The 70,557-nt window shown below is 43.0% G+C and overlaps 6 protein-coding genes across 11 annotated transcripts in view; 4 read left to right on the top strand and 2 right to left on the bottom strand.

Annotated features, from left to right (window-relative positions):
- The window catches only part of LOC120035056 (early nodulin-75-like), a 1,281-nt gene extending 99 nt beyond the window's left edge, over window positions 1-1,182 (top strand). Inside the window, exon 1 of the mRNA XM_038981818.1 lies at window positions 1-1,182. This exon is cut by the window's left edge and continues 99 nt beyond it. Coding sequence (XP_038837746.1) covers window positions 1-1,182 — 1,182 coding nt within the window.
- Window positions 1,183-9,046: 7,864 nt separating this feature from the next.
- On the top strand, window positions 9,047-22,038 carry LOC120034694 (sodium/potassium-transporting ATPase subunit alpha-1-like). Its single transcript, XM_038981298.1, has 21 exons — window positions 9,047-9,058; window positions 9,295-9,420; window positions 11,849-11,908; window positions 12,276-12,479; window positions 12,602-12,715; window positions 12,805-12,939; window positions 13,032-13,149; window positions 15,139-15,407; window positions 15,556-15,999; window positions 16,536-16,728; window positions 16,846-17,021; window positions 17,115-17,251; window positions 17,408-17,558; window positions 18,103-18,271; window positions 18,368-18,522; window positions 18,705-18,828; window positions 19,174-19,319; window positions 20,041-20,174; window positions 20,319-20,420; window positions 21,710-21,801; window positions 22,010-22,038. The coding sequence occupies exons 1-21, from the start codon at window positions 9,047-9,049 to the stop codon at window positions 22,036-22,038; spliced, it is 3,090 nt and encodes a 1,029-aa protein (XP_038837226.1).
- Window positions 22,039-36,152: 14,114 nt separating this feature from the next.
- si:ch73-109d9.3 (zinc finger protein 324A) lies at window positions 36,153-38,792 on the bottom strand. Of its 2 annotated transcripts, XM_038981917.1 has the most exons (3): window positions 38,678-38,792; window positions 37,910-38,177; window positions 36,153-37,220 (listed from the first exon to the last, which is right to left on the bottom strand). In XM_038981917.1, exons 2-3 carry the CDS (start codon window positions 38,157-38,159, stop codon window positions 36,163-36,165), a joined length of 1,308 nt encoding a protein of 435 aa, XP_038837845.1. In that variant the 5' UTR covers window positions 38,160-38,177; window positions 38,678-38,792; the 3' UTR covers window positions 36,153-36,162. The 2 variants fall into 2 exon arrangements, with proteins under 2 accessions (XP_038837845.1, XP_038837844.1); XM_038981916.1 differs by having other exon boundaries at window positions 37,910-38,792.
- Window positions 38,793-40,296: 1,504 nt separating this feature from the next.
- On the bottom strand, window positions 40,297-53,106 carry LOC120034997 (zinc finger protein 180-like). 2 transcript variants are annotated; one of them, XM_038981729.1, is made up of 4 exons: window positions 52,425-53,106; window positions 42,715-42,914; window positions 42,148-42,244; window positions 40,297-41,900 (listed from the first exon to the last, which is right to left on the bottom strand). In XM_038981729.1, exons 1-4 carry the CDS (start codon window positions 52,705-52,707, stop codon window positions 40,693-40,695), a joined length of 1,788 nt encoding a protein of 595 aa, XP_038837657.1. In that variant the 5' UTR covers window positions 52,708-53,106; the 3' UTR covers window positions 40,297-40,692. The 2 variants fall into 2 exon arrangements, with proteins under 2 accessions (XP_038837657.1, XP_038837658.1); XM_038981730.1 differs by having other exon boundaries at window positions 42,778-42,914; window positions 52,425-53,100.
- On the top strand, window positions 52,640-57,576 carry LOC120034998 (zinc finger protein 628-like). 2 transcript variants are annotated; one of them, XM_038981733.1, is made up of 4 exons: window positions 52,640-54,067; window positions 54,320-54,447; window positions 54,813-54,909; window positions 55,392-57,576. In XM_038981733.1, exons 1-4 carry the CDS (start codon window positions 53,791-53,793, stop codon window positions 56,624-56,626), a joined length of 1,737 nt encoding a protein of 578 aa, XP_038837661.1. In that variant the 5' UTR covers window positions 52,640-53,790; the 3' UTR covers window positions 56,627-57,576. The 2 variants fall into 2 exon arrangements, with proteins under 2 accessions (XP_038837661.1, XP_038837660.1); XM_038981732.1 differs by having other exon boundaries at window positions 52,641-54,067; window positions 54,314-54,447.
- Window positions 57,577-64,936: 7,360 nt separating this feature from the next.
- Window positions 64,937-69,520, top strand: LOC120035017. 3 transcript variants are annotated; one of them, XM_038981765.1, is made up of 5 exons: window positions 64,937-65,519; window positions 67,033-67,169; window positions 67,233-67,295; window positions 67,669-67,765; window positions 68,195-69,520. In XM_038981765.1, the coding sequence occupies exons 1-5, from the start codon at window positions 65,255-65,257 to the stop codon at window positions 69,406-69,408; spliced, it is 1,776 nt and encodes a 591-aa protein (XP_038837693.1). In that variant the 5' UTR covers window positions 64,937-65,254; the 3' UTR covers window positions 69,409-69,520. The 3 variants fall into 3 exon arrangements, with proteins under 3 accessions (XP_038837693.1, XP_038837691.1, XP_038837694.1); XM_038981763.1 differs by having other exon boundaries at window positions 67,033-67,295; XM_038981766.1 differs by lacking the exon at window positions 67,233-67,295.
- Window positions 69,521-70,557: the final 1,037 nt, after the last annotated feature.

Below are 70,557 nucleotides of genomic sequence, written 5' to 3' on the forward strand. Positions count from 1 at the left end.
ACACATCCCCTCCCACACTACTCTCCCCATGGACACACCCCCTCCCGCACTACTCTCCCCATGGACACACCCCCTCCCACGCTACTCCCCCATGGACACACCCCCTCCCGCGCTACTCTCCCATGGACACACCCCCTCCCTGTGCTATTCTCCCATGGACACACCCCCTCCCGCGCAACTCTCCCATGGACACACCCCCTCCCGCGCAACTCTCCCCATGGACACCTCCCTCCCGCGCTACTCTCCCCATGGACACACCCCCTCCCACACAACTCTCCCCATGGACACACCCTCTCCCGCGCTACTCTTCCCATGGACACCTCCCTCCCGCGCTACTCTCCCATGGACACACCCCCTCCCACACTACTCTACCCATGGACACACCCCCTCCCACACTACTCTCCCCATGGACACACCCCCTCCCACACTACTCTCCCATGGACACACCCCCTCCCGCACTACTCTCCCCATGGACACACCCCCTCCCGCACTACTCTCCCCATGGACACACCCCCTCCCACGCTACTCCCCCATGGACACACCCCCTCCCGCGCTACTCTCCCATGGACACACCCCCTCCCGCGCTACTCTTCCCATGGACACACCCCCTCCCGCGCTACTCTTCCCATGGACACACCCCCTCCCACGCTACTCCCCCATGGACACACCCCCTCCCACGCTACTCCCCCATGGACACACCCCCTCCCGCGCTACTCTTCCCATGGACACACCCCCTCCCGCGCTACTCTTCCCATGGACACACCCCCTCCCGCGCTACTCTTCCCCATGGACACACCCCTCCCCGCGCTATTCTCCCCCATGGACACCCCCCCTCCCGCGCTATTCTCCCCCATGGACACCCCCCCTCCCGCGCTACTCTCCCCCATGGACACACCCTCTCCCGCGCTATTCTCCACCTGGACATACCCCCTCCCTGCGCTGCTCCCCCATGGACATACCCCCTCCCTGCACTGCTCCCCCATGGACATACCCCCTCCCTGCACTGCTCCCCCATGGACATACCCCCTCCCTGCGCTGCTCCCCCATGGACATACCCCCACCCTGCGCTGCTCCCCCATGGACATACCCCCTCCCTGCACTGCTCCCCCATGGACATACTCCCTCCCGCGCTACTTCCCCCATTTTTGTGAGCATGATATTCAAATTGTTTCTAGTAAGTGAATATCAGGAATAGTTAAATAAGTTGTCAGGATTTTTTCATATTTCTGTTCCTAATAACCACTACAGAGGACAATTATGCACTTACAATATAAGGTGGAAATCTTTTTTTTTTCTTGGCAAAATGTAGAAGGAAAAAATATATATATATAAAATGGGGGGGTCTTAGGAAGTTATGTTTTATTCACATACTATTTTTTTATTGTATACAGGAGCTTGCTAACAAGTTCAAAGTCTCAAGGATTTCTTTGTCCTTTAGAAAGAAATTGAAGGTGAACTTTGCGAGTAAAAACAAGACAGGAACACTCAGATTCTAATCTAATATAGTTAATTTAAACGATAGGAGCGCAACCATGTTTCGCTTTGAACTATCCGCCGTCTGAAAAAAAAGAACCTAGTAATAATAATCCATAGCATTTACAGTACAATAAAACATATAATTTAATTCACACAGTAATATTAATTTAGTCAATAAATCTTTATCAGTCTTTACACCTCCAACGATGTCAGTGCTCCCAGGGTACTGTAGGAATGTCCTGCCCCGGAGAAAGCCACAGATCAGCTGTGTTTGACCCCTGTGGTAGCCCACAGGTGGTCAGCCATCCAAACAATGTATTGAGTCATCACGCTGGGCCTCAGTGCCTACAAGTTGCAACCTTATCTCCTTCCACTACAGCTTTGAATTACTCTGCAGTATTTTCAGGCATCATAAAATTAATTGCAGCTTTGAACTTTTTTCGGTGGCATGTTGACAGGGTCATACAGTAGTTGACCATTCAACTTATTAATACTTATCTGAACAAAATATCATTGGTTAAATATCATTTAACTTAATTATGTACACTTGGGGCAAAGGACATTCAGGAGAATGGACATACAGAATGTTGAGAGAAATATATTGTGTAGATGCAATATGACTGTCAGATAGATTGGAATAGTATAGGAGGTTGTGTGTGATCTATTCATTCTATTTCTATCTTCAACACAGAGTTCCAGACACAGCCCTGCCATTAGTTGAAGGCAGCCAATTAAATATATTTTTAAGTAGTTGCCTTCTAAGATCTGTATTAAAAAGTTAAAAAGTAATCACTTTGAAATCTGTATGTAACGTGAGGGATTTACACAAATATACACAAAGTGTACAAAATGTTATGAACACCTTCCTAATATTGAGTTGCACCCACTTTTGCCCTCAAAACAGCCTCAATTCGTCAGGGCATGAACTCTACAAGGTGGCAAAGGCATTCCAAAGGAATGCTGGCACATGTTGACTCCAACGCTTCCCACAGCTGTGTCAAGTCCGTTTTGTCACCAAAGCCCCATACACTACCCACCATTGCGACCTGCACGCTCTCGTTGGTTGGCCCTCACTTCATACTCGTCGCCAAACCCACTGGCTGCAGGTTATCTACAAGTCTCTGCTAGGTAAAGCCCCGCCTTATCTCAGCTCACTGGTCACCATAGCAGCACCACTCGTAGCACGCGCTCCAGCAGGTATATCTCACTGGTCACCCCCAAAGCCAGTTCCTCCTTTGGTCGTCTTTCCTTCCAGTTCTCTGCTGCCAATGACTGGAACGAACTGCAAAAATCTCTGAAGCTGGAGACTCATATCTCCCTCACTAGCTTTAAGCACCAGCTGTCAGAGCAGCTCACAGATCACTGCACCTGTACATAGCCCATCTGTAAACAGCCCATCTATCTACCTACCTCATCCCCATACTGTATTTATTTATTTATCTTGCTCCTTTGCACCCCAGTATCTCTACATGAACATTAATCTTCTGCACATCTACCTTTCCAGTGTTTAATTGCTATATTGTAATTACTTCGCCACCATGGCCTATTTATTGCCTTAACTCTCTTATCTTACCTCATTTGCACTCACTGTATATAGACTTTTTGTTTTCTTTTGTTCTACTGTATTATTGACTGTATGTTTTGTTTATTCCATGTGTAACTCTGTGGTGTTGTATGTTTCGAATTGCTATGCTTTATCTTGGCCAGGTCGCAGTTGCAAATGAGAACTTGTTCTCAACTAGCCTACCTGGTTAAATAAAGGTGAAATACCTTTCCCATTGATCTACACTGATCAATACAGGATCATACCTTTCACCTGGATTCACCTGGTCAGTCTGTTATGGAAAGAGCAGATTTTTCCTAGTGTTTTGTGCAATCAGTGTATAATTCCTATAGCCATACAACTTTTTAATACATGAGGTAAGGTCCTCAGGACTAATCTAAACATAACAGGTTCTTTACATCAAGGACTGGAGCGTGGGAATCAGACATATCAGGATGCAACAATAATTTATTTTAATTTTCAGTATTACATGACAGACATCTCCATAGGCCTACATGGAACTCCGTACAACTGTCCTACAAGACAGCCTTCAAAAGATGGCAATATCAAATTTCTCAAAGACAAATATCACTAGGTTTCATTCACATACTCAGACAATAACAATGTGTTGTAACACTCAGATAGTGTGCCCAGGGAGGAGAGCAGGTCAAGATGGAATATGGGCGCCAACGGCTAAAAACACTACATTCACAATCATTTCTATTTCTCATACTATCTTCATTAAACCACCATCACCGCTCCCAAGGCACGCTGACCAGCACATCGTAAGGCGATCCCCTGGATGACACAAACAGGAAGGCTTTTATACACAAGGCCACGCCCTTAATGAACAATCACATACACCTGGCACAGGCAGACCAACACGGATGTGTTCAAAATAGGTTGACGGTTCTCCCCGTTACAAGTATTCAAATAATATTCACAAGTAGTACTTTTTGGGGATCTGTATTCAAATAGTTGCAGTCACTTCCAAAATAACCATTTCTTCCCACAGAAAAATAGATACTTTCCACAAAGCATAGTTCAAACTAGCTTTATCCCAGGGCTGGTTGACTGTAGAGTATTTTTCTCTGTAATACATTTTTTGTTATGTGTCGGACCCCAGTAAGACTAGCTGTTGCCATTGGCGTCGGCTACAATGAGGATTTTAACATGTAAATCTTGGTGGGGCAAACTTTTTTTTGATGCATGCCATCAAAGCCACAACACAACACAACACAAATACATTAATTGCGCAATAACAGTGGCAAATGGTGCCCACAAACTGTTTGGGCCTACATAAAGCTGTCCCAACACCTTACCACCGCTGCAACTGGATATCTGCGGAGCCTTGTCTGGCAGCGAAAGAGTTAATTCAGCCTCATTGACTGCTTTTTTTAATAAAAGCCTGCTGATATGGCAGACTTGTTCAAACAAATGTGGTTTTCACTGACAATTGAGATGTTTTTTAGAAAACCCTTTACTCAGTACTTTGTTGAAGCACCTTTCGCAGCGATTACAGACTCAAGTATTCTTGCGTATGACGCTACAAGCTTGGCACACCTGTATTTGGGGAGTTTCTCCTATTCTTCTCTGTAGATCCTCTCAAGCTCTGTCAGGTTGGATGGGGAGCGTCGCTGCACAGCTATTTTCAGGTCTCTCCAGAGATGTTCGATCGGGTTCAAGTCCGGGCTCTGGCTGGACCACTCAAGGACATTGCGAGACTTGTCCCAAAGCCACTCCTGCGTTGTCTTGGCTGTGTACTTAGGGTCGTTGTCCTGTTGAAAGGTGAACCTTCGCCCCAGTCGGAGATCCGGAGGAGGTTTTCATCAAGGATCTCCCTGTAATTTGCTCCATTCATCTTTCCCCTCGATCCTGACTATTCTCCCAGTCTGCCGCTGAAAAACACCCACACAACATGATGCTGCCACCACCATGCTACACCGTGGGGATGGTACCAGGTTTCCTGCAGACGTGAGGCTTGGCATCAGGCCAAAGAGTTCAATCTTGGTTTAATCAGACCAGGCAATTTTGTTTCTCATGGTCTGAGAGTCTTTAGGTGCCTTCTGGCAAACTCCAAGCGGGCTGTCAAGTGCCTTTTACTGAGGAGTGGCTTCCGTCTGGCCACTCTACCATAAAGGCCTGATTGGTGGAGTGCTGCAGAGACTGTTGTTCCTCTGGAAGGTTCTCCCATCTCCACAGAGGAACTGTCAGAGTGACCATCGGGTTCTTAGTCACCTCCCTGACCAAGACCCTTCTCCCACGATTGCTCAGTTTGGCCTGCAGCCAGCTCTAGTTAGAGTCTTGGTGGTTCCAAACTCCTTCCATTTAAGAATGATGGAGGCCACCGTGTCCTTGAGGATCTTCAATGCTGCAGAAATGTTTTGGTACCCTTCCCCAGATCTGTGCATCGACACAATCATGTCTCAGAGCTCTATGGAGAGTTCCTTCAACCTCATGGCTTGGTTTTTGCTCTGACATGCACTGTCAACTGTGGGACCTTATATAGACAGGTGTGTGCCTTTCCAAATCATGTCCAATCAATGGAATTTACCACAGGTGGACTCCAATCAAGTTTTAGAAACATCTCAAGGATGATCAATGAAAACAGGATGCACCTGAGCTCAATATCGAGTCTCACAGCAAAGGGTCTGAATACTTATGTAATAAGATTTTTTTATATATATAAATTAGCAAAATGTTCTAAACCTGTTCTAACTGTTTCATTATGGAGTGTTGTGTGTAAATACCTTTTTTTACATTTTAGAATAAAGTTGTACGGTAACAAACTGTGGAAAAAGTCAAGGGGTCTGAATACTTTCCAAATGCACTGTAAATACATGACAGACATGGAATCACCTCAGCGTAAGATTAGACAACTTTTGCAGCTTCAAGTTGACTAACATATTTTCATGAGTGAGACAATTAACAGTAACACGGCATAAAGTTTTTATACATGTGTAGTAACTGAGTGTTACAATAGGAAAATGGTTATAGGATTTTGGAAATTACTTTAGAATTGCATAAGTGGAATAAGGAACAGTCACTATTCCTTGTGTACAGTACTTACAAAAACTCAGCTTATTGCTATGCATTTAAAATGCAAGTATCAAAGTATTATGTAACATGCTAATAAAATGCTGCACAAAAACAATGTTTATTACACAGGCACAATAACCATTTAATGTTAAGTGTAACTGAGAATGCTAACAGTAACTAAATATCCCAAAACTGCTTTCTGGAATCAACTACATCCATGGTAGATGGAAAATCATGTTAGTTTGTATTCTGAGTAAGCTAGATGGTATAGTGCATGTTTGAAACACTTACCCTCAGATGGACAGAGGTTCAAAGTCGTTTTTGCTAAGCATCCAACTCGCTGTTTGCAAATGGCTTTGAATTACACCGTCTTTCCAGGTATCATGAAATTAATTGCAGCTTTCAACTTTTTCAGGGTCATACAGTAGTTGAGCATTCAACTTATTAATACTTATCTGTACAAAATATCATTTGATTTAATTATGTACACCTGAGGCAATGGGCATTCAGGAGAATGGAAATATACCAAATGTTCACGTAGAAATGTATTGTATAGCTCCAAAGTGACTGTCAGATTGGAATAGTATAGGAGGTTGTGTGTGCTCTATTCATTCTATTTCTATCTTCAACATGCAGTTCCAGATACAGGCCTGCCATTAGTTGAAACCAGCCAATCCAATAGTTTCAGAAAAGTAGTCACTTCCTGAGATCTGTGTGTAACGTGAAGGACTTAAACACATATCATTTCAGTAGCAGTACCTCACCAACTTTACAATACGTGAGGTGACATCCTCAGGACTAATCTAAACATAACAGATTTACACCAAGGACTGGAACATTGGAATCCGACAACAGTATTAGGATGCAACAATTTATTTTCATTTTCAGCATCACAAGACAGACATCTCCATAGGACTACATCATTCCTGTACATCCGTTCCAGAAGCTCTGTACAACTGTCCTACAAGACAGACTTCAACAGATGGCAATATCAGATTTTACACAAACAAATATCACAAGGTTTGTTCACGTTTCATTCACATACTCAGACAATAACAATGTGTTGTAACACTCAGATAGCGTGCCCAGGGAGGAGAGCAGGTCAAGATGGAATATGGGCACCAACGCCTAAAAACACTACATTCACAATCATTCCTATTTCTCATACTTACGTCATTAAAACCACCAACACCGCTCCCAAGGCACGCTGACCAGCACATCATAAGGCCATCCCCTGAATGACACAAACAGGAAGGCTTTTATACACAAGGCCACGCCCTTAATGAACAATCACATACACCTGGCACAGGCAGACCAACACGGATGTGTTCAAAATAGGTTGATGGTTCTCCTCCATTACACATATTCAAATAGTTTTCATAAGTAGTACTTTTTACGGATCTGTATTCAAACAGTTATAGTTACCTCCAAAGTAACTTTATTCCCACAGAAATAGTTACTTTCCAAAAAGCATAGTTTGAACTATCGTTATCCCAGGGCCTGTTAACTGTAATGTACGTTTTGTTATGCGTCCAGCCCCAGTAAGACTAGGTGTAGCCATTGGCGTCGGCTAATGGGGATCCTGATTAAATAAAAATCAATATGACCTTTTGTCTATATTCCCGGTTCTATGAAAAGGACAAAAACAATGTGTTCCAATAAACATGGATCTGATCTTTTATTGGTCCTTATTTATTAATTCATGCAACAGTGGATCACCTCACTAAGGGAACATAGACATGGTCCCACAACCACAAACAGACAGATGTTTACTAAACAGCCACCCACGGCCTTCCACTCTGTCTACCAAAACACAACCTCTCTTCTTGTGTGTTTCAAGGGTATGCACTTCAAGAATCAATAGGTACATATGAAAATGGAAGTAGAAACTGCAGATTTCCCCTTCATCAGCTTTTCATGACATCACTCTGTATTCAGGAGCAGGTTTTGGTTCTATTCAACCAGTAAGTGACAAATACTGCAGAGAGAAAACCATGTTCTCCGTTCATTCATTGTCCTCATCCTTTACTGGTTGGGTTATTGTTAACATATTTGTTTTCAGTGAGAGTTCTGTAAACTTACAAATACCTTTATTTCTTTATTTAATTTTTATTTTATCATGGAGTCAAACTGAGACCAAGGTTTCTTTTACAGATGAGTCCTAAATGACAGAAATCAAAATATAAACACAAAATGCAAGCAGAAAGATTAACACGTTCGTACAAAACAACCACATTGATCAGTAATAAGGTATTCAAGCAGCTTTCTGAATTGCCTTAGAGGCACCAAAACATCACATTCATCAGTAATAAGGTATTCAAGCAACTTTCTGAATTGCCTTAGAGGCACCAAAACATCACATTCATCAGTAATAAGGTATTCAAGCAGCTTTCTGAATTGCCCTTGAGGCACCAAAACATCACATTTAAGAACATTTTGAAGAATGTTCGGATTGCTACTCAAATATCTACATGTGGTAGGTGCTATAGTGAACCATAGTTGGATTACTGGTTGGGTATTTTTAACCCATTTGTTTATTGTGAGTACTTCCAACTACCTACACATGGTAGTGTAGGTACTATAGTGGCAAATGGTTGGGTCACTGGTTGTGTTATTTTGAACCCATTTGTTTATTGTGAGTACCGTCAACTTCCGACAGGGATGCATCTTTATGGGGGCTCATGGTCAAAATGACCTAGCTGTACAGGTGAAGATTGGCACAGATCCAACTCCTTCTCCCCAACCCCTCCCATCCTCAGTCCCTGCTCCACACATCTGATTCATTTCTCCTGTGCACCTCCCCTTGGCCAGGTAAACCATATAAATATTCAAACCTCAGTTAGCTACCCAGGGAGCTCTTGGTTGCCTCGAGACGTGGAGAAATAGGGAGAGAGACAGGTGTAGACGTGCAACAGGTGGAGTTTCTCAGGATAAGGAGGAAATAAATGATCTTCACAAAACCACTGGGATTGAGACAGCGGTGCAAGGATGGGGCTTGTAGTAAGTCTGCATTGCACTTTTGATTATCAGGATTTGAATTGACTTATTTTGTTTGTTTTTCATCTGAACTAAAAATATGTTATTTTACAGTTCATACTTTACTTTATATTTTATGTTAATGGCTGCTTCTTAAGGGGATTTTATACATTTCTAAATGGAATTTCTATACTTGAATTGCAAAGAGGCACATTGATAGTGTACAGCTTCTCATCATTAACGTGTATTTTGACATACAGAAGGGGAAAGATGATTATAAACTGGCGGCGACCTCCGAGGACGATGGAAAGAAGAAGAGTGAAAAGCAGGTGAAGAAAGCGAAGGAGAAGATGGAGAAGGATGACCTGAAAAAGGAAGTTGACCTGGTGAGGAAAACGGATTATTTATTCATTTATTCATCTAATTTAGATGACATGGACAGTCCACATGAATCCATATGAAATTTGTTTAAAATATATACAATGACATAGCTTAAAACATTTCTGTGTTTTCTATAAGAAAAGACAAAGGTGCACAGTACACTGTAACGAAAAAACGTTTTTTTCCCACATGAAAAAAGACAACAGTTGACTGTAAAATACTACAGTTCTACCTATAGAATACTACAGTAAACTGTAGAATACTATACTATACATTGTAGTATCCCTCGATCATGTGTATTACTTACTGTAGAATGTTGTAATATACTGTAGAATGCTATAGTAAATATGACAGTATTATTGTTTTTTTTAAACACTGTAGAAAATACTACAGTAATGTTCACAAAAACACAACAGTGCGCAAAAACACTACACTTATTTAACTTTATTAACTACAACAGTATTTTATTTGCATATACCCTGCCAATTCCATTCCCCCATATTGCATTGTGTGCCACCCATAAGTGAGAAATTATCCGTTCAGACTTCAATCCTACAAGTTTGGAAAATGCTTTCTTTTAGTATTTTTTCAGTAGGTTTCCTGAAGGAGAAAACCTCCCCTTTTGCGTCAAAGATAATGAAACGAAAAAAACTATAGTAAATAATATAGTAATGCAGTAATGTTATACGGTAATTTGGGCGGGGAAAGAATTGCTGTATTTCAAATGGTACTGTAATTCCATCCCACAGAATTCAGTACCATAACATTTTTTTTGGAGCTCCCGAAACGTTTTGACCACTAGTGGGTGCATGGTATTGTTGTTTCTGGCTCATTACCATATTTTGAGGCTTGCCTTGTAAGAGGCTGTATTTGTTGCACCCGTTAGCGAGAATGTTGTACCAATTTAACTGGTGTGTGGTAGTAGTGCCCCAACAATTTCAAATGTATAGGGAACATATTGAAGTGGCAGTAAGTCTTAAACCTTTGATGGTTGAGTATTTTGCTATGTCATTTTGGTCTGTTTTGCCCTGTAGTCGCAGACAGTTTGAATGCCTTTGTTAAGGCCTCTAGAAGTGCAAATGATATGAAACACAAAATATTAATTGATATGCTGTAATGTGTAAGCACTACCTAACAGCTAACCTGCTTGTACCAATCCCATGTCATGTAAAACACTGTGAAATACAAACCCCTTCTCCCCTCAATTAATTTCATCCATTCCAATGACAGAATGTATTCCCTTTTTCACACATTTCCAACATTAACTGTATATATAACTGTAAAACAACACATTTCACTGAACCTGTCCAGTGTGTGACAATAACATATTTGTTATTTTTAACAGTATAATAGAGTAAATTCTATGATATTGTAATGAAACAGCAGGGAGCAGGTCTCGAACCCTCGACCTTCTAGCCCGAGGTCCGGCGCGCTATCGACCGTGCCGCAAAAGCATGTTCGTGCAGCAGAGTCGATTTCCGCGCTTATAAACCCAGGGTCGTTACACTACTCCCTCCTTCCAAAGAGCGCGCCCTCGCGCTGGCTTGCGAATCTACGTCTTACAGGAACGCGCCCACCGGCCAAGCACACGCACTGTCGTGGATGCAAGGTCCGATCACTTCTGACACCAGTGTAATGAAACAGCAGGGAGCAGGTCTCGAACCCTCGACCTTCTAGCCCGAGGTCCGGCGCGCTATCGACTGTGCCGAAAAAGCATACTCGAGCGGCAGTGTCGATTTCTGCGGTTATAAACCCAGGGTCGTTACAATATTTTACTGTCATTACACAGTACTTTCTCTGATACTTTATTCATATAACAGTAGGCAATATTAAATGCAGTAACTTACCACTAGCTGCCTGTAAGTTAGTGTAAAATTCACGGCAACCCCTTTACAGTGTAAGCCTATTAATCTCTGTGGGCCAGAAAAGGTGCAGCACACAACCTATCAAGCCTGTATAAAGCTCTTTGGTTTCTACATTTGCATTTGGGCACTCATTTGCACTTTCATTGACTTACTATTACTCTGCAGTGAGTCTTGGGGGCAGTTCTAAAACCCCAATAGCCTATGTTTAAACTTGAGAGAAACAGTAGCCTATCGTTGGAAACTGCTTTCTTACATGTAGCGAAATAGAAAACGGACACGTGCACTGAGCAGTACTTTTTCAGGGCAGAAGGTAACGTTCAGTAATGGATTCAGTCATGAATCAGAGCGATTCCATCCATCATACAGAAACGAATGACTCTTCTATGGTTTAGATTCAAATCTATGCTGCATGACCTTGTCATACATAGAATCCGTTCAAACTATTGGAGAAATGTGTTTCATCACTAAATGTTCTGTTTACTTCTGCCAATGTGGAAAGATTAAATAACAACCTAGTTCAACGAGCTCTCTCTCTCTCTCTCTCTCTCTCTCTCTCTCTCTGATTTAGGATGACCACAAGTTGACCTTGGATGAACTTAACAGGAAATACGGCACAGACTTAGCCAGGGTGAGTGAATATCTATGTGTGCCTCCGTTTCTAACATTGACAACCAGTTGGATCAGTAGCTCCTAAGGATGAAAGCTGACTGTAATTTGGAAGAGCATTGAAGTCGTGGAGGTTACGACACAAGGTCGTAGCGTTGGTAGAACTTCCTCTGCCTTCTAAGTCACGATGACATCACTATCTAACACCGAATCGTAACATATGAAACATATATATATCTTCCTAAAGTTTACACAGAGTTTGGAGTAAAATATATGTTTTCAGATTGTGTGACATCCCTTTGCTTACTTTGTGCCTTGCTTTCCTCCTTCCCTCCCTCCTCCTTTCCCTTCACTTTACATTTTCCCTCTCTCCTCCTTTCCCCACCTAGGGTCTATCCTCGGTTCGGGCTAAGGAGATCCTTCTTCGCGATGGTCCAAACTCCCTGACTCCTCCCCGCACTACCCCTGAGTGGGTGAAGTTCTGCAAGCAGCTCTTTGGCGGATTCTGCATGCTGCTGTGGATCGGAGCTGTGCTCTGCTTCATAGCCCACATTATCCAGGTCACCTCAGAGGAAGAGCCGACCAATGCCAATGTGAGAATCATACAATCATAGAATTCAGAGATAATTTGAGACGAAGCCTCCAGTGCCTGAAAGGCTTTTCCTACTTAATGACAACACGATATTCTCATAATCATTCTGCCTCTTCTTAACAGTTGTACCTGGGTCTTGTGCTCGCTGTTGTCGTCATTATCACCGGTTGTTTCTCCTACTACCAAGAGGCCAAGAGCTCAAAGATCATGGACTCCTTCAAAAACCTGGTCCCGCAGGTTAGACTTCTGCCTTTTCAAACACCTCTGAGAAGAACTCTATCATATAGTTACGTGCACGGATGTTAATCGTGTCCTCTTCCATGTAGCAAGCCCTGGTTGTCCGTGACGGTGAGAAGAAGAACATCAACACAGAAGAAGTGGTGGTTGGCGATATAGTGGAGGTGAAAGGAGGAGATAGGATACCTGCTGATTTGCGTATCATCTCTGCCAGCGGCTGCAAGGTGGATACTTAAAAATACATTAAGTCATGTGTCACACGCGTAAATGTAATTCATTCGTTGTTGTATTGACACAATTCTCTTTCCCCACTCAGGTGGACAACTCCTCCCTCACTGGTGAATCTGAGCCCCAAACTCGTAGTCCCGATTTTAGCAATGACAACCCCCTGGAAACCAGGAACATCGCCTTCTTCTCTACCAACTGTGTTGAAGGTAAATGCCTTCTGTAACTATCTGCAATTATTGAATAGTTCAAATTACTTGTATAAATTCGTTATTTTAGGAGGGGATTCAGACCGGAGTTAAAAGCGCGTATATTGAACTTCATTCATTTTTTATGCACTGTTTATTTGTTTCTATTCTGTTTTGTATTCTGCCATTGAACTTAAGCATGGGGGAAACGCCAGAAATGGAGGTGTGTCGGAGGTGTGTCTGACCTTGATTTAATACCCAAATAGTTCCATCACCATTAATAAGGTCGAGCAAACATGCCGGTTATAAGTGGAAAAGCATCTACTTTATTTTTCCCAATAGAAGTAACAGCATTCTCCATGCACTGTAATTTATAAATTGATAAGAGCTAATTGATAAGAGCTAGGTAAATGAGTAATCCCCACAGTGAAGTATGAAATATGTGCCGTTATGCAGATGTTTTATTGTATGGCCTTATAACTTGCAGGGATTAAATTTGGAGACACACGCCAAATGGGATGACAAGGTAAAGAGTTGCGCCAAATTGAACCTTTGTGCCCTTTAGAATGTTTTACACATATGCTCCAACGTTTCTTGTTTCTTTATTAGCCACTATCGGTTGGTGACTGTACATAATAACCACATATATTTAGTGTTCGTTCCCTTCTCTACATTCGTATCATTCCATCACATCGTTTGATTTAGCCTACCTTTCTCTCGTTCATCTGTAAACGCTGTCACGTCTTTGTGTCTGTGGCTGAGGGTCAACTAATAGTGTATACTATTTCATGAAGGCCAAATACAAATTGTCGTAAAAATAAATCGGGGGCATATAGGCTTGTTAAATCATTATGGAGCTCAAACCGATACATTGATCTTGATGCACAGCGCAACACTTTGCACAGTTCCATGATCAGTGCGGGCAATTAGGGTTTGTTTATTATATCATACTATTTTATACTATTCTCCATATTATAATTATAAAACTATTATTGGCTAGACTACTTTCAACGTTATCATTGATTAACTGAACGTGGCAACTTTCAAAATGAATCAAACACCTTTATTTGTGCATAAAGCCTTTCTTTTTCCATGAAGTAGGATTCATGATTATTCCCTAAACATAAATAATGTGTCAAATCAGTGTTTTAAAATTTACCCATGAGTTCTGAAACAGCCTTGAAAACGCATATTTGTCTCGATCGTTTTATATTCTCAACACATTCTCCACAATCAAGTCTTGTGGCGATCAAATTCAAATTTAAGGTACACAGTATTTAAAGAGATTACTTTAGATAAATTAACAGACAAACGAATTAAACAAAAACTCCCTGATTGAATTGGTAGGCCACCAAGTGGGTGTGTTTTCTGGGGTTTAATTACATGTATTCAGTGCTTGCAAGGAAACCTTGTTAAGGCCTCCATAAAGTAAGTCTGAAAACCAACTACTGAGAAGTGGGTAGGAAAGGGAGGCATAGGAAAAGTGTTACATTGTCTGAATTGCCTCTTTGTGATTCTAAACAAGGAATCATCAAATCATCCATTTTTTTTCTTGAGCAGATGGTCAGGGAGCCGGAACATAATTGACTGCAAGAAGCCCAAACAGATATCATATTTGACTCAAACATCAACATTTCAAACCTTGCTTACATTTGTATATGATCACGTGTCTATCTATTATGGTTGGGAATACTTGTGAACATATTTCCCAAATTAAAATCACCTGGAGCTGATTTCCTGAGGGTTTAAATTTAGGTTTAAATCCAACAATGAAAATGCCCCCCCCCAATTAAAATAAATAAATATATATATATAAATATATTTATTATTATGTTTTTTTTATATATTATTTTAACAATTTTGTTATACGTATATATATATATATTTTTTTTTCTTTCTCAGAAATCATGGGGAGGCAAAATAAAACCACCCGCGTTCCAAATTCGGCACACGGGCCGCCAGTTGGAGAACCCTGTTCTAAACCATATTCTCACTTTTTGACCCTTCCAGGAACTGCCAGAGGTATCGTCATCAACACTGGTGACCACACTATCATGGGTCGTATCGCCGCGTTGGCCATGAGTCTGGAAAGTGGGCAGACGCCTCTCGGAATTGAAATTGATCACTTCATTGAAATCATCACCGGTGTGTCGGTCTTCTTCGGTGTGACTTTCTTAATCCTCTCCGTCATTCTGGGCTATGGTTGGCTGCCATCCATCATCTTCCTCATTGGAATCATCGTCGCTAATGTGCCAGAGGGTCTCCTGGCTACTGTAACTGTGAGTGCTGATGAAAAGTCATGTTTAACAAAAACTTAATGAAAAAATGTATACAACATTTGACAAAACATGTTTTCTGTTATAACAACAAAACATATGTTGTCTAATTGTCTATTCTTTAACCCTCTGCTATGAATTTCCATCTTAGGTGTGTCTAACTCTGACTGCCAAACGTATGGCCAAGAAGAACTGCCTGGTGAAGAATCTGGAAGCTGTGGAGACCCTGGGCTCCACCTCCACAATCTGCTCCGACAAGACTGGCACCCTGACTCAGAACAGAATGACCGTGGCTCACATGTGGTTCGACAACCAGATCCATGACGCTGACACCACAGAGAACCAGAGTGGGACCTCTTTCGACAAAAGCTCTGCCACCTGGGCTGCCCTGGCTAGAGTCGCTGGCCTGTGCAACCGCGCCGTCTTCCTGGCAGAGCAGAACAACGTACCTATCCTCAAGAGAGATGTGGCTGGTGATGCCTCAGAGACTGCCCTGCTGAAGTGTATCGAGCTGTGCTGTGGGTCTGTCAAAGACATGAGAGAAAAGTACAGCAAAGTCGTTGAGATCCCCTTCAACTCCACCAACAAATACCAGGTAACCACGTGGGCTCTTTATACATAGTATCTGGTCAATCAAATCAAATCAAGATTTATTTACACAGCAAATTTCAGCCATGGAATGCAACACAATGTGTTTCACAGGAACAAAACTATGGAAAAAAAACAATGGAAGTAAAAACTGAAATCATCCGGTCAGCTTGTAACTACTACTGGGTATCTACATCCAGTCAGTGTGTAACTGCTACTGGGTATCTACATCCAGTCAGTGTGTAACTACTACTGGGTATCTACATCCAGTCAGTGTGTAACTACTACTGGGTATCTACATCCAGTCAGTGTGTAACTACTACTGGGTATCTACATCCAGTCAGTGTGTAACTACTACTGGGTATCTACATCCAGTCAGTGTGTAACTACTACTGGGTATCTACATCCAGTCAGTGTGTAACTACTACTGGGTATCTACATCCAGTCAGTGTGTAACTTTACTTTACCAGGCTCACTGGTAACCTGCTGAGTTATTTAAAATAAAGTCAACCCTCTTCATGGTGTCATCTCATCTTCCACTAGCTCTCCATTCATGAGAACAACATGGCCGGCGAGTCCAATCATCTGCTGGTGATGAAGGGAGCCCCTGAGAGGATCCTGGACAGCTGCTCCACCATCTTGCTCCAAGGCAAAGAACATCCTCTGGATGACGAGATAAAGGAATCATTTCAGAAAGCCTACGAAGCGCTAGGAGGACTGGGAGAGAGAGTGCTGGGTAAGAGGGCCCACACCAATATGGAAACATATTCATTAAAAGGTTTGGGAGCTAATGTTACAGTCTTGAACATGCAGAATTTGTTCAAGGTTGTTTCTGCCTCTGCGTCCTTTCCAGGTTTCGGCCATTTCCAGCTCCCTGATGACCAGTTTCCAGAAGGCTTTGACTTTGACTGTGAAGATGTGAACTTTCCCACTGAGAATCTGTGCTTCATTGGCCTCATGTCCATGATTGACCCTCCCCGTGCTGCTGTGCCTGACGCTGTGAGCAAGTGCAGGTGTGCTGGAATCAAGGTATGGCAATATCATAGTAAACTCAAGACTCTTCGGCCATCACACATATCAGCCACGGTGAACAGGCCACTCAACTTCCCCTCTTACCCTTAGGTTATCATGGTCACTGGGGATCATCCCATCACTGCGAAGGCCATTGCCAAGGGTGTGGGCATAATCTCTGAGGGCAACGAGACTGTTGAGGAAATTGCTGCTCGTCTGAAAATCCCAGTTTCTGAGGTCAACCCAAGGTATGTTGAAGTTTGTTCGGGAACATTTCAGTGTATGTCATCACACTGTCTAGACTTAAAGAGGAGTGACAGAAACCTATATTTTGCCATTTTGTGAAAAATACAAGCCAGTTATATTTAGCATATATTTTAACTTTCCGTCTTTGTGCCATGCAGAGATGTCAAGGCCTGTGTTGTCCACGGTGGAGAGCTGAAGGACATGACCGCCGAAGAGTTGGATGACATCCTGAAGTATCACACTGAGATTGTGTTTGCCAGAACTTCTCCTCAGCAGAAGCTGATTATTGTGGAGGGTTGCCAGCGTCAGGTACTATTTAGTTAATGAATCCATGCTTATGAGTTAGTCAGGATCATTGCATCTTTCGTTGCTAAGATCTTTAAGGAGAGTGCACAGTTATGAACTTGAAAGTTATGAATAAACCATTATTAGGTACATTTGGGCAGTATAATACAAGGATTTTAACAGAAATACAATGGTTCATTGGATCAGTCTAAAATGTTGTACATACACTGCTGCCATCTAGCCGCCAAAATCAAATTGTGCCTGTGCTGGAATAATACATTATGGCCTTTCTCTTCCATTTAAAAGATGATGGTACAAAAAAAATACAAAAGAACGCATGTTTTTTTCTTTGTATTTTCTTTTACTAGATCTAATGTGTTTTTTTTCTCCTACATTCATTTCACATTTCCACAAACTTCAAAGTGTTTCCTTTCAAATGGTATCAAGAATATGCATATGCTTGCTTCCGGTCCTGAGCTACAGGCAGTTAGATTTGGGTATGTCATTTTAGGCGAAAATTGAAAAAAAGGGCCCGATCCTACTAAACATCCCTCTTACTTATCCACAGGGGGCCATTGTGGCTGTGACAGGTGATGGTGTGAACGATTCCCCTGCTCTGAGGAAGGCTGACATCGGTGTTGCTATGGGTATCTCTGGATCTGACGTCTCCAAGCAGGCTGCAGACATGATCCTCCTGGATGACAACTTTGCCTCCATCGTGACTGGTGTTGAAGAGGGTATGAGGAGCTCTGCCGATGATTATCAATCTGCTGTGTCTTTCCATCCTTCTGTCATCACCCTGACTATCCCTTCCATCCTCTATTTCCCCCCAGGCCGTCTGATCTTTGACAACTTGAAGAAGTCCATCACCTACACCCTGTCAAGTAAAATTCCAGAGATGACCCCCTTCCTCTTCTTGCTCCTTGCCAACATTCCACTGGCCCTAGGGACCGTCACCATCCTCTGCATTGACCTGGGAACTGACATGGTGGGTCTTTCAGATGTCGATATTCCTCCTTAGTGAACAATCTGATCATGTGTTCTGGTGCATCACCACGAACAATGTCCGTGATCATTTCAGAGGTTGTTCAGAAGATATTTTCACAAACATGGAAGTGACCAACGATATGTTTCTAATTCGGGTGATCTTTTCCCATCATTACCTTCAAGATCCCCGCTATCTCCCTGGCCTATGAACAAGCTGAGAACGACATCATGAAGAGACAGCCACGGAACCCCAAAACAGACCGACTGGTGAACGAGAGACTCATTAGTGTGGCCTATGGTCAATTTGGTAAGGCTTCTGTTTTACCTTTATTTGTTGTATGTTGACCAGTCTGTTTCATAGCACATTTACAATCTGATCAATGTCTCTTCACTGACAAAATACTTGGTCACACTTTATTAGGATAGTCCATCTGTATTATCAACAAAACATGATACTATCAACAGACTGTCAGTTGATTAGCAACTGCTTGCCATGGTTAGGGTAAGGTAAAGTTATGGTTAGGGCTAGGGTTAGTAGATAGTTAGTTGAAATGATACTGATGTTAGTCTGTAGATAGTCCATCTGTGGATGCTCTACAGACTATCCAAATAAAGTGTTACCAAATGCTCTCCTCCTTTTTCCTCTTCACAGGAGTGATGCTGGCCGCAGCCGGCTTCTTCACATACTTTGTAATCATGGCTGAGAACGGTTTCTATCCCATGGATTTGCTAGGAATCCGTTTGGACTGGGAAAACCAGTATATCAACGACTTGGAGGACAGCTACGGCCAGCAGTGGGTGAGTACACAAACGCTGCTCTGCCTTCTTGCTGTCACCTTACTAACGGATTCATAGAAATAGAATGAATAGAAAGAGCATCTCCATTCAAGTCAATGATGGGCTGGCATGAGTTTACCAGTCAAATTGCCAGGTTTATAGCTCCTAGCCTGTTCTATTCATTACATTTCTATGAAGGGATTAGCATTAGCCTTGTTTTGAGTACCTTCTTGTGTGATGAGTTCTCCATTTGAACTTTTTTAGTCTCTCCCATTTTTTTTATTTTGTTCATTCCAGTAAGTTTATTCCATCAGGAAATTCAAGAAAACTAAATAAATCAATAAATGTGATATAGTATAAAAAAAGGTTTGGAAGTCATGGCTGGGATTATGGATCAGGGTTGTTGCACAGTTTGCATTGTGGATAGTCAGTGGACGAACAGTCACTGCCAGAGAGACAGGTCTGTAGCCTCGGCACTGCACCACACAACCCCCAACGTACTCTCCGTGCTTTGGGCTTCGTAGACAGCTTGCTACTATCCCTCCATTTGTGCGCTTGTGGATGCCACTGCTGTCGCTGGCTCACATTCTCACCACACATTTAGTAACATTGTAATAAACACGTTCCCCCTTCTCCCCCTTCTCCCCTCTGTTTCCCTATCTACCCACATCACTTCCCCTCTCTCGCGCTCTCTTTCTCTCTCTCTCTCTCCCCTCTCTCTCTCTCTTCCCTTATCCTTCAGACATATGAGAGCAGAAAGATTATTGAGTTCACCTGCCATACAGCGTACTTCGCCGCTGTCGTGATTGCACAGTGGGCCGTTTTGGTCGTCTGTAAGACCAGGAAGAACTCCTTCTTTCAGCAGGGACTAATGAAGTAAGTACACACATAGATCTCCGTGGTCTGGGTCCTAAGACACACACACACGTTCATACAGCCCTGCGACTCACTTCAAAAATCAATATCCACCCTGTTGGTTTTAAATCCATGAAAATTACTTACTTTTTCCTTGCACCTCAGGAACCGTGTTCTCATCTTCGGACTTTGTTCCGAATCCGCCCTGGCTCTCTTCCTGTCCTACTGCCCTGGAATGGACATTGCCATCAGAATGTACCCACTCAAGTGAGCAATAGACCCTTCAGATTATCTTATGTTCTTCTGTATACCAACTTGGAACAAAGGTCACCCTCTGTTTTAAAAGATGAGGTGCAAAATGGGTGGATATTATAAAGGGCGGAAACTACTGTGGTCTCACAGGATCAGTTAGGGCTCACTAGCTAGCTGAAGTGTAATGGGGTTTACTTCCCAACCAAGAGAGAAAACGCAACTCCAGTGTAATGGGGTTTACTTCCCAACCAAGAGAGAAAACGCAGCTCCAGTGTAATGGGGTTTACTTCCCAACCAAGAGAGAAAACACAGCTCCAGTGTAATGGGGTTTACTTCCCAACCAAGAGAGAAAACACAGCTCCAGTGTAATGGGGTTTACTTCCCAACCTAGAGAGAAAACACAGCTCCAGTGTAATGGGGTTTACTTCCCAATCAAGAGAGAAAACACAGCTCCAGTGTAATGGGGTTTACTTCCCAACCAAGAGAGAAAACGCAGCTCCAGTGTAATGGGGTTTTACATCCCAACCTAGAGAGAAAACGCAGCTCCAGTGTAATGGGGTTTACTTCCCAACCAAGAGAGAAAACGCAGCTCCAGTGTAATGGGGTTTACTTCCCAACCTAGAGAGAAAACGCAGCTCCAGTGTAATGGGGTTTACTTCCCAACCAAGAGAGAAAACGCAGCTCCAGTGTAATGGGGTTTACTGCCCAACCAAGAGAGAAAACGCAGCTCCAGTGTAATGGGGTTTACTTCCCAACCTAGAGAGAAAACGCAGCTCCAGTGTAATGGGGTTTACTTCCCAACCAAGAGAGAAAATACAGCTCCAGTGTAATGGGGTTTACTTCCCAACCTAGAGAGAAAACGCAGCTCCAGTGTAATGGGGTTTACTTCCCAACCTAGAGAGAAAATGCAGCTCCAGTGTAATGGGGTTTACTTCCCAACCTAGAGAGAAAACGCAGCTCCAGTGTAATGGGGTTTACTTCCCAACCTAGAGAGAAAATGCAGCTCCGGTGTAGTGGGGTTTACTTCCCAATCAAGAGAGAAAATACAGCTCCGGTGTAGTGGGGTTTACTTCCCAATCAAGAGAGAAAATACAGCTCCGGTGTAGTGGGGTTTACTTCCCAATCAAGAGAGAAAACACAGCTCCAGTGTAATGGGGTTTACTACCCAACCAAGAGAGAAAATGCAGCTCCCAGATTTACGCTCAATTTATTCTCTTTTTTATTTTCCTTACCTCTTTCCAGTTGTCTTTCATTCACTTTTACCTCAAATCTTTTAATTTCTAATTCCTTCTCTTTTTCCTCAGGCCTTTCTGGTGGGTATGTGCCTTTCCCTACACCCTGCTCATCTTCATCTATGATGAGGTTAGAAAATACATCATGCGACGGAACCCAGGAGGTAAGTGCTCAGGGACTATAGACGACAACAAGCTTTTAAGTTAACGCCGACAATTGGCCGTCACTGTCAATTATTGTACAATAACATGACAAGGACATGTAGGATTGGAAGTGCGGGATTATATCATTTGTCTCGTGGAGATTTGCAGTGTGGCAAGATGAAATCGAACTAATTTGTTTCTTCTCTCGGGAATTGTCTCTTCTTTCAGGTTGGGTGTACCAAGAGACATACTATTGAGACAAAGAGGCCATCCCAGGATCACTCAATGTCACTCTGCTGCAGTATTGCCTTATAATGTAATCGTTCATTTTTACAATGATATTAAACCCATTTGCCTTTGATAGACAATTCTCAGACCTTTCTTGATAGTCTATTCCTGTAGCTCTTTGAGAGTCTCGGTTGCACTTTACTATTCATCTTCATGGAGTCAGATTGCGTAGTCTTATTACGGTCTTATCATCAAACATGAAAGAGGAGCATCGCACATCCAACACCAGATCACCCTAAAAAAAACTTTGGAGATCTCATTCCAGATCCAACACCAGATCACTTTGGAGATCTCATTCCAGATCCAACACCGGATCACTTTGGAGATCTCATTCCAGATCCAACACCAGATCACTTTGGAGATCTCATTCCAGATCCAACACCAGATCACCCTAAAAAAAACGTTGGAGATCTCATTCCAGATCCAACACCGGATCACTTTGGAGATCTCATTCCAGATCCAACACCAGATCACTTTGGAGATCTCATTCCAGATCCAACACCAGATCACCCTAAAAAAAACGTTGGAGATCTCATTCCAGATCCAACACCGGATCGATCTGAAATGAGCAGCAAAGACGACAGGTCACAATGTCAACAGTAGCCTATACCTGGGAAATGCGTTTAGGTCTACCTTTACTTGTAAATTAAGTCCATTCATCTGTCCTTACATTAGAAAATACTTCAATCAAATCGTTCTGTATTTTGTTTGATGTAGGCCCATCCAAAAACACGGTGGAAGTATCTGGGTTCATCATTACTTCTAAATGCTGTTTTCCTTTAGGCTACCTAAACATAACAAGGTGGAACAAAAACACACAAGACATAAAAATAAGAAAGAAGAAAGAACACAAAGTAAGTAAGCGTACTATATACAGGGTCAGTTCCAGTACCATATGTGTAGGGATACTGGATCACATTTAACATTTACATTTAAGTCATTTAGCAGACGCTCTTATCCAGAGCGACTTACAAATTGTACCTTTTTTATATTTAACTAGGCAAGTCAGTTAAGAACAAATTCTTATTTTTCAATGACGGCCTAGGAACAGTGGGTTAACTGCCTGTTCAGGGGCAGAACGACAGATTTGTACCTTGTCAGCTCGGGGATTTGAACTTGCAACCTTTCGGTTACTAGTCCAACGCTCTAACCACTAGGCTACCCTGCCGCCCCGGATCAATAGAAACAGATACACAGTTCACACATTTATTACTACACTCAAGACACACACACACTCAGCAGCCAGGAAGTGGACTAGTGAAAGTCTAAGTGATAGTGGTTTCCAGAACAGAGAGAGAAATACACATATCAAATAAAAAATCTAATTTTATTTGTCACACACTTTGTAAACAACAGGTGTAGACTAACAATGAAATGCTTATTTAGGGGCCTTTCCAAACAATGCAGAGAGAAAAATAGAGAAATAATAGAAAAACAATACTACGAGGAATAAATACACAATGAGTTGGGGGGTATGAGGTAATTGAGGTAGATATGTACATATAGGTAGGTATAAAGTGACTAGGCAACAGGATAGATCATAAACAGTAACAGCAGCATATGTAGCAGCATAAGTCAAAAGAGTTCAAAAGGCTCAATGCAGATAGTAGGACAGGATAGGGTATTACAATGTGTTATATAGCAGTAAGGCTATAGCAACGCAGTGCTACGGTAGCAAAAAGCAGGAATGTAGAAAATGGAAGGTAATGGCGTAAACATGAACCTCTAACACCTACCAAACCCGGATCCGGGATCCCCCCATCACAAAAGCTGACTAGCATAGCCTAGCCTAAAGCCACAGGGATATCATATAATAAAATGTTCATGAAATCACAAGTCCAAGACACCAAATGAAAGATACACATCTTGTGAATAAAGCATCATTTCTGATTTTTAAAATGTTTTACAGGGAAGACACAATATGTAAATCTATTAGCTAACCACGTTAGCAAAAGACACCACTTCCATACTCCACTTTTTTTTTACTCCATCACCAGCTATCACAAATTCGACCAAATAAAGATATTGATAGCCACTAACCAAGAAACAACCTCATCAGATGACAGTCTGATAACATATTTATTGTATAGCATAGGTTTTGTTAGAAAAATGTGCATATTTCAGGTATAAATCATAGTTTACCATTGCAGCCCCCATCCCAACTCTCACTAAAACGACTAGAATAACTACAGAGACCATCGTGTATTAGCTAATTACTCATCATTAAACATTTCTTAAAAATACACAGCATGCAGCAGATGAAAGACACAGATCTTGTGAATCAAGACAATATTTCAGATTTTCTAAGTGTTTTACAGCGAAAACACAATATAGCGTTATATTAGCTTAGCACAATAGCGAACATCAGACCAGCATTGATTCAAGGCAAAAATAGCTATAACGTATAAACCACCAAAATATATTAATTTTTTCACTAACCTTCTCAGAATTCTTCAGATGACAGTCCTGTAACATCATATTACACAACGCATATAGAGTTTGTTCGAAAATGTGCATATTTAGCGGCACAAATTGTGCTTATACAATGAGAAAAGTTACCAAGCTGCCCAGAAAATGTCGGGCGCCATCTTGGAGAGTCACCTAGTCTAATCAATAAATAATCATAAACTTGACAAAAAAATACAGGGTGGACAGCAATTGAAAGACAAATTAGTTCTTAATGCAATCGCTGAATTACATTTTTAAAATTAACGTTGCTGCGCAATACAGGGTCCGATAACGCAAGGCTACATTGCAAGTAATGGCGTTTTATGCATTTGACTATTTTCAACAGAACAATGAATTATCAGCATAAATAGTTCTTACTTTTAGATGAACTCTCATCAGAATCTTGTGAAAGGTGTCCTTTGTCAAAAAGAATCGTTGATAGGTTGGAGAACGTCGTCTTCAGAGTTGCAATTAGCAGTAAACATTAGCACGAAAGAGAGAGATACCCAAGTTCCTACAGCGCCAAGGAAATAAATACCCGAAAATCGCAATATACTGACATAAACTGATATAATTCGGTTCAAAATAACAAGATTATGATGTCTTTAAAGCCTATATCGAATAAAAACATGACTGGAATTATCTAAGTAGCTAAAACCAGAGCTTCTACAACGACATGGCAAGCTCCTCTTTGCGCCCAGTTGAAGATCCAAAAGAACGGACACCGTGGTTCCAATGAATTTATAAACTCTGGGAACTACGTAGAAACTCAATTTCAAGTCTCCCTATTTGCTGACACCCAGGGGAAGGCGTATGCAGTGCATCTCAACCAATAGAGGACAGGCAAATTAATACACAGGTCTCAGAACAGCCACTGAAAATCTGCATTCTGACATACACATAGGAGAATTGCTCTAAGTCCAGTTCTGTTTCACTTACAGACATAATTCAAACGGTTTTAGAAACTAGAGAGTGTTTTCTATCCAATAGTAATAATAATATGCATATTGTACGAGCAAGAATTGAGTACGAGGCAGTTTAATTTGGAAACGAATTTGTACTATGTCGAAATGGCACCCCCCTAGTGGCAAGAAGTTTTAAGTAGCACTAAGTAATTAGCAAAGGCCTAATAGGCTAAGCATAGCACAGGTTGTAAACACACTATGTACAGAGGGCTAGGCTAACCTAACACACAAACACAGCGGCCATCTTAAGGCCTTTGCAAACTGCCTGGCTGAAGCACACAGGACTGGATAAATGGACTATGTAACATGATATACTACACCAGGATGTAACAAAGAGACATACACATCGCAGGTGGACATAGACATGTAGTTACATAGTACTACACACTGGGCATAAGTTATATCAGAAGATCCCTGACTCGGCAAAGTCCACAGTAAGGTTGAGCAAGCTTCATGAGGGAGAGGTCACCGGTGACGACCTCTCTGTTGGTGCAGCCAGGAGGTTTGTCAACTTGCTGTTGACTCCTGGTGCTGCAGTGAGAGCCTGAGGAGCTTGCCCTCTCAGAAGGGCCTTCAGGCGTCCACCCTCCTAGCAACCACCCCTAGCAACCAAACAGAGTGGTCAGGTGTAGAGGTGTGAACAGACAGTATTTAACCTGGGATAACCTCTGCTGGGGCTAGAGAGTCTCAAAGTGTGTGCCTCTAACTCCCAAGGTCAGAGAAAGGGTTTGAAAGAGAGTTTTGTACAATCTGTGCCCACATACCGTCTCCTGGCCTGTCCACAAACTGGAACAATTATAGTCTAGACAGAGGTGCTGTCTGTGTAGCACCACAGAGTTAAACTGCCCAGAGGCGCTGTCCATTCAGCAGTGCTGAATCCTGGCCTCGGCCTAAGCTACAGAATATATGGAGACTGTTTAGTACCAAAAATAAGGGGTTAAATACATGTAAAAAAAAATATATATATATATATAAATATTAATAATAATGTGTCCTGATCTTTCTTATCTCTCAGATATATAGCCCTACAATGGAGGTGTCATAACCAATTAAACCTAGCGGTCAAACAGGGAAATGGTTCCAATCGTTTTTCCACCATAAATGGTTCCCATTGGGGATTTTAGAAACACTAAAAGGACCGTGTTTTGTGTAGGCTTACCCTGGAGTGATGTTTTGATAACCATGTAAATCTCTCTCGGACAAGGTGACTTTTATCAATATATACAGCTGTATTTACTCTCAGATTCGAAAATGCGTACCTATCGCTCCACAAAAGCAGAGTAGGGGAAACATCTACTTGTCTCAGGTCTCAGAGTGAGTGATGTCACAGATTGAAACATTTCTAGAATAGTGCATTTTGAGGCCATATGGCATAGAGTCTTACAAGCACTGGAGATAGATGCGGTAGGAACATGTGGGTCAGCGCACGTGTGGAGTAGTTGATGTTTCTGTGCATCTGTCTGTTGTATTTTGTCCGCATATGTTTACATTCTTTGAAAAAATGTAATAAAATCTTTGAAAATTCAAAACGCTTCTAGCATGCACCGCTAACTAGCTAACCATTTTACACCGGTTACAAATGTTTGTTTCCGCGCAAGGTGCATTGGAAGAATTGTAAATCCAATGTAAAAGGCTATGGAGTTTGCATTGCGAATTATTTGGATGTGATGTGTCCATATATTGTTTATTGTATGCCACCTATCGGTTGTAACTGTTGTTCGCTACATCAGTCTATGGCTGAGCTGAGTTGAGCTGTGTCATTTTGTCGGATGACAAGAAATAAACGGCCATCGGAGGCTATCACTTGTGTATTTTGGCTACATTGGTATTTAGGCCTACATTTGGCAAACCTTTTTGTCAATTTCGGTTAATAGCCTTAGCCTATGTCATTCGGGTAGCGCTAGCTGGCCTGACCACGTGATATAACTAGCCAGCTAAATCTGATTACCTGAGGTAGCTAATTTGTAGTACCACTGAAGCTAGTGCTTGCTAGCTAACTACCACAGACAGAGTGGCTTGCAAAAGTATTCACCCCCCTTGGCATTTTTCCAATTTTGTTGCCTTACAACCTGGAATTAAAATTGATTTTTGGGGGGTTTGTATGATTTGATTTACACAACATGCCTACCACTTTGAAGATGCAAGATATTTTTTATTGTGAAACAAACAAGAAATAAGACAAAAAAACAGAAAACTTGAGCGTGCATAACTATTCACCCCCTCAAGACAATATTTTGTAGAGCCACCTATTGCAGCAATTACAGCTGCAAGTCTCTTGGTGTATGTCGCTATAAGCTTGGCACATCTAGCCACTGAGATTTTTGTCCATTCTTCAAGGCAAAACTGCTCCAGCTCCTTCAAGTTGGATGGGTTCCACTGGTGTACAGCAATCTTTAAGTCATACCACAGAAACTCAATTGGATTGAGGTCTGGGCTTTGACTAGGCCATTCCAAGACATTTAAATGTTTCCCCTTAAACCCCTCGAGTGTTGCTTTAGCAGTATGCTTAGGGTCATTGTCCTGCTGGAAGGTGAACCTCTGTCCCAGTCTCAAATCTCTTGGAGACTGAAACAGGTTTCCCTCAAAAATGTCCCTGTATTTAGCGCCATCCATCATTCCTTCAAATTCTGACCAGTTTCCCAGTCCCTGCCGATGAAAAACATCCTCACAGCATGATGCTGCCACCACCACCATGCTTCACTGTGGGGATGGTGTTATCGGGTTGATGAGAGGTGTTCGGTTTGCACCAGACATAGCATTTTCCTTGATAGCCAAAAAGCTCAATTTTAGTCTCAAGTGACCAGAGTACCTTCTTCCATATGTTTGGGGAGTCTCCCACATGCCTTTTGGCGAACACCAAACTTGTGTGCTTATTTTTTTCGTAAGCAATATATTTTTTTCTGGTCACTCTTCCATAAAGACCAGCTCTGTGGAGTGTATGGCTTAAAGTGGTCCTATGGACAGATACTCCAATCTCCGCTGGGCAGCTTTGCAGCTCCAGGGTTATCTTTGGTCTCTTTGTTGCCTCACTGATTAATGCCCTCCTTGCCTGCTCCATGAGATTTGGTGGACGGCCCTCTCTTGGCAGGTTTGTTGTGGTGCCATATTCTTTCCATTTTTGTATAATTAATTTAATGGTGCTCTGCGGAATGTTCAAAGTTTCTGATCTTTTTTTATAACTCAACCCTGAACGGTACTTCTCCACAACTTTGTCCCTGACCTGTTTGGAGAGCTCCTTGGTCTTCATGGTGCCGCTTGCTTAGTGGTGTGGCAGACTCTGGGGTCTTTCAGAACAGGTGTATATATACTGAGATCATGTGACAGATCATGTGACACTTAGATTGTGTAATGAATACTCAGGGAGAAAAAGGTGTAGATTCACTCACAGAGCACGGCAGGTGTTTATTTCGCCTTCGCAGAAGGCAGGAATCGTGGTCACAGGCAGGTAATGGTCATATACAGGTAGGCAAACAGGCAGGTGAATCTAAACTAAGACTGAAGGCTATAACTGGTTCTCACAAACAAGCTAGGATTAGGCATAGTAGAGTCAAAACTAACAATACCTCACAAAAGCACAAACAGAATGAACTGAACTAAATAAGCAGCTGATGAGACCAGGTGAGTAACTAAGACAGGTGAAATCAATGAACAAAAATGAAAGACAGGGCCACGTTCAAGAACACAAAGAAACAGGGCCACGTTCAAGAACACAACGAAACAGAACACAAGGTTGACTAAGAAAATAAATACAAATTGTTACAGATTGCACACAGGTGGACTTTTTGAAACTAATTATGTGACTTCTGATGGTAATTGGTTGCACCAGATCTTATTTAGGGGTTTCATAGAAAAGGGTGTGAATACATATGCACGCACCACTTTTCCATTTAAATAAAGATAATTAACACTTTTTTTTTTCACTTCACCAATTTGGACTATTTTGTGTATGTCCATTACATGGAATCCAAATAAAAAATTCATTTAAATTACAGGTTGTAATGCAAAAAAATAGGAAAAAGAGCCACGTAGCTAGCTAGTCATTTCATTATAGCATCATAAAGCAATGACAGCCCAAGTGACAAGCTAAGTAGCTAACCTTAGCTAGCTGGATAAATTGGCTGGCTGGCTGGCTGGCTGGCTGGCTGTCTGGATGGCTGGATGGATGGATGGATGGATAGATAGATAGAGTTGAAGTCGGAAGTTTACATACACTTAGGTTGGAGTCCTGAAAACTTGTTTTTCAACCACTCCACAAATTTCTTGTTAACAAACTATAGTTTTGGCAAGTCAGTTAGGACATCTACTTTGTGCATGACAAGTAATTTTTCAACAATTGTTTACAGACAGATTATTTCACTTATAATTCACTGTATCACAATTTCAGTGGGTCAGAAGTTTACATACACTAAGTTGACTGTGCCTTTAAACAGCTTGGAAAATTCCAGAAAATTATGTCATGGCTTTAGACGCTTCTGATAGGCCTGCTGGAGGTCATTTTGCAGGGCTCTGGCAGTGCTCCTCCTGTTCAAAGGCGGAGGTAGCGGTCCTGCTGCTGGGTTGTTGCCCTCCTACGGCCTCCTCCACGTCTCCTGATGTACTGGCCTGTCTCCTGGTAGCGCCTCCATGCTCTGGACACTACGCTGACAGACACAGCAAACCTTCTTGCCACAGCTCGCATTGATGTGCCATCCTGGATGAGCTGCACTACCTGAGCCACTTGTGTGGGTTGTAGACTCCTTCTCGTGCTACCACTAGAGTGAGAGCACCGCCAGCATTCAAAAGTGACCAAAACATCAGCCAGGAAGCATAGGAACTGAGAAGTGGTCTGTGGTCACCACCTGCAGAATCACTCCTTTATTGGGGGTGTCTGGCTAATTGCCTATAATTTCCACCTTTTGTCTATTCCATTTGCACAACAGCATGTGAAATTTATTGTCAATCAGTGTTGCTTCCTAAGTGGACAGTTTGATTTCACAGAAGTGTGATTGACTTGGAGTTACATTGTGTTGTTTAAGTGTTCCCTTTATTTTTTTGAGCAGTGTATATTCTTCTTACTTGCTACAGATATTTTCATGCTTCGATTTAGTGCAAAGATTCTCAACAGTACCGAACCATCATTACATACAGCACACTGGATCAGGAGTTTACTGTATCACCAATCAAGTTACTTTATTATCTTTGACAGTCAGTCTTTGTTGTCGAGTTACATACAGTATGAACACAATATCAAATGCTCATATTTGGCTGTTGATCTCCTACATGGGTCCCAAAAGATAATCAAGGATCTTTTCAGTGGTTCAACCAGCTGTCACTCAAAAACTCCTCGACCAATCAGATTCATTAAGAGAGACGAGAGCCCCGGTGGTGTCTTTTGCCATTGCATCCTCACTGGTTAAGCCTACCCAACCCTCAATATCCACTTGGAGCAAGGGTGAAGTGTAAAATCTATGGTCTGGACATTATAATGACCCATGTTTGTAGTCCTGGAGCTCCTGAACATGTTGATGTACAGAGTAAACAAATCTGTAGGAAGCTGAAAGGAAAGGGGGAGTCTAACAGGGTGAAGATAGCCCTGTGTTGCTATTGCATTGAATATGCTCCTGGATAGATTCCCTTTGTCTGGTTACTTTCAGGTTAACGAAGTGATTAAGCAGACTTGTTCCCCTTTCTATAAAAGAAGAGCACGTGTTGTGCTCTGGACACAAGCTGGATCAGGGAGAGGCTGCTGCTGGACCCCAAGCTGACAACTGGAACGGTTGAGTTTTTACTGAATTGTTGGATGAGCATTTTGATAAACTAAGAGTAATGTAAAGACTATTGTTGTTTGTTTCCTTGTTGAAACAGCTTGGAGGCCAACAAAGTAGAAGCACAAGCGGTTATTGAATTGTTTAGCTGTATTATGATCTGTGCATTTGAAGGGGAAGGCTAATATTGACCATTGAGCTTTACTTTCTGTAGTTATGTTGTATTTGCCTGTGGGCCTGGTTCACTGTTTGCTGTGTTCAACTAAACTAACTGAGTGATGTGTGATATCTCTCCACTGAATCTATCCATTGTGTACCTAACCTAAATAACAACCTGCAACTAGGTGCATTAAAGGGACAGTTCACTCAAATTGCAAAATAACATACTGGTTTCCTTACCCTGTAAGCAGTCTATGGACAAGGTATGACAGCCATCCATGTTTTGGTTCATTATCCCTGGCACTGTTTCCAAATGCTAATGTTTGACTAGATGTAACTAGATGTAACTAGATGTATAGGTCCTGAAATTGATTGATTGTATTGCAATGCAATGTGTTGTTAAAGTTCAGTTAACAGCGAAAACCTGTACCGAAGGATGGCAGAAGTTTGGCTGCAGCTGTTACTACAACTCCACTGTGAAGAACACCTGGAATTACGCCAGAAAGGATTGTCTGAGCAGAGGAGCAGACCTGGTGATCATTAACAGCGAAGATGAACAGGTAAGCGAGAGTGTATTCGAGGGAAAACATATGTTATTAAATCACTTTGAAATCAAAAGTGAAGTCTTTCAAGACCTCAGATGACAAGAAGCTTCCCTTCCTGTTGGGGGGGTGCAGAGATCTATGGGTTGGCAGGGCACTACATTGCTGCCTGCCATGAGATCAACCAACCTGCGCTTGTCTTCTATGCCATTGTGTTGTTATTGTTAACGCTATTGTCCGTTGTACGTATGTTTATTTTCTTACTGATTTCCATTTCAAATACAGCCCCATCCCTCCACCATTGGTTATTTTTGCTACTGATTGTCATTGATGTTAATATTGTCAATGAATCATTCCATTTCCAACGTATGCTTTGGCAATATGAACATTGTTATGTCATGCCAATAAAGCAATTCAAAATGTTGTAAGAGAGAGAGAGAGAGAGACAGAGAGAGAGAGAGAGAGAGAGAGAGAGAGAGAGAGAGAGAGAGAGAGAGAGAGAGAGAGAGAGAGATGGAAAGAGAGAGAGAGAGAGATGGAAAGAGAGAGAGAGAGACAGAGAGAGCAACAGACAGAGAGAGAGAGAGAGAGAGAGAGAGAGATGGAAAGAGAGAGAGAGAGAGAGAGCAACAGACAGAGAGAAAGCGGGAGGGAAGGGGTGAGATGGATATGATCAATCTTCATTGAAGATATGCTATTTTATTTTTTACACACACTACCGTTCAAAGTTTGGGGTCACTTAGAAATGTAGTTGTTTTTTTTGTCCATTAAAATAACATCAAATTGATCAGAAATACAGTGTAGACATTGTTAATGTTGTAAATGACTATTGTAGCTGTAGCTATAGCTATTGTGGCAACCATCACTCCTGTGCTCCAATGGCACGTTGTGTTAGCTAATCCAAGTTTAACATTTTAAAATACTAAATGATCATTAGAAAACCCTTTTGCAATTATGTTAGCACAGCTGAAAACTGTTGTGCTAATTAAAAAAGCAATAAAACTGGCCTTCTTTAGACTAGTTGAGTATCTGGAGCATCAGCATTTGTGGGTTCGATTACAGGCTCAAAATGACCAGAAACAAAGAACTTTCTTCTGAAACTTGTCAGTCTATTCTTGTTCTGAGAAATGAACACTATTCTATTCCATGAAGACATGAAAAACTCATTCATAGTTTTGATGTCTTCACTATTTCTCTATAATGTAGAAAATAGTAAACATAAAGAGAAACCCTTGAATGAGTAGGTGTGTCCAAACATTTGACTGGTGTTATATATCTTTCTAAACAAAGGTATTTCTCACTACATTTGATCAATGGATCTGGATTGGTCTGACGGACAGAGAGACACAGGGAACCTGGAAATGGGTGGACGGCACACCACTGACCAAAGCGTAATATATACAACTACTCTTATAGAAAGCCTCTGAACAATTCAAGTTGAAAACATTGATATTTTTCAGGATTATGTTTTTACCATAGAGTCTAACTGTATGACTGGTGTTTACCCTGTAGGTTCTGGTGGTGGTCAGAACCTGATTCTGCCGCTGGAGAGAAGGACTGCGCTATGATGTATAGAGGTGTACAAAATATTCCTCTACACGCATGGAATTACTTTAGGTGTGACTTGAAATTGGAATGGATTTGTGAGGTGTTTTTTTCTTAACAATACCATAACAACATTGTGTATTCTCAAACAAACACACACACACACACCTTAAACTTGTCATGCCATATTATGCTTGTGATATAGTCACAAGAAAGTTTATTTTCGGTTTTATAGCAGCTTCTAGTGGTCAATATGAGTAATGGTAATTCTCCTTTATTTATCTATGCCAGGGCTGGCCAACCCTGTTCCTGGAGAGCTGTTCTTCCTGTAGGTTTTCGTTTCAACCCCAGTTGTAACTACATTGATTCAGTTTATCAACCAGCTAATTAATAGAATCACGTGTACTACATTAGGGTTGGAGTGAAATCCTACAGGACAGCTAGCCAGACAGTTTTAGAGGAATGATTCAATACATTTTTCTAATGAACTGCCAATATGCCAACATTCCATTCAAACAACGCAGTCAATCCACAGCAATATGCTGGCTGATGATGGGACTTAGACAAGTTGTAAATGCAACAAGTACTGATATTGTATCATATAATAGCACTCACAGCTTTCCAAGAAAACTAAATCTGATACATTTATGGTCTGTTTACATATATTTGGGAGGCTATTTATTCAGAAAATTGGTATAAACCTGTATTAAATGTATTTATAATTATATTGCAATATTTTAGATTGACTATAATTCCATTACACAACTTCTGATATGCCTTACTTTTATTCTCTTGCTGAAGTAAAAGCAGGAAATGCATCACCTACTGTATGCCTCTACTGCCATTAATTTCAATTCGACTGGTTTTGGATTTCTCCCTGACCAAGATGGCTGCCATTTGGCCCCAGTATGGAACTTTGCAGTATTATGACAGACCCCATCTAGTAATTTCATAGGATATCTATATATACAGTCAAGTAGAAATCTTAGGTCCCATTCCACAGCTAAGGCGAGGCGACGCAACAACCAATGGTTGCGTGCCACGCCATCGAATGTGTCATCGACTGACAAATTGCTGTAACATACCGTATGATGCGGTTAGCTGATACGTCAAATACCTTTCCAGGCGTTTTAAGATCTGTCAAGCGTCAGCAGCATCTAAGCTCTGGAACACGTGCATTTATGTTTTCCAAGAGATATACATTACACTGCACATTTCTCATCACAACTACAAACATATTAACAACGTTATATTTACCAGTAGTAGTAAAAAAAAGCCTACCTTTAACTTAATACTGTGGACACAAACCACACAATCAGCATTGTCCAGGAGTGGTCTGTTTGCAGGACCAGAGGTAGTAGTCTCTTTAAATGCCTGTTTATGTATTTTGTGAGTCCAAAATGGTGCCCTAACACCTATATAGTGCACTACTTTTGACCAGAGCCCTATGGGTCCTGGTCAGTGAAATAGCACCCTATCCCTACTTTTGACCAGAAAAGTAGAATACCAGCATACCACTACACCAGGGAAGAAAATATACCCGACACAGTACTGAATCAAATAAATGACACAAATCGGACACGCTTGACTGCTTTAATTTGGACTTAAAAACCACAAACAAATCCTCGGCCTGTATCTAGTTTAGTCCAAAACTATTTCTTCAGTCACCCCATTTACTTATAAAATAAAACTATTGTATCCATCCCTTGTATGTTATACTTCCAATGGGAACAGTGTACAGCTATGATTTTGATTTCACAATGCAACCATGCTGTATGTTCTCATACAAATCTTTGTTCATAAAGATGTATTCTTTTTTTATCCACTTAGTTCATACAAAAACAATCTCCATTCACAAGCAATATTGACCTTATTCACTCAGCAGCCATTGTTCATTGACCAAGGTATTTTTTTATGTTACATTTAATAGGGTGTACATATTCGATTACATGTTGTATAGGCCTACATTTGATTTGGGACACTCAGAAGAACATGGATAGAGCATTGTCATGTGCTCAGATTTTAAAAGATAAGCGTTAATTAGCTACCACACTAGCCATCTATGGTAGAACATTCATCTGAGAACTAGGTCTAGAGAAACTTCAATTCACTTATAGAAATGTAAATGACTATACATTATTATAAAAACTGTAGACAACACCATGGGGGAAAACACAGCTTATCTATCCTACATCATGTTAAACTTCATATCAACAGTATTGATATAAAGGAATAACAAACTATATACTATTTATGCAATAACATGGGTCAAATTAACAACCAACACCCCTGGCGCACACTCCTCCCCACACCCACACACACTCCTCCCCACATCCACACACACTCCTCCCCACACCCACCCACACACACTCCTCCCCACACCCACTCCTCCACACTCCTCCCCACACACACTCCTCCACACTCCTCCCCACACCCACCCACACACACTCCTCCCCACACCCACCCACACACACTCCTCCACACTCCTCCCCACACCCACCCACACACACACTCCTCCCCACACCCACTCCTCCACACTCCTCCCCACACACACTCCTCCCCACACACACTCCTCCCCACACCTCCCCACACCCACTCCTCCCCACACCCACTCCTCCCCACACCCACACTCCTTCCCATCCATACACTCCACCCCACCCCACACCCACACACACTCCTCCCCACCCACATCATATATCGTTCTCCATGTGAATCCTCTGGTGCCTCTTAAGGTTGCACTTCTGTGTGAAGCGTTTGCTGCAGTCCGAGCAGCTGTAGGGTCTCTCCCCAGTGTGAACGCGCCGGTGGGCCTTCAGGTTGCTTAACTTAGTGAAGCTCCGGCCACACAGGGCGCAGATGAACGGCCTCTCCCCCGTGTGGGTCTGCTGGTGGGCCTTAAGGCTACTGGGATGGGGGAAGACCTTACCACACACTGGGCAGCGGAGGGCCAGCCTCCCAGGGTGGTGATGCTGGTGGTTCCCTTGTTGTTGGGTTGGGGAGGAGGTGAGCCCTCCCTGGGCGGTCCCCCTGTTGTACATCGGGTAGCCGCCCCGCTTGGCAGCATCCCTGTATACTCTCATGCGCGGCAGGGTTTGAGCGCTGGGCTTATATTTGGAAAGAATCCTGTAGTTTAGAGAGCTGAAGACATGACAGCCTGATGAGGAGGAGGAGACAGAGGCCACCGCTGTGCTGGGATTGGTTGGGGAAGCGAAATCTCTAGCTAGCTGCTTCGCCTCTGCCGATTCAGAGGACGACAGAGGCTCTCTTACCAGTCGTAGGTTCGACTGAGCTTGTCTGTGAACGTCAGTATCCGTGTCTAATATTCTACGGCCTATCCACACCGGTGAGGCTCTACTCCTCGTTCTGTCACCATCATTGCTGGGTCCTCTGCTCTGGTTCTGAGATGGCCCTGCTAGTCTGGGTGTCTGGGTGACCTGTTGGGCCTCTGGGTCCGCAGAAGGAAACCCAATAGAGTCTCCTGTAATCTGAACGAGTGTGTGTGAGTCTAGCTGCTCATCTGTGTAGGTGTGAGCTGCAGACGGCTGTATGGCCACCTTGATTCTCCACGGCTCCATGTCCTCCTCCCCTTCTTCCTCCTTAACACTGCCTACCAGCGAAGGACTGGGAGCTGGAGGAGTTGGTTTATCTGCTACCTGTGACGACTCCACTGTTTCCTGTCCACAGCTTCTCCACCTGACCTCTGGCTCCTCCTCCAGCTTCAGGTCACACCCGCTCAGCTGAAGCACACCTGAGGAGACAGGTGACAACCAGTGAGACTACAGGGCCATGTTCGGTAAGAACACTTTGTAGAACGTTGCAGATAGAAATGCCTAAATGACTCGAACTGACGTGATTCCTTATTCTATATACCAGAGGTATGCTTGTTCTACATCATATATTTCTATCTGAACGCTGGCCAACATTGTGTGCTGCTGAACCAGGCCCAGGAGAGACATTCAACTAGTGTGCCGGTGAATTCATAAGTGGTACAACGTAGAAAAACCGATGTTGTAGTTCATGGCATGTCTCTCTGCTGCCCTACTAAAAAAGAATGAACTACAACTTCAGTTTGAAAACAGAATGGAACTCAAGAGCTTTTACCTCATGTTCCAGAGCGTTTGGAGTAAACGGACGGTGCAAAACGTTTTGCTACGGTGTGCAACTCATGAAAGCACTACTAATGAGACAACAGCATAACATACACCCCCTGAACTCAAAGTATAATGTCTCAAAAGGTATAGGCTAATTGGTTATATTGTGGTTGAGGGAACCAACCTTAGGCTGGGGAAGAACAGTGGTAGATGAGCATAGCTATTTATAAACTGTCATAGGGAGAAGCAACCCATTTTGGAAACAGTTGCAATACCTACACATTCACCATTTAACCCTTGGTTATACCTAAAAGTATTTTGTGACTCAAAGGAAGCCCCCACTTACTGTCCTGTACACCTGGAGGTATGTCGTCTGTTTCCTCATTGTAGACATCTGTCCTGCCACAGTCTCCACACCTGGCCCTCTGACTGACATCCTTCAGCTGACTCTCTGCCCGCTGCAGCAGGGTCCGCAGAGACTCCACTTCCAGGTGGCTCCGTGTCACTTCCTGTTGACCACGTCTTACCTCCTCCAGGAAGCCGTCCTCCACCAGTCTGGTGATCTCATACATGGCTGACTTTAGGACCGTCTCCATGACTCCCGAGAGCTGGGTCTGGAAGGTGAGGACGAGGTTCTCCGACATACTGCTTGTGTGTGTCTTTTTCACAGATCAATTCACAGTGGGATCTGTCCCAAACATCTGTGCTTGTCAGGACTGTGTGTGTGTGTGTGTGTGTGAGATCCTAAAGTGAATCTCTTCAGATAGCCCTATTATTTATAAAAAGTGGGTAGAAATATGCCATGTCTATCACGTATCTGTTTCTCTAACCAATAAGAGTGACAGCTCCTCCAGCTAGCTAGCAACCAAGTGGCGAAGACCGTCCAGCGCAGAAGCGTGCAACATAGGTTCAATAAAACGGTCACATCGCAAAATTCGACTAGGTAACAAACAAGGTATCAGACAAAAATGGGGTCGTATCAGGCTTGCTAAAAAAAAAAAGCTAGCTAGCTAACATGATACCGGTGCTAGCCTTGTTACAAGTCAATAATGAGATATTTTGCAACATACAGTACTATTGATTACAAACGTTATTACCAAAAGGCTGACATTACCTCATGAGCATGGGGTAGTTGTCTCGAGATTTTTGTTTAATTTGAAGAAATCGAAAAAACATGCTAATCGACGATGGATTCCGGAAATTCGATTGTTTTCAATCGCACGTCACCCTTCTGCTGTACGGTGGCCCTGCGTGATCAATGTCCGCAGGGTAAGGGAACGTTTTATGAAACGCGTTAATAGAACAAGTGAAACCTTTGGTTTGCGCCAAATTATACATATTTGTGGGGTAGAGAATTACTTCGATAATTACTTCACTTCGTCTATGGTGAAAATATAGTTGTAAGCTATACAAATAGTTAAAAACATATTTACCAATGGAATTAAAGGGATTATCTGGTACTTTTGTACACTTTACCAAGAAGTTCTGAAAGTAGCCCTCACGAGCCAAAAGTGGATCCGATAATTGCGTACTACATCACATATGTGCAGATATGTCACCATGTCATTGATCTCTCGCTTTGCTATGTGTTCATCTTGCTAGCTGTCACTCAAATGGCAGGGGGACTGAAGCTCATTGGCTAAACTCGAAATGCTATATGGCTTATGCATGTGTTGAAAATGTTAGGGAAAAAGGACCAGCACAGCTTCCAGAAAAACAGTCATTTTCAAACTTGGGATTTCGTGGCTAATTGAGGTTAGACAGTAATTCCGATCATAGATTTTGCATGTATGAACTACAGATTGACACATCCAGCCCAAAGCGGGAGGTTTAAAAAATACTTAGTAGTCGCCAAAGGTCAGTAGCATGTCTTTAAGGAATTATATATTCACCGACTACATGGGAGCAAAATATGTATTGTACATAAAAGACAATTACAGCAATTCAGGTTCAATTCATTCAGTTAACAAAGTATTATGTACAGGAAGAAAATGCATGGTTACAGTATGGTTAGTGACTGGGGTAGAAAGCAAGCTTGATGAACAGAAAATATGAGGCATATGCTGCATTCATGACAAGTCGGAACTAAGAAACTCAGAAATGTACAACTTGGAACTCGTTGTAGAAAGATGATACCCAAGTTTCCCACTTGGAAAGTATCAAAATCAACCAATAGGAAGCTCTATGCAAATAACTTAATTTTACCTCTGAGGTTCCCAGTTTCCGACTTGCAGTGGTGGGAAAAAGTACTCAAAAGTCATACTTGAGTAAAAGTAAAGATACCTTAATAGAAAATGACTCAAGTAAAACTGAAAGTCACCCAGTAAAATGCTACTTGAGTAAAAGTCTAAAAGTATTTGGTTTTAAATATACTTAAGTATTAAAAGTAAACGGAATTGCTCAAATGTAATTAAGTATCAAAAGTAAAAGTATGAATAATTTAAAATACCTTATATTTTGCAAACCAGACAGCACAACTATTATTATTATTAGTATTTTTTTTACAGATAGCCAGGGGCACACTACAACACTCTGCCATTAATTTACAAACAAAGCATTTGTGTTCAGTGAGTCCGTCAGATCAGAGGCAGTAGGGATGACCAGGGATGTTCTCTTGATAAGTGCGTGAATTGGACCATTTTCCTGTCAAAATGTAACAAGTACTTTTGGGTGTCAGGGAAAATGTATGGAGTAAAAAGTACATTATTTTCTTTAAGAATGTAGTGAAGTAAAAGTAAAAGTTGTAAAAAACGTAAATAGTAAAGTACAGATACACCAAAAATCTACTTAAGTAGTACTTTAAAGTATTTTTCCTTAAGTAATTTACACCACTGCAGACTTGTCATGAAAGCAGTATTATTCTAATGTTTGGTAGGTTGGCATGGTCATTATGACAGACAATTCACAGACAGTCTATCATTTAAGGCATACATTCTTATTCAACACATGGTTAGATTTCCAACAGCTCATATTTTCAATGTCCTTATTAATAAACAATTGATCAAAAACATTTTTTTTCTCAATGTCCAATAAAATAATAACGAACCAACCTATCATAAGATGAATGCACTAAAAGTAAGTCGCTTTGGATAAAAGCATATGCTAAAGAACAAAAATGTTTTAAAAAATTCAGTTCAGGAGTTCCGGCCTGTGTTTGCGCTGGTGCAACTTCAGATGGTCCAGTCGTTTGAAGCGGAGTCCACACACAGCGCAGCAGTAAGGTCTCTCCCCGGTGTGGATGCGCAGGTGCACTTTCAAAATGTCTGCGCGTGTGAAGCTCTTGTCACACATAGTGCAGCGGTGGGGTTTCTCCTGCGTGTGAATGCGCTGATGCAGCTTGAGGTTCCAGAGCCGACTGAATTTGTTCCCACAGATGGAGCAGCAGTAGGGCTTGTCTGTCGTCTGGCTGCACTTGTGCCTCTTCAGGTCGGAGAAGGAGGTGAAGCCCTTGCCGCAGTGGCTGCAGAGGTGGAGTCCCTCTGCCTGGTGAACCCGCTGGTGGACCTTGAGGTTGCAGGCCTGGGTGAAGGTCTTACCGCACTGGGTGCAGGAGTATGGAGGCCCAGATCCTGACTCTCTACCAGTTTTGTGTGTCTGCTTGTGGGACTTGAGGGAACCAAAGTCTGGGAAGGTCATGGTACATTGATTGCAGGCATGACGCCTCCCCCCTCCTCCTTTTACCTGCTCTTGTGAATGATCGCTGAGGTTTAAAGAGTGTCCAAAGTTGCCAGCAGCACCATACAGGCTCTCTGTGTTGTTGTGGGCTGAGCTTCCAGAGTGGATGGAGGTTAGCCCCCTGTGGCCAGCTCTGTTACCCGACTCTGGGACACCGTGTTCAGGGTACAAGACACTGGAGTCCTGCAGGTACCCCTCCTCGTTTATCAACAGGCAGTTCCGGTCTCCCACCTCAGGGTGGGGGGATGGCGTTGGCGACCCCACCTGCTCCCTCCGGCTCTGATGGGGGCGAGGCATGTGGGAGCGATGGTGATGGTCTCCCCCCTCAGACCCCCCAAGGTTCACCTGGTAGTGACCCACAGCTCCGTAGCTCAGCGCCCCCAGACGAGACGGAGAACCAGGAAGCCTATCCAGCCCTTCCATGTCTAGAAGATGGTCGCTACCACCATCACCACTGTAACCAGACTTCTCAAAGGCGCCCCCAAGGTCCTCCATGCTGTAACGAGGGCGGTAGAGAGGGTCGGTGTGGTCCTCTGCCTCTCCCTCGGGGCCCGGTGGTTCAGGTCCCTGGTCTAGAGCGGACCCCCAGTCATCCTGGCACCGCTGTAGATCCTGCTGAATAAAACTCTTACTGGGCCCCGAGACGTCTGAACCATCAGCCCCTGAAAACACAGGGGACATGAGGCATTAGAAGCATTAATATTTAAGACATTATAATTACTAGAAACGGTAGTAGAGTAACTGTAATGTTAAATGTTTACTTATAGCTTCAAGTTGACTTTACATGTATAATAATGAATACATTTTAAATGACACAGCATACTATAAAAGTTACTCTTGTTATCATTCTCATCATCATAAAAGGTAGGCAATTGTCTGTGTTATATTTGTTGTACACTCCTGACTCACCATCCAGGCAGAACTCCCATCTCTCCTGTAGCTCAGTGTTGTGGAGAGCCTCCTCTTTCAGCAGGCTGTCCAGCTTCTGACCTCCGACCTCTGTGGACTGGAAGAGCAAATGATTCTAACTAAATGATGGATAAACTGACAGTGACTGAATAGAGCTGACATGATGGTTCTATATTCAGAATACTCCTCTGGGACCCCCAGACATCTCACAACTTTATCGTAGCCCTGAACTAGCATACCTGATTCAAGTAGTGAAGGGCTTGATGATTCGTTGACAAGTTGAATCAGGTGTTTTAGTTCTGTAACAGTTCAAATATGAGGAGAGGTTTGAAAAAGGCTGCCCAATTCTTCCTCACAATTCTAATATGTTCTTAAAAATATATTTCTAACTGAGCATTTTGTAACACTGCACCCTCCACTCTTCCAAGGTGTTTAGTAGATACAAGAGGTTCTCTTAGGGCTGGTGGCCTCAGCCTCCATGTGTTTAGTCAGTCCCCTACCTACCTCAGAGGTTCTCCTAGGGCTGGTGGCCTCAGCCTCCATGTGTTTAGTCAGTCCCCTACCTACCTCAGAGGTTCTCTTAGGGCTGGTGGCCTCAGCCTCCATGTGTTTAGTCAGTCCCCTACCTACCTCAGAGGTTCTCTTAGGGCTGGTGGCCTCAGCCTCCTCCAGATCATTGAAGGTTGTTTCCCTGGCCACGCCCCCACAGCTGCTCCACTCCTCCCCTTGTACCTTCTCCTGCTTCAGGCCACGCCCCCTCTCCACACCTGGTCACAGGTAAACAAAGAGAACATTTCATTTGGAGTAAAAGGAAAGTAACATTGTGGATAATGGAGTCTCCTCACATCAGACGAAGGAAAGGAAACATCTTATTAAGATGCCACCACCAGCCAGGACTTTGACTCTTTTTTTAAACCAATACTGTCTGATCAGTGATCACCAAAGTATGAAAGGTACACAATACAGCAGCCTCCATATGGCCATTTCCATGTAAAAGTACCCATGAGCACCAACATGTAAAGTTCATAGGAGCATGTCAAATGAAAGTTAAGAGTCTACATTTGGGGGAAATGAAAGCCTAGATACTTTTGAACCATTTTCCATTAAAAAATGAGGCCTGAGTAAAGGCTTTGATTTCTGATCAAAAAGACAGAAAAGGGATCTTAGAAAACATCTAACAGGAAAAAGTCTTAAGGTATCAGAAATACATCAGAACACAATAATGTTGAAGTAAAGACCCCTGTCAAGTAATAAACACATATTTAGTTTTGGAGAAATGATTTGCCTTCTGTAAGTTTAAGAAACTTTGCCTTGTAATTCCGTAACCAAAAACCCACATATGTTTAAGATATGTTCTAATTTCTGTCCCTCATGAGGGAGGATAATGAAAGTTCACAGAAGTTACAAGTAATGGTATACCTACCAATTAGTTCATGTTTTTAATGATACCAATTTGTTTCTGAATTATTAAGTGATTAAAACTCGTTATTCTGTTACCAAATCAGTATCAGAATTACTGATACTCCAATTGAATTGGCTACATTTGGTAATCATAGTCTGTCCTCCCTTCTACTGGCATACTGTTATGTTCAGCTCATAGGGTCTCCTGCTACTGTCCTCTCTTCCACTGACATACTGTTATGTTCAGCTCATAGGGTCTCCTGCTACTGTCCTCTCTTCCACTGACATACTGTTATGTTCAGCTCATGGTGTCTCCTGTTACTGTCCTCTCTTCCACTGACATGCTGTTATGTTCTACTGTCCTCCCTTCCACTGGCATACTGTTATGTTCTACTGTCCTCTCTTCCACTGACATACTGTTATGTTCAGCTCATAACTGTTTTCTTTCTTTCTGTCGTCTGGTTGTCAAAGCAAGTGTGTAAACAGTCTGGACAACCCCTCCCTCTCAGTCGCTGCCTCTTCTCTCTCCAGTTTCTGTTACCTCTCCCGGCTCTTACTGACACCTACCCATGAGCCCCCTCTCTTTCCATTTACTGTAACCAACATCCTCACCCACTGAACACCGGACGTCCATGGATTTTGAAAAGTAGTTGAAATATGGTCAGTCCGCCCTGGCCTTGATTTTAACGTCCACAGACGTCATTTTGGGGGCTGGTCCGGCCATGATTTCAACATCTACAGCCTTGATTTGGCCCAAACATAGACGTCCATGATTGGTGGTTATTATTCTAATGTCCAAATCTACAACGAATCATAGACGTTTATGTTTCACAAGTTTGGACAGTACAGTAAAGAGCAAAGTTCAGTACAGTACATTTCACTACAGTAGAGCAGACTAGAGTAGTATAATGTACTATACTGTACAATAAAAAAAAGTAACAATAGCTAGCTAACGACCTCCTTTTCCACATGGAAAAGACGGAGAGAGACTTGCTAGCTACGTTAGCTAGCTAGCTGGGATTTTCTACAAGGAATCTGCCTCCCGAAAAAAGCTTCTCCCAAGTGGGTGTGACACCTACTCCCGTTGCCTGCTGCACTGCTGCTTGGATTCCACCTGGCGATCTGTTCACCGTCAGCTCTGCCCTGTCTCCCCGTCTGGTATAGGTACCCCCGCCGCACTCCCCCCTCTCTCCAGAGCTTTCGCTCGCCTCCAGCGCACATGCACTGTTGAGGCGAGTGACTCTGAACTTACAATAGCTAGCCCCAAGTTGTTATATTTATCACCTGTGCTTTGTGCTATTTGCCTCATGACTCCTGCGTGCTTTTTTGACTATGAACTTGCTTATTTACCCAACCGTGGAACAGTCTGTTTGTTCCCACACTCAGGACTCTGACTCTCTATTGGTTACACGGACTCTTGGCCTCCCATCCTATTCTAACTTACTGTACTAAATTTACTCTACTATTCTAACCACCTTTTGTATTCATGTTACCTGATGAAATTGCTGTACAATATGATCTTGTTGCCATCTAATGCACATTCAAATGTTATGAAATCAACACTGAAGAGCTCTCCCTGTCCTCTGCCGTGCCCTGATTGTATTACTGCTGATTATATCTGGAAATATGCATGTACAGTACACCCTGACCCATCTACTGTTGCTAGCCCCAATTCTGATATCTGCTTCATTGATTTCTGCTCTCGTAAAAGCCTGGGTTTTCTGCACGTTAACACTAGAAGCTTATTACCTAAAATTGATCAATTGAAAGTCTCTCTCTTTGCCCCTTACACTAAGTCTGAATTTGTCCTGCTAGGTGACCTAAACTGGGACATGCTTAAACCACCTGATCAAGTCCTAAAGCAATGGGACTCCCTAAATATTTCTCAGATTATTACCAATCCCACAAGGTATGACTCCAAACACCCAGAAAAGCTACTCTCCTTGATGTTATCCTTACAAATAATCCTGATAGGTATCAGTCTGTTTTTTTTCTGTAATGACCTTAGTGATCACTGTTTTACAGCCTGTGTTCATAATGGCTGCTCAGTGAAACGACCTGTCCTGACTTGTCATAGACGCTTGCTAAAAAACGTTCATGAGCAAGCCTGCCTTCATGATCTGGCCACTGTAATTTGGTGTAGAATCAGCTTGATCCCCTCTGTCGAAGACGCTTGGACCTTCTTTTTTAAATCTTTTCCAGTGGTACCGTTAACAAATACGTGCCCATGAAGAATATGAGAATTAAAAACAGGTTCAGCCCCTGGTTCGACCGTGATCTGGCAGAATTATTCCACCTCAAGAATTCCATTTGGCAAATCGCTCAGCACACGCATACTCAGGGTGACTGGCTCTTGTTCAGGCAAATTAGAAATAAGTGCACTCAGACTATCAGGAAGGCCAAAGTTAGTTACTTTAAGGAGCAGTTCACTCTCTGTGGGTCTAACCCCAATAAATTCTGGCAAATTAAAGACCTGGAGAATAAACCCCCCTCCTCACAGCTGCCCATGTCCCTTAATGTTGATGACGTGGTTGTTACTGACAAGAAGCACATGGCTGAGCTCTTTAATCCCCACTTCATTAAGTCAGGATTCCTATTTGACTCTGCCATGCCTCCTTGCCCGTCCAACATTTCCTCATCTCCCACCCCTTCTAATGTGACTATCCCTGATGCTCCTCCCTCTTTTCCCCCTGCCCCGCTACAAAGTTTCTCCCTGCAGGCTGACCGCGGTGCTAAAGGATCTCCTTAAACTTGACCCCAGAGATCTGGTTCAGATGGTTTAGACCTTTTCTTCTTTAAGGTAGATGCCCCTATCATCGCCAAGAACATCTCTTGACCTTTTTAACCTCTATCTCCTCTCTGGGGAGGTTCCCATTGCTTGGAAGGCAGCCATGGTGCGTACTTTACTTCAAGGGGGAGATCTAGCTGATCCTAACTGTTATAGGCCAATTTCTATTTTGCCCTGTTTATCAAAAGTGTTGGGAAAAACTTGTCAATAATCAACTGACTGGCTTTCTTGATGTCTATAGTATTCTATATGCTCAGGTTATGGATGTGTCACTGCAACCTTAAAGGTTGTAAATGATGTCACCAGTGCCCTTGATTCTAAGCAATGTTGTGCTGCTATTTTTATTGACTTGGTTTTAATACGGTAGACCATTCCATTCCTTTGGGCTGGCTATGGAGTATTGGTGTCTCGGAGGGCTAACTACCTCTCTCAAAAAGTGCAGTGTATAAATTCAGAACATCTGCGGTCTCAGCCACTGCCTGTCACCAAGGGAGTACCCCAAGGTTCAATCCTAGGCCCCACACTCTTCTCAATTTACATCAACAACATAGCTCAAGCAGTAGGAAGCTCTCTTATCCATTTATATGCAGATGATAGTCTTATACTCAGTCGGCCCCTCCCTGGATTTTGTGTTAAATGCTCTACAACAAAGCTTTCTTAGTGTCCAACAAGCTTTCTCTACCCTTAACCTTGTTCTGAACACTTCCAAAACAAAGGTCATGTGGTTTGGCAAGAAGAATGCCCCTCTTCCCACAGGTGTTATTACTACCTCTGAGGGTTTAGAGCTTGAGGTAGTCACCTCATACAAGTACTTGGGAGTATGGCTAGACAGTACACTGTCCTTCTCTCAGCACATATCAAACCTGCAAGCAAAGGTTAAATCTAGACTTGGATTCCTCTATCATAACCGCTCCTCTTTCATCACAGCTGCCAAACTAACCCTGATTCAGATAACCACCCTACCCATGGTAGATTACGGAGACATCATTTATAGATCGGCAGGTAAGGGTTCTCTCGAGTGGCTAGATGTTCTTTACAATTCGGCCATCAGATTTGCCACCAATGCTCCTTATAGGACACATCACTGCACTCTATACTCCTCTGTAAACTGGTCATCTCTGTATACCCGTCGCAAGACCTACTGGTTGATGCTTATTTATAAAACCCTCTTAGGCCTCACCCCCCCCCCCCCCCTGTCTGAGATACCTACTGCAGCCCTCATCCTCCACATATAACACCTGTTCTGCCAGTCACACTCTGTTAAAGGTCTCCAAAGCACACACATCCATGGGTCGCTGCTTTTTTCAGTTCGCTGTAGCTAACGACTGGAACGAGCTGCAAAAAAACACTCAAACTGGACCGTTTTATCTCAATATCTTCATTCAAAGACTCAATCATGGACACTCTTACTGACAGTTGTGGCTGCTTCACGTGATGTATTATTGTCTCTACCTTCTTGCCCTTTGTGCTGTTGTCTGTGCCCAATCATTTTTGTACCATGTTTTGTGCTGTTACCATGTTGTGCTGCTGCCATGTTGTTGTCATGTTGTGTTGCTACCATGCTGTGTTTTCATGTGTTGCTGCCATGCTATGTTGTTGTCTTAGGTCTCTCTTTATGTAGTGTTATGGTGTCTCTCTTGTCGTGACGTGTGTTTTGGCCTATATTTTTATTTTATTTTTAATCCCAGCCACTGTTCCCGCAGAATACCTTTTGCCATCTGGTAGGCCATCATTGTAAATACAATTTTTTTTCTTAACTGACTAGCCTAGTTAAATAAAAAATACGATACTTTACTGTACTGAACTCTCTCTCTGTACTGTACTCTACTGTGCTGTAATGACGTCAAAACCTGTGAAACATAGACGTCTATGATTGGTTCAGATTTGGGCCATTCCGGACCAATCAAATTTGGTTTTGTTTGGTGGCGGAGCTCATTAGAATAATACACTACCGTTCAAAAGTTTGGGGTCACTTAGAAAAGTTCTTGTTTTTAAAAGAAAATATAATTTGTGGTCCATTAAAATAACATCAAATTGATCAGAAATACAGTATGGTCATTGGTAATGTTGTGAATGACTACTGTAGCTGGAAACGGCAGATTTTTTATGGAATACATAGGCGTACAGAGGCCCATTATCAGCAACCATCACTCCTGTGTTCCAATGGCACCTTGTGTTACCTAATCCAAGTTTATTATTTTAAAAGGCTAATTGATCATTAGAAAACCTTTTGCAATTATGTTAGCACAGCTGAAAACTGTTGTTCTAATTAAAGAAGCAATAAAACTGTCCTTCTTTGGACTAGTTGAGTATCTGGAGCATCAGCATTTGTGGGTTCGATTACAGGCTTAAAATGGCCAGAAACAAATAACATTTTCTGAAACTCATCAGTCTATTCTTGTTCTGAGAAATTAAGGCTCACAAGTCCTCAACTGGCAGCTTCATTAAATAGTACCAGCAAAACACCAGTCTCAACGTCAACAGTGAAGAGGCGACTCCGGGATGCTGGCCTTCTAGGCAAAGTTGCAAACAAAAATCCATATCTCAGACTGGCCAATAAAAATAAAATATTGAGCAAAAGAACACAGACACTGGACAGAGGAACTCTGCCTAGAAGGCCAGCATCCCGGAGTCGCCTCTTCACTGTCGACATTGAGACTGGTGTTTTGCGGGTACTATTTAATTAAGCTGCTAGTTGAGGACTTGTGAGGCATCTGTTTCTCAAACTAGACACTCTAATGTACTTGTCCTCTTGCTCAGTTGTGCACCGGGGCCTCCCACTCCTCCTTCTATTCTGGTTAGAGACAGTTTGCGCTGTTCTGTGAAAGGAGTAGTACACAGCGTTGTACGAGATCTTCAGTTTCTTGGCAGTTTCTCGCATGGAATAGCCTTCATTTCTCAGAACAAGAATAGACTGATGAGTTTCAGAAGAAAGTGCTTTGTTTCTGGCCATTTTGAGCCTGTAATTAAACCCACAAATGCTGACGCTCCAGGTACTCAACTCATCTAAAGAAGGCCAGTTTTATTGCTTCTTTAAATCAGGACAACAGTTTTCAATTCTGATAACATAATTGCAAAAGGGGTTTCTAAAGATCAATTAGCCTTTTAAAGTGATAAAGTTTGGATTAGCTAACACAACGTGCCATTGGAACACAGGAGTGATGGTTGCTGATAATGGGCCTCTGTACGCCTATGTAGATATTCCATAAAAAATCTGCCGTTTCCAGCTACAATAGTCATTTACAACATTAACGATGTCTACACTGTATTTTTGATCAATTTGATGTTATTTTAATGGACTAAAACTTGCTTTTCTTTCAAAAACAAGGACATTTCTAAGTGACCCCAAACTTTTGAACGGTAGTGTACATGCAATGGATGATATTGCATATTTCTACCTTTGTGTACCTATTCAGGATACATCACCATGAAGAGATTGACATTCATATCCATAATTATGCATTTCTGTGTAGTACACATCAGCGACCGATTATGTATTTCCATTACCGTAAATTTGTTATCGGGTGTAAATCCATTTAACTTACTGTAGTTCAATAACCAATATATTACTGTATACAGTGCCTTCAGAAAGTATTCACACCCCTTGACTTTTTCCACATTTTGTTGTGTTGCAGCCTACATTTAAAATGGATTAAATATAGATTTTTTGGGTCAATAACCCATCATGTCAAATGAAATTGTTTTTCTAAATGTTTACAAATTAATAAAAAATGAAAATCTGAAATGTCTTGAGTCAATAAGTATTGAACCCCTTGTTATGGCAAACCTAAATAAGTTCTGGAGTAAAAACGTGCTTAACAAGTCACATAATAAGTTGCATGGACTCACTCTGTGTGCAATAACAGTGTTAACAGTTTTTTTTTTATGACTACCTCCTCTCTGTACCCAACCATAAAATAATCTGTAAGGTCCCTCAGTCGAGCAGTGAATTTCAAACACAGATTCAACCACAAAGACCAGGGAGGTTTTCCAATGCCTCGCAAAGAAAAGCACCTATTGATAGATGGGGAAAATAAACAAAGCAGACATTGAATATCCCTTTCAGCATGGTGAAGTAATTAATTAAACTTTGGATGGTGTAACAATACACCTGTAGTGGAATTTTACTGTCTTTTTCTGATTACAGTCTCTCACACTTATCATACATGTTTTACCTGCTGCATACTTAGAAATGTGCCCACCCTAGACAGACAGGGTATTTGAGGTTTGCTCTTATAAGAATATTTTGAAGATAAATACACAACGCAGGGGATGAGAGGACGAGAGGACTAGACTTAATTGTCAATAGGGAATTGTCAACAGAAATAGTTGGTTTTCAGTTCAACAGCTATTTAGAATCTGTTGAATGTCAGTCCTGAACTCAGAGCTACGTGTGCCATGTTTTCATTGGTCTGTACATTGAGTCTGGAGCAGGATACTTGTTATTTGGCCATTGGCCCAGTTGTACTGCAAGGACTTCTGATTGGTCAACCCCAGGCTAGGGTGGGGTGTTATAAGTGGCATCCTGTTTCTTTGTTCTGTGGAGAAAAGCTGAGGACAGGGGAGACTGAACATCTACCTCCCAGCATAACATCTATGATTTGTCCTTCTCAAATAAATATATTTTTCTCCCCCTGATTTGCTTTGGAGTTAGTGTTACTGAAGAATAACATCAACTGCTAACACTCTCACAAGGTCAGCTCAGCGGGAGTGGAATTATTGTCTGAATACCCAGACTCTGTGGTTGCCAGGTGTTTTCTTCCTGAGCAGCCGGTCTCTGGGAGAAAACACTTCGCTGAGAAACGATGTACTTGGCTATCTTTGTGTAACAAGTAGTGATAGTATAAATATGCTGAGGGGGAAATACCTCAACAGAGCTTCTGACTAACTTCCACACAAAGTGCTGTTTGTCTGTAATCTCTCCGCTGGCTTGAATAAACATAAATTCATTTAAGCTTGACTTTGGGGTCCTTAGTGATAATTTCCACAACACACCCAAAGATACAGGTGTCCTTCCTAACTCAGTTGCCTGAGAGGAAGGAAACTGCTCAGGGAATTCACCATGAGGCCAATGGTGACTTTAAAACAGAGTTTAATGGCTGTGATAGAAGAAAACTGAGGATGGATCAAGAACATTAGAGTTACTTCACAATACTAACCTCATTGACAGAGTGAAAAGGAAGCAAGCCTGTACAGAATAAAAACATTCCACAACATGCATCCTGTTTGCAACAAGGCACTGAACAGAACAAAAATATTCCAAAACATGCATCCTGTTTGCAACAAGGCACTAAAGTAATACTTCAAAAAAGAATGGCAAAGCAATTCACTTTATGTCCTGAATACAAAGTGTTATGTTTTGGGAAAATTCAACACATTACTGAGTACCACTCTCCATATTTTCAAACATAGTGGCATCATGCTATGGGTATACTTGTAATTGTTCAGGACTGGGGAGTTTTTCAGGATAAAAACTAAACGGAGCTAAGCACATGCATAATCCTAGAGGAAAACATGGTTCAGTCTGCTTTCCACCAGACACTGGAAGATGAATTCACTTTTTATTAGGACAATAACCTAAAACACAAGGCCAAATCAACACCGGAGTTTTTAGCAAGACAGTGAATGTCCCTGTGGACAAATTACAGTTTTGACTGAAATGTACTTGAAAATCTATGGCAACACCTGAAAATTATTGTCTAGCAATGATCAACAACCAATTTGACAAAGCTTTAAGAACTTTAAAAAATAATAAATGGGCAAATGTGGCACAATCCAGGTGTGGGAAGCTCTTAGAAACGTACCCACAAAGACTCACAGCTGTAATCACTGCCAAAGGTGCTTCTACAAAGTATTGGCTCAAGGGTTTGACTGCGTATGCATATTGGATATTTCTGTATTTGCAACCATTTTTTAAAAACATGTTATCACTTTGTCATGATGGAGTACTGTGTGTAGATGGGTGAGAAAAATATAAACTTAATCCATTAATTCAGGATGTAACATAGCAAAATGTGGAATAAGTCAAGGGGTATGAATATTTTCTGATAGCACTGTATACTGTCTTCAGATTTCTCTCTCTCTTCACCTGTCTGTGAGGTTCCAGAGCTTCTCTCCTCGGCTTCTTCGTCGGCTCTCCCACAGTCGGCACACTTCCCCCTCCGGCCTACCTCTCTGTCCCTATCCCTGCGTCTGTTCTCCGACCACTGCAGCCGCTTCTTCAGTGACTCGACCTGCTCCCGGCTCCGGGAAACCTCCTTGAGGAAGCTATCCTCCACCAGCCTGGTGATCTCGTACATAGCAGCCTTGAATACCGTCTCCATGACTCCGGAGAGCTGAGACTGGAAGGTTACGATGGCTTCAGACATCATGGAAAAAGGTCTATGAGTAGCTAGCTACAGTTAACAGTTGGTAACGTTTAGCTACTTTTGTTCAGGTGAGTCAGTGTTGCGAACCAGTCTAGCAAAAGGCTAGGAAGCTATCTAGCTTACGTTAGCAGGCTAGCAAAGCTAGCTACTGTTGGAAGTTGTCTCTCTCCATGACGGTCCTAATAACATTGTTTATCATTTCGAGATTTAAGTTGTAGCATTTACTGTATATGAAGCTATTCGAATAAATATAAATGCCAGAGGTATTGAGAGAAAACAAGGTTATGGTAGTTAGGTAATTAGCTACAGAGTCAACACAAAAAGCATCCACAAAACAACAGGACTTCCGGAAACAAACCTACGAATCGGGTAGTGGGACAATCTATATTGGAACGCTCCTTACTGGAGAGAGAAGACGACATTTATTTGAAGAAAACCTTTGTATGTTTTTACGTTTACTGTAAATAAGGTTCAAAATATAATATGTCTATTATTATAAAATTCGGATACTGATTATTAGGCTATTTATTGTGGAAATTATTTACAGGAAATCTACACGGAAGTGATTCATCCCCCCCACCAGACCGTATATTATCTGGAAAAAACGACCAACCCCCATGCTCAGCAAGTGATTTCAGCTTTTTGGTAACGATTTGAATCAATAATACCTTATGGTGCAAAATATCCCTTTATTGACTAGTAACACGGCTAGTAGTAGCATGTTAGCTAGCTAGCTATTTTTCTTTAGCAAGCTGGATACGACCCCAGACAACTGTTACATTGTGAACCTTGCAATTTGACCGTTTTATTGAACCTTTGTTGCACTATTTTACGCTGGACTGTCTTCGCCACTTGGTTGTTAGCGAGCTGGGAGGAGCTGTCACTTGTTGACAGAGAAACAGATACGCGATGTGTCAGTGATGGACATGGCATATTTCTACCCACTTGTTCTGAATAATAGGGCTATCTGAAGAGATTCACTTTAGGATCACACACACAGTCCTGATTTGCTCCCACAAGCACAGATGCTTGGTGCAGATCCCACTGTGAATTGATCTGTGAAAAAGACACACACACACAAGCAGTATGTCGGAGAACCTCGTCCTCACATTCCAGACCCAGCTCTCGGGAGTCATGGAGACGGTCCTAAAGTCAGCCATATATGAGATCACCAGGTTGGTGGAGGACGGCTTCCTGGAGGAGGTGTCCCGGAGCCGTGAGCAGGTCGAGTCGCTGAAGAAGAGGCTACAGCGGTCGGAGAACAGAGGAAGGGAGAGGGACAGAGAGGGAGGCCAGAGGGGGAAGTGTGAGGACTGTGGGAGAGCTGATGAGGAAGGTGGAAACTCTGGAAACTCACAGACAGGTGAGGAGAGACACATCTAAAGTCAATATGGAGGAATCACTCTGAAGTGTGACTGATGTAATCTGTACCTTTCATACTTTGGTGATCAGGCAGTATTGGTTTAAGAAAGGAGTTAGTGGTATCTCAATAAGAGGCCTCCTTTCCTTCATCTGCACTGATGCAAAAAAGACTTCACAGCATCCACAATGTTGCGTTCACCTTTCCTTTTACGTAAATAAAATGTTCTCTTTGTTTACCTGTGGCAAGGTGCAGAGAGGGGATGTGGCCTGAAGCAGGAGAAGGTACCAGGGGAGGAGTGGAGCAGCTGTGGGGGAGTGGCCGGGGAAACAGCCTTCCATGATTTGGAGGCTGAGGCCACCAGCCTTAGGAGAACCTCTGAGGTATCTAGGGGACTAAACACCTGTGAAGGGTGGAGGGTGCAGTGTAACAGGACGTTCAGGTAGAAATATATTTCAGAAAACATATTAGAACAGATAGTCTGTCAGGAATAATTGGGCAGCCTTTGTCAAACCTCTCCTCATATTTGAACTGTTCCAGAACTTAAACACTTGATTGAAATTGTCAACGAATCATCAAGCCTTTCACTACTCTAATCAGGTATGCTAGTTCAGGGCTATGACAAAGTTGTGAGATGTCTGGGGGTCCCTGAGGAGAATTCTGAATGTAGAACCATGTCAGCTCTATTCAGTCACTGTCAGTTTATCCATCATTTAGTCAGAATCGACTCATTCATTTGCTCTTCCAGTCCACAGAGGTCACAGGTCAGAAGCTGGACAGTCTGCTGAAAGAGGAGCCTCTCCACAACACTGAGCTACGGGAGAGATGGGGTGTCAGCCTGGACGGTGGGTTGTTTACAACAAACATAACATAGACAATTGCCTACCTTTAGGTTTAAGAGAATGATAAGAAGAGTAACTTATAATATGCTGTGTCATTCCAAATGTATTCATTATTACACATGTAAAGTCAACTTGAAGCTGTAAGTACATGTAACGGATGTGAAATGGCTAGCCAGTTAGCGGGTACGCGCTACTAGCGTTTCAATCAGTTACGTCACTTGCTCTGAAACCTAGAAGTAGTGTTGCCCCTTGCTCTGCAAGGGCCGCGGCCTTTGTGGAGCGATGGGTTAACGATGCTTCGTGGGCGACCGTTGTTGATGTGTGCAGAGGGTCCCTGGTTCGCGCCCGTGTCGGGGCGAGGGGACGTACTAAAGTTATACTGTTACATACACATGTAACATTACAGTTACTCTACTACTGTTTCTACTAGTTCTAATGTCTTAAATATTAATGCTTCTAATGACTCATGTCCCCTGTGTTTTCAGGTGCCGATGGTTCAGACGTCTCGGGGCCCAATAAGAGTTTCAGTGAGCAGGAGCTGCAGCAGTGCCAGGCTGACTGGGGATCCGGTCTAGACCAGGGGCCTGAACCACCAGGCCCAGAGGGAAACCCAGCGGACCCCGGCCAACCTCTCTTCCAACCCCGTTACAGCATGGAGGCTCTGGGGGGTGGCTTTGAGAAATCTGGTTACGGCGGTGCTGGTGGTGGAGGAGGCCATCGTCTAGACGTGGAAGGGCTGGATAGGCTTCCTGGTTCTCCGTCTCATCTGGGGGGGCTGAGCTACGGAGCTGTGGGTCACTACCAGGTGGACCTGGGGGGGTCTGAAGGGGGAGACCATCACCATCGCTCCCACATGCCTGTTCCCCATCGGAGCCGGAGGGAGCAGGTGGGGTCGCCAACACCATCCCCCCACCCAGAGGTGGGTGTCCGGAACTGCCTGTTGATAAACGAGGAGGGGTACCTGCAGGACTCCAGTGTCTTGTACCCTGAACACGGTGTCCCAGAGTCAGGTAGCAGAGCCGGCCACAGGGGGCTAACCTCCATCCACTCTGGAAGCTCAGCCCACAACAACAACACAGAGAGCCTGTATGGTGCCCCTGACAACTTTGGACACTCTCTAAACCTCAGAGATCGTTCACAAGAGCAGGTAACAGAAGGAGGAGTAATGGGAGGAGGGGGGAAGCGTCACGCCTGCAATCAATGCACCATGACATTCTCAGACTCTGGCTCCCTTGAGGCCCACAAGCAGACACACAAAACGGGTAGAGTCTCAGGGTCAGGATCAGGATCTCCGTACTCCTGCACCCAGTGCGGTAAGACCTTCACCCAGGCCTGCAACCTCAAGGTCCACCAGCGAGTCCACCAGGCAGAGGGACTTCACCTCTGCAGCCACTGCTCCAAGGGCTTCACTTCCTTCTGCGACCTGAAGAGGCACAAGTGCAGCCAGATGACAGACAAGCCCTACTGCTGCTCCATCTGCGGGAACAAATTCAGTCGGCTCTGGAACCTCAAGCTGCACCGGCGCATTCACACGCAGGAGAAACCCCACCGCTGCACTATGTGTGACAAGAGCTTCGCTCGGGCGGACAATTTGAAGGTGCACCAGCGCACCCACACTGGGGAAAGACCGTACTGCTGCGCTGTGTGTGGACTCAGCTTCAAACAACTGAACCATCTGAAGTGGCACCAGCGCAAACACAGGCTGGATCTCCTGGCCTGAGCAGTGGTCTAGAAAACAATTTTTTTTAGAAACTGTTTATTAATAAGGACATTGAAAATATGAACTGTTGGAAATCAAACCATGTGTTGAATAAGAATTAATGTCTTACATTATGGACTGTCTATAAATTGTCTGTCATAATGATCATGCGTAACCTATGAAACATTTGAATGATGGGGCATTCGTGTGCTCGTGGGAAGTCGTAAGTCTGACATGATTGTGTTCAAGTGTATTTGAAGTCAGACCAATTCTTTAACCAATAAGATTTTTGCTAGCTTGTTTGCTAGCTAACGTTGCTCATAATAAAGTTATCTAGTTTGCTTAACATTGACAGTATGGTAAAACTAGCTACATTATCCAAATTGATAAGTTTGTAATTGTCAAAATTGGATTTATTGTCATGTTTTGGTTGAAAAGGTATAAGTGCTTGTAATTACGACTTAGAGGGTTGTTCAAGTGAAACTTCCCAGTCCAGCCCAGATTTTTTACATACAAATAAAACACATTTTAAAGCAACTAGTTTCAACCCGCAGAACATAAAAACCATGAACACAGTACACCTATATTTAAACTTGTTTTTAGGCTTCTAACTTTCCTAATAAATAGAGTTAAAAACAAATTAGAACAAATAACCAGAATATGTTTTAAATACAATTATTCAAGTCTCAATTCAAATTCCCTGTGCTCAATAATGCTAACCTGTCTAAATGACTATCATCCTGTAGTACTCACATCTGTAGCCAAAAATTCTTTGAAAGCCTGTTCATGGCTCACATCAACACCATCATCCCAGACAACCTGTACCCACTCCAATTTGCATACAGCCCCAACATATCCACAGATGACACAATCTCTAGTGCACTCCACTGCATTTTTCACTTGGACAAAAGGAACAGCAAAAGTACATGAGAATGCTTTTCATTGGCTACAGCTCAGCGTTCAACACCATAGTGCCCTCCAAGCTCATCACTAAGCTCAGGACCCTGGGACTGAACCATGGACTGAAGACCTCCCTCTGCAACTATATCCTGGACTTCGTGACGGGACGCCCCCAGGTAGTGAGGGTAGGCAACAACACACCCGCCACACTAACCATCAACACAGGGGGCCCTCAGGGATGCGTGCTTAGTCCCTTCCTATACTCTGTTCACCCACGATGCCTGGCCATGCACGACTCCAACATTATTTCGTTTGCAGATAACACAATGGTGGTAGGCCTGACCACTGACGATGATGAGACAGCCTTTAGGGAGGAGATCAGAGACCTGGCAGTGTGGTGCCAGGACAACAACCTCCCTCAACGTGGGCAAGACAAAGGAGCTGATTGTGGACTTTCAAGCACGCACCCATTCACATTGACGGGGCTGTAGTGGGTCGAGAGCTTCAAGTTCCTCGTTGTCCACATCACTAAGGATCTATTGGCGGCAGGTAGCCTTGTGGTTAGAGCATTGGGCCAGTAACTGAAAGGTTGCTGGATCAAATCCTTGAGCTGACAAGGTAAAAATCTGTAGTTTTGCCCCTGAACAAGGCAGTTAAACCCGCTGTTCCCCGGTAGGCCGTCATTGTAAATAAGAATATGTTCTTAACTGACTTGCCTAGTTAAATAAAAAAATCTATCATGGTCCAAACACACCAACACAGTCGTGAATTACTTTTATTATTATGTTTTACTTTTCTATTATTTCTGTATTTTCTTTCTCTGCATTATTGGGAAGGGTCCATAAGTAAGCATTTCACTGTTAGTCCACACCTGTTGTTTACGAAGCATGTGACAAATAAAATTTGATTATGAATTCAAAATTGTTCTTGTCTTTTCTTTTGTGCACTTCGCTACGTCATTCTCTCGAAGCATTATTATTCCAAACAACAAAAGCACCCTAAATGTTTACACAACAAAAGCTTTACATTTTAGTAATTTAGCAGATGCTCTAATCCAAAGTGACTTACAGTGGCTTGCGAAAGTATTCACCCCTATTGGCATTTTTTCTATATTGTTGCCTTACAACCTGGAATTAAAATTGATTTTGGGGGGGTTGTGTCATTTGATTTACACAACATGCCTACCACTTTGAAGATGCAAAATATGTTTTCTTGTGAAACAAACAAGAAATAAGACAAAAAAAACTGAAAACTTGACCATGCATAAGTATTCACCCCCCGAAGTCAATACTTTGTAGAGCCACCTTTTGCAGCAACTACAGCTGCAAGTCTCTTGGGGTATGTCTCTATAAGCTTGGCACATCTAGCCACTGGGATTTTTGCCCATTCTTCAAGGTAAAACTCCTCCAGCTCCTTCAAGTTGGATGGGTTCCGCTAGTGTACAGCAATCTTTGTCATACCACAGATTCTCAATTGGATTGAAGTCTGGACTTTGACCAGGCTATTCCAAGACATTTAAATGTTTCCCCTTAAACAACTTGAGTGTTGCTTTAGCAGTATGCTTAGGGTCATTGTCCTGCTGGAAGGTGAACCTCTGTCCCAGTCTCAAATATCTGGAAGACTGAAACAGGTTTTCCCTCAAAAAATTCCCTGTATTTAGCGCCATCCATCATTCCTTCAATTCTGACCATTTTCACAGTCCCTGCCGTTGAAAGACATCCCCAAATCATGATGATGCCACCACCATGCTTCACTGTGGGGATGGTGTTCTCAGGGTGATGAGAGGTGTTGGATTTGCGCTAGACATAGCGTTTTCCTTGATGGCCAAAAAGCTCCCAAATGCCTTTTGGCGAACACCAAACGTGTTTGCTCATTTTTTTCTTTAAGCAATGACTTTTTTATGGCCACTCTTCCGTAAAGCCCAGCTCTCTGGAGTGTATGGCTTAAAGTGGTCCTATGGACAGATACTCCAATCTCTGTGGAGCTTTGCATCTCCTTCAGGGTTATCTTTGGTCTCTTTGTTGCCTCTCTGATTAATGCCCTACTAGCCTGATCCGTGAGTTTTGGTGGGCGACCCTCTCTTGGCAGGTTTGTTGTGGTGCCATATTCTTTCCATTTTTTAACATTGGATTTAATGGTGCTCCGTGGGTTTTTCAAAGTTTTTTTTATAACCCAACCCTGATCTGTACTTCTCCACAACTTTGTCCCTGACCTGTTTGGAGAGCTCATTGGTCTTCATGGTGCCGCTTGCTTGGTGGTTCCCCTTGATTAAGGGTGTTGCAGACTCTGGGGCCATTCGGAACAGGTGTATATATACTGAGATCATGTGACACTTAGATTGCACACAGGTGGACTTTAACTAATTATGTGACTTCTGAAGGTAATTGGTTGCACCAGATCTTATTTAGGAGCTTCATAGCAAAGGGGGTGAATACATATGCACGCACCACTTTTCCGTTCTATTTTTTGTCAATTTTTTTTAACAAATCATTTTTTTCATTTTACTTCACCAGTTTGGTCTATTTTGTGTATGTCCATTACATGAAATCCCAATAAAAATCTATTTAAAATTACAGGTTGTAATGCAAAATAATAGGAAAATTGCCAAGGAGGATGAATAGTTTTGCAAGGCACTGTATACGAGCAATTAGGGTTAAGTGTCTTGCTCAAGGTCACATCGACAGACTTTTCACCTAGCTCCGGGATTCAAACCAGCAACCTTTCGGTTACTGGGTCAACACACTTAACTGCTATGCTACCTACCTATAGGCTACCTGCCGCTTTGATACTTGTAATCAATCAATACATAAAAACTATCATGACTCAAAGCGAGACCCAGATGCAGACACAGGAGGCAGATGGTTGGAGTCTTCCAATGTTTATTAATCCAAAAGGAGTAGGCAAGAGAATGGTCGTGGACAGGCAAAAGGTCAAAACCAGATCAGAGTCCAGGAGGTACAGCGTGGCAGACAGGCTCGTGGTCAAGGCAGGCAGAAAGGTCAGTCAGGTGGGTACAGAGTCCAAAAACAGGCAAGGGTCAAAACCGGGAGGACTAGGAAAAGGAGAAATAGTTGCAAAAATCAGAAGAACGGGAAAAACGCTAGTTGACTTGGAAAAACATACAAGACGAACTGGCACAGACAGGAAACACAGGGATAAATACAGTGGGGAAAATAAGCGACACCTGGAGGGGGTGGAGACAATCACAGGGACAGGTGAAACAGATCAGGGCGTGACAAAAACATAAAAGAATAAGTCTTTCCCAATCACTGTGAGAATAGATGGGGATCCCTGCTTCATTAAAACTAACACGGCTGGGTTTTGAATTCACAGCTAATGGAGAGAGAACTATTCCTTCATATCATCTATGACACCCTATTCCCTATATCGTGCTTTGTAATGCACTACTTTGCCAGGGCCTGCCATGGTTTCTCGACCAAAGTAGTGCACTATATAGAGAATAGGGTACCATTTAAGACTCACACCCTGCTCTCTCTATCTGTCTTTGTGTATGGTCTTCAGGTGTTTCTTCAGATAGCCAGGTGTAGGGTTTCTCCCCAATGTGGACCAGTTTGTGCCTCTTCAGATTATTGTAATCCAGAAAGCCCTTCCTGCAGTACGAGCACCAGTGTCTCTTCTCCCCGTGGTGCCACCTCAGGTGGACATTCAGCTCCAGGCGCTTCGAGGATGCGTCGGATGATGAAGCGTTTGGCACAGATCAGGAAGACGAACAGTCACACGCCGCTGTGTTTGGTCACGCCAAAAGCGGTAGACGGTGGCCCTGTTGAAAGTAGTGGCCCTGCTGGATGCCGTGGATGCAGTTTCAGGCCTTGAAGTTGGGGAAGTCCTTGCCGCAGGCAGAGCAGGAGGGAGGAGTGGCTCTCTAAAGCGTCAGTGCTGCTCAGGACACGACCGCAGTCTGCGCACTGGTTCTTAGCGAGATGTTTCTGCTGAAACTGGGGAGACTTGGAGCTGGAACGGCAACTACATCAGTTGTGATTGGTGGTACTGCCATGCCTGCTGGAATGTCAGCGGGCACTGGGAGGACATGAAGCCGGAGCGAGGGCTGGCGGTGATAATGAAGGGGGTAGGTCGAGGGCTGGAGGGAGACCATTTAAAATGTAAAGCCGCCACGGCCACCGAACGAGGTCTCAAATCAAATCAAATATTATTTGTCACATACACATAGTTAGCAGATGTTAATACGAGTGTAGCGAAATGCTTGTGCTTCTAGGTCCGACCATGCAGTAATATCTAACAAGTAATCTAACCTAACAATTTCACAACAACTACCTTATACACACAAGTGTAAAGGAATTAATAAGAATATGTACATAAAAAAATATATGAATGAGCGATAGCCGAACGGCATAGGAAAGATGCAGTAGATGGTATAGAGTACAGTATTTACATATGAGATGAGTAATGTAGGGTATGTAAACATTATATAAAGTGGCTGGTGATACATTTAGTACATCAATTTTTCATTATTAAAGTGGCTAGAGATGAGTCAGTATGTTGACAGCAGCCACTCAATGTTAGTGATGGCTGTTTAACATTCTGACAAAGCAAAAACAGGTTTTAAGAAATGTTAGCAAATTTCTTAAATACAAACCTGAAATATCAAATTTACATAAGTAAAATGTGCTGTTTTTCAGTCTCTCGGTCCCAGCTTTGATGCACCTGTACTGACCTTGCCTTCTGGATGATAGCGGGGTGAACAGGCAGTGGCTCGGGTGGTTGTTGTCCTGGAGGGCAGGTAGTTTGCCCCCGGTGATGCGTTGTGCAGACCTCACTACCCTCTGGAGAGCCTTACGGTTGTGGGCGGAGCAGTTGCCGTACCAGGCGGTGATGCAGCCCGACAGGATGCTGTCGATTGTGCATCTGTAAAAGTTTGTGAGTGTTTTTGGTGACAAGTCGAATTTCTTCAGCCTCCTGAGGTTGAAGAGGCGCTGCTGCAGCAGCTCTGCTTTGCCAAGCGCAAGAAGTATGTGTGCCCTGACTTCTACAGAGGTCATATCGCAGTAAATGCTGTACAGCCACTGCATACGTCTGATTAACCATGCAAAGCCTTTAAGGAACTTGATTTGGCCTCCACAGATATCCAGATCATATTTTCAGATCAAGCATAAATATGCTCTTCCTCCCGGTTGACAACTTCAAAGTGTCGCAAAGAACCTTGGCGTGACCCTGTACAACACCCTGTAGTTCTCTGCAAACATCAAAGCAGTGACCCGCTCCTGCAGGTTCATGCTCTACAACATCCGTAGAGTACGACCCTACCTCACACAGGAAGCGGCGCAGGTCCTAATCCAGGCACTTGTCATCTCCCATCTGGACTACTGCAACTCGCTGTTGGCTGGGCTTCCCGCTTGTGTCATCAAACCCCTGCAACTTATCCAGAACACAGCAGCTCACCTGGTTTTCAACCTTCCAAAGTTCTCTCATGTCACCCTGCTCCTCTGCACACTCCAATGGCTTCCAGTCGAAGCTTGCATCCACTACAATACCATGGTGCTTACCTACAGAACAGCAAGAGGAACTGCCTCTCCCTACCTTCAGGCTATGCTCAAACCCTACACCCCAACCCGAGCACTCCGTTCTGCCACCTCAGGTCTCTTGGCCCTCCCACTCCTACGCTCAGCCCAGTCAATGCTCGACTCTTTCCTGGCACCCCAATGGTAATACCATCTTCCCCCTGAAGCTAGGACAATAGAGTCCCTGCCCATCTTCCAAAAACATCTGAAACACTCCCTCTTCAAACAGTATCTTAAATAATCCTCCTCCTCACCTCGACCCCCCCCCCCCCCCCCCACCCTGTGCATTCTAATTGTGTGTGTGTGTGTGTGTGTGTGTGTGTGTGTGTGTGTGTGTGTGTGTGTGTGTGTGTGTGTGTGTGTGTGTGTGTGTGTGTGTGTGTGTGTGTGTGTGTGTGTGTGAGAGAGAGAGAGAGAGGGTGATTGAGTACTGTGGGATTATTTAATCAGTTTGGCTTATTGCACATGTCAGAGTCTATGGTTGAAGTTGTTGAGTGGTTTTTGGCAATACACTATAGATGTACAGTACCTGTCAAAAGTTTGAACACACCTACTCATTCAGGGGTTTTCTTCGTTTTTACTATTTTCTGATGATTGTGGAGGCCAGGTCTTCTGATGCAGCACTCCATCACTCACCATCTTGGACAAATAGCTCTTACACAGCCTGGAGGTGTGTTGGGTCACTGTCCTGTTGAAAAACAAATGATAGTCGCAATAAGTGCAAACCAGATGGGATGAGAGCCAGTTTCATCATAGCGCTTGATGGTTTTGCGACTGCACCTGAAGAAACTTTCAAAGTTCTTGACATTTTCCAGATTGACTGACCTTCACATCTTAAAGTATTGCTGGACTGTCATTTCTCTTTGCTTATTTGAGCTGTTCTTGCCACAATATGGAGTTGGTCTTTTACCAAATAGAACTATCGTCTGTATACCCCACCTACTTTGTCACAACACAACTGATTGTCTCAAACGCATTAAGGAAAGAAATTCCACAAATTAACTTTTAAGGAGGCACACCTGTTAATTAAAATGCATTCCAGGTGACAACCTCATGTAGTTGGTTGTGAGAATGCCAACAGTGTGCAAAGCTGTCATCAAGGCAAAGGGTGGCTACATTGAATAATCTCAAATATAAAATACATTTTGATTTGTTAAACACTTTTTGGGTTACTAAATGATTCCACATGTGTTATTTCATAGTTTTGATGTTTTAACTATCATTCTACAATGTAGAAAATAGTAAAAATAAAGAAAAACCCTTGAATGAGTAGGTGTGTCTAAACTTTTGACTGGTACTGTATGTGTTCCAGAGTAGAGTGTTCCAGAGGAGAGTGTTCCAGAGGAGACTGTTCCAAAGGAGACTGTTCCAGAGTAGAGAGACCCACACAGTAGTAACTGTACTTGAATACTGACAATGTCTGCTGTTGCAGGTGGGAAGATGCTAGTTAGTTACCTGAAAAATATTTAATCTCTCAATGTTCATCTTAAAGTGCACCAAATTCATGCATTTAGCTGTTGATATTACTTTTTTTGTTGGCAGCGGTTCTCTTCAACCCACACTTTCATATGAATCTACAATATATTAATATTTCCCCCCAAAAAGTACAGGGTTGATCAGAATTGGCCTATGTTGGTGATATGACTTCTTCTTCTTTTATGGACTCGGCGCACAGTGCTTTGTGTGACGCATTGAGTGATGGCTGAAATAAATTGCTTCCCGTGTACATTTCCTGTCAATTTATACACAGTAATTAAAGGTCGTCTTTTTAACTCGAATAAGGTAACGTTCCGACGTAGAATGTCCCACTACCCGACCCGTTGGTTTGTTTCCGGAAGTACATTTTTTGGGGGTGGATGCTTATTGTGTTGACTGGCTAGCAAAGTAAGTGCCGAGCCAACTACCATAGCCTTGCTTTCTCTCAACACCTGTGGTATTTGTATTTATACGAATAGCCTCATATACAGTAAATGCTACATCTTATATCTCGAAATTATTTTTAAAAAATGCATAAGAGAGACCACAACATCCAACAGTAACGTTTGCTAGCATGCTAACACAGACGAAAGTGGTTTAGTTACCTGTATCTTTGCAGCTAATTTGAGCGATTTTTCATTTTGATATACGGAATCGTAACACTGACCAACCTGAACAAAAGTAGCTAAAAGTTACTATCTCTTAACTGTAGCTAGCTGCTCATAGACAGTTTGCCATGATGTCCGCAGCCATCATAACTTTCCAGTCTCAGCTCTCCGGAGTCATGGAGACGGTCCTTAAGTCAGCCATGTACGAGATCACCAGGCTGGTGGAGGATAGTTTCCTGGAGGAGGTGTCCCGGAGCAGGGAACAGGTCGAGTCACTGAAGACGCGGCTGCAGTGGTCGGAGAACAGAGAGGGAGGCCAGAGGGGGAAGTGTCGGGACTGTGGGAGAGCTGGCAAGGAAGGTGAAGAGATAAGCTTAGGAACTTCACAGACAGGTGAGAAGAGAGACATCTAACGACACAGTACCAGTCAAAAGTTTGGACACACCTACTCATTCTAGGGTTTTTCATTATTTTTATTATTTTCTACATTGTAGAATAATAGTGACATCAAAACTATGAAATAACACATGGAATCATGTAGTAACCCAAAAAGTGTTAAACAAATCAAAACATCAAACTAGCCGCTTTTAACAGCTTTGCACACGCTTGGCATTCTCTCAACCAGCTTCACTAGGAATGCTTTTCCAACAGTCTTGAAGGAGTTTCCACAAATGCTGAGCACTTGTCGGCTGCTTTTCCTTCACTCTGTGGTCCAACTCATCCCAAACCATCTCTATTGGGTTGAGGTCAGGTGTTTGTGGAGGCCAGGTCATCTGATGCAGCACTCCATTACTCCCCTTCTTGGTCAAATAGCCCTTACACAGCCTGGAGGTGTGTTAGGTCATTGTCCTGTTGAAAAACAAATGATAGGCCCACTAAGCGCAAACCAGATGGGATGACGTATCGCTGCAGAATGCTGTGTTAGCCATGCTGATTAAGTGTGCCTTGAATTCTAAATAAATCACATACGGTGTCACCAGCAAAGCACCACCGTTACACCTCCTGGATGCTTCCCGGTGGGAACCACACATGCGGAGATCATCCGTTCACCTGCTCTGCGTCTCACGAAGACACGGCGGTTGTAACCAAAAGTCTCACATTTGGACTCATAAGACCAAAGGAAAGATTTCCACCGGTCTAATGTCCATTGCTCGTGTTTCTTGGCCCAAGCTGTCCTTTAGTAGTGGTTTCTTTGCAGCAATTTGACCATGAAGACCTGATTCACGCAGTCTCCTCTAAACTGTTGATTTTGAGATGTGTCTGTTACATGAAGTCTGTGAAGCATTTATTTTTTGGCTGCAATTTCTGTGGCTGTTAACTCTAATGAACGTATCCCCTGCAGTAGAGGCAACTCTGGGTTTTGTGACTGCACTTGAAGAAACATGAACTGTTCTTGAAATTTCCTGGATTGACTGACCTTCATGTCTTAAAGTAATAATTGACTGTCATTTCTCTTTGCTTATTTGAGCTGTTCTTGCCATAATATAGACTTGGTCTTTCACCAAATAGGTCTGTCTTTTGCATACCTCCCCTACCTTTTCACAACACAACTGATAGGCTCAAATGCATTAAGAAGAAAATAAATTCCACAAATTATCTTTTAAAAAGGCACACCTGTTAATTGAAACCAGACCTCAACTGGAATGAGTATGTGTGTCCAAACTTTTGACTGGTTATATATATATGGAGGCATCACTGAAGTGGGGCTGCTGTATTGTGTACCTTATATACTTTGGTGATCACTGATCAGACAGTATTGGTTTAAGAAAAGAGTCAGTCATGGCTGGTGGTAGCAACTTAATAAGATGTTTCCTTTCCTTCATCTGATGTGAGGAGACTCCATTATCCACAATGTTACTTTCCTTTTACTCCAAATGAAATGTTCTCTTTGTTTACCTGTGGCCAGGTGTGGAGAGGGGGCGTGGCCTGAAGCAGGAGAAGGTACCAGGGGAGGAGTGGAGCAGCTGTGGGGGCGTGGCCAGGGAAACAACCTTCAATGATCTGGAGGAGGCTGAGGCCACCAGCCCTAAGAGAACCTCTGAGGTAGGTAGGGGACTGACTAAACACATGGAGGCTGAGGCCACCAGCCCTAGGAGAATCTCTGAGGTAGGTAGGGGACTGACTAAACACATGGAGGCTGAGGCCACCAGCCCTAAGAGAACCTCTGAGGTAGGTAGGGGACTGACTAAACACCTGTGAAGGGTGGAGGGTGCAGTGTTACAGAAAGTTCAGTTAGAAATGTTATTTTAAAGGATATATTAGAACAGATAGTCTGTGAGGAATAATTGGGCAGCCTTTGTCAAACCTCTCCTCATATTTGAACTGTTCCAGAACTTAAACACTCAGTTCAACTTGTCAACGAATCATCAAGCCCTTCACTACTTGAATCAGGTATGCTAGTTCAGGGCTATGACAAAGTTGTGAGATGTCTGGGGGTCTCAGAGGAGTATTCTGAAAAGAAAACCATCATGTCAGCTCTATTCAGTCACTGTCAGTTTATCCATTATTTAGTTTGAATCGACTCATTAATTTGCTCTTCCAGTCCACAGAGGTCACAGGTCAGAAGCTGGACAGCCTGCTGAAAGAGGAGGCTCTCCACACCACTGAGCTACAGGAGAGATGGGAGTTCTGCCTGGACGGTGAGTTGTTTACAACAAACATAACATAGACAATTGCTTACCTTTAGGTTTAAGAGAATGATACGAAGAGTAACTTTTATAATATGCTGTGTCATTTCAAATGTATTCATTATTACACATGTCAACTTGAAACTGTAAGTACACATTTAACATTACAGTTACTCTACCACTGTTTCTACTATTGCCAATGCCTTAACTCACGTGTCAAACTCATTCCACGGAGTGTCTGTGGGTTTCGCTCCTTCCTTGTATTTGATTGATGAATTAAGGCCACTAATTATTAAGGAACTCCCCTCACCTGGTTGTCTAGGTCTTAATTGAAAGGGGAAATCAAAAACCAGCACACACTAGGCCCTGTATGGAATGAGTTTAACACCCCTGTCTTAAATGTTAATGCTTCTAATGCCACATGTACCCTGTGTTCTTCAGAGGCTGATGGTTTGGATGTCTCTGGGCCCAGTAAGAGTTTTATTCAGCAGGAGCTACAGCAGTGCCAGGATGAGTGGGGATCCAGTCTAGACCAGAGACCTGAACCACCAGGCCCCGAGGGAGACCAAAGAAAACCTATCGACCCTCTCTACCGTCCCCACTACAGCATGGAGGAACTAGGGGGTGATTTTGAGAAGTCTGGTTATGACAGTCCTAGTAGTGGAGGCCATCTTCTAGACATGGAAGGGCTGGATAGGCTTCCTGGTTCTCCGTCTCGTCTGGGGGCGCTGAGCTACGGAGCTGTGGGTCACTACCAAGTGAATCTGGGGGTGTCTGAGGGGGGAGACCATCACCATCGCTCCCACATGCCTGGCTCCCATCGGAGACGGAGGGAGCAGGTGGATTCGCCAACGCCACCCCCCCACCCGGTGGTGGGAGACCTGAACTGCCTGTTGATCAACGAGGAGGGGTACTTGCAGGACTCCAGTGTCTTGTACCCTGAACACGGTGTCCCAGAGTCGGGTAACAGAGCTGGCCACAGGGGGCTAACCTCCATCCACTCTGGAAGCTCAGCCCACAACAACACAGAGAGCCCGGATGATGCCGCTGACGATTTTGGACACTCTCTAAACCTCAGAGATCGTTCACAAGAGCAAGTAACAGGAGGAGGGGGGAGGCGTCATGCCTGCACTCAATGTACCATGAGCTTCCCAGACTCTGGTTCCCTCAAGTCCCACAAGCAGACACACAAAACGGGGAGAGGGTTGAGTTCAGGATCTGGGCCTCCGTACTCCTGCACCCAGTGCGGTAAGACCTTCACCCAGGCCTGCAACCTCAAGGTCCACCAGCGAGTCCACCAGGCAGAGGGACTTCACCTCTGCAGCCACTGCTCCAAGGGCTTCACCTCCTTCTCCGACCTGAAGAGGCACAAGTGCAGCCAGACGACAGACAAGCCCTACTGCTGCTCCATCTGTGGGAACAAGTTCAGTCGGCTCTGGAACCTCAAGCTGCATCAGCGCATTCACACGCAGGAGAAACCTCACCGCTGCACTATGTGTGACAAGAGCTTCACACGGGTGGACATTTTGAAGGTACACCAGCGCACGCACACTGGGGAGAGACCGTACTGCTGTGCTGTGTGTGGACTCAGCTTCAAACGACTGGCCCATCTAAAGTTACACCAGCACAAACACAGGCCGGATTTCCTGGCCTGAGCGGTGGTCTAGAACAGTGGTTTCCAAACTGTGAGGCATGGGGTCCTCCAATTTCTTTTAAATATATATATACTTATAGTACATTCAAAAGTTTGGACATACCTACTCATTCAAGGATTTTTCTTTATTTTTAAAAATGTTCTACATTGTAGAATAATAGTGAAGACATCAAAACTATGAAATAACACATATGGAATCATGTTGTAACCAAAAAAGTGTTAAACAAATCAAAATATAATGATTTATTTTTTCAATATTTATTTATAAAGTTTCTTCAAGTGCAGTCTCAAAACCATCAATCGCTATGATGAAACTGAATCTCATGAGGACCGCCACAGAAAAGGAAGACCCAGAGTTACTTCTGCTGCAGAGAATAAGTTCATAAGAGTTACCTGCCTCAGAAATTGCAGCCCAAATAAATAAAATAAATCAAGTAACAGACCATCTCAACATCAACTGTTCTAAGGAGACTGCGTGAATCAGGTCGTCATGGTCGATGACATTAGATGGATTGGACATTAGACCGGTGGAAATCTGTCCTTTAGTCTGATGAGTCCAAATTTGAGGATTTTGGTTCCAACCGCATGTGTGGGTCCCACCGTGAAGCATGGAGGAAGTGGTGGTGTTTTGCTGGTGACACTGTATGTGATTTATTTTAAATTCAAGGCACACGTAACCAGCATGGCTACCACCACATTCTGCAGTGATATGCCATCCCATCTGGTTTGCACTTAGTCCCACTATCATTTGTTTTTCAACAGGACAATGACCCAACACACCTCCAGGCTGTGTAAGGGTTATTTGACCAAGAAGGAGAGTAATGGAGTGCTGCATCAGATGACCTGGCCTCCACAAACACCTGAACTCAACCCAATTGAGATGGTTTGGGATGAGTTGGACCGCAGAGTGAAGGAAAAGTAGCCAACAAGTGCTTAGCATATGTGGGAACTCCTTCAAGACTGTTGGAAAAGCATTCCAGGTGAAGCTGGTTCAGTGAATGCCAAGAATGTGCAAAGCTGTAATCAAGACAAAGGGTGGCTATTTGAAGAATCTCAAATATAAAATATATTTGGATTTGTTTAACACTTTTTTTTGGTTACTACATGATTCCACATGATATTTCCTAATTATAATGTCTTCACTATTATT

Source organism: Salvelinus namaycush, chromosome 42 (genome assembly GCF_016432855.1).
Source record: "Salvelinus namaycush isolate Seneca chromosome 42, SaNama_1.0, whole genome shotgun sequence".
In the NCBI taxonomy this organism is placed as follows: Eukaryota; Metazoa; Chordata; class Actinopteri; order Salmoniformes; family Salmonidae; genus Salvelinus; species Salvelinus namaycush.

Coding starts and splice junctions, on each gene's coding strand:
- LOC120034694 (XM_038981298.1), top strand. Junction 18,272..18,367: donor CGTGACTGGTGTTGAAGAGG/GTATGAGGAGCT, acceptor ATTTCCCCCCAG/GCCGTCTGATCTTTGACAAC. Junction 18,829..19,173: donor TGTGGCCTATGGTCAATTTG/GTAAGGCTTCTG, acceptor TCCTCTTCACAG/GAGTGATGCTGGCCGCAGCC.
- si:ch73-109d9.3 (XM_038981916.1), bottom strand. CDS start 38,207: ATGTCGGAGAACCTCGTCCTCACCTTCCAGACCCAGCTCTCGGGAGTC. Junction 37,221..37,909: donor ACCTCCAGGTGTACAGGACA/GTAAGTGGGGGC, acceptor CTGTCTCCTCAG/GTGTGCTTCAGCTGAGCGGG.
- LOC120034997 (XM_038981729.1), bottom strand. CDS start 52,707: ATGATGTCTGAAGCCATCGTAACCTTCCAGTCTCAGCTCTCCGGAGTC. Junction 42,915..52,424: donor CTCTGGAACCTCACAGACAG/GTGAAGAGAGAG, acceptor ACCTGTGACCAG/GTGTGGAGAGGGGGCGTGGC. Junction 42,245..42,714: donor GCCCTAAGAGAACCTCTGAG/GTAGGTAGGGGA, acceptor TTGCTCTTCCAG/TCCACAGAGGTCGGAGGTCA.
- LOC120034998 (XM_038981732.1), top strand. CDS start 53,791: ATGTCGGAGAACCTCGTCCTCACATTCCAGACCCAGCTCTCGGGAGTC. Junction 54,068..54,313: donor CTCTGGAAACTCACAGACAG/GTGAGGAGAGAC, acceptor ACCTGTGGCAAG/GTGCAGAGAGGGGATGTGGC. Junction 54,910..55,391: donor ATGGGGTGTCAGCCTGGACG/GTGGGTTGTTTA, acceptor CTGTGTTTTCAG/GTGCCGATGGTTCAGACGTC.
- LOC120035017 (XM_038981763.1), top strand. CDS start 65,255: ATGATGTCCGCAGCCATCATAACTTTCCAGTCTCAGCTCTCCGGAGTC. Junction 65,520..67,032: donor CTTAGGAACTTCACAGACAG/GTGAGAAGAGAG, acceptor ACCTGTGGCCAG/GTGTGGAGAGGGGGCGTGGC. Junction 67,296..67,668: donor GCCCTAAGAGAACCTCTGAG/GTAGGTAGGGGA, acceptor TTGCTCTTCCAG/TCCACAGAGGTCACAGGTCA.